The sequence below is a fragment of the Apodemus sylvaticus genome, chromosome X (genome assembly GCF_947179515.1).
Source record: "Apodemus sylvaticus chromosome X, mApoSyl1.1, whole genome shotgun sequence".
Classification (NCBI taxonomy): domain Eukaryota; kingdom Metazoa; phylum Chordata; class Mammalia; order Rodentia; family Muridae; genus Apodemus; species Apodemus sylvaticus.
This window is the reverse complement of record NC_067495.1, coordinates 42014751-42086839: the sequence shown is the minus strand read 5'-3', so window position 1 is coordinate 42086839 and position 72089 is coordinate 42014751. Positions and strand designations below refer to the sequence as shown.

At 36.1% G+C, this 72089-nt stretch overlaps 1 protein-coding gene across 1 annotated transcript; it reads right to left on the bottom strand.

Annotated features, from left to right (window-relative positions):
* Positions 1-32500: 32500 nt before the first annotated feature.
* Tmem47 (transmembrane protein 47) lies at positions 32501-59346 on the bottom strand. Its single transcript, XM_052171363.1, has 3 exons — positions 58844-59346; positions 45944-46084; positions 32501-35899 (listed from the first exon to the last, which is right to left on the bottom strand). Exons 1-3 carry the CDS (start codon positions 59067-59069, stop codon positions 35721-35723), a joined length of 546 nt encoding a protein of 181 aa, XP_052027323.1. The 5' UTR covers positions 59070-59346; the 3' UTR covers positions 32501-35720.
* Positions 59347-72089: the final 12743 nt, after the last annotated feature.

Below are 72089 nucleotides of genomic sequence, written 5' to 3'. Positions count from 1 at the left end.
GGAATGCAAGGATCTACTTGGAAAGAAAAAAATAGATTAATGTTTGTATTCTGTCTAGACTCTACAGTTACCTGGAAACAGACAGTTACACTCCTCCCCACAATTACCTGAAAACAGCTAGATAGGCCTGGCCCACTATAAAGAGGCTGTTTGCTTCTTCCTGTCTCTCTTGGTCTCTTATACTCCCTTACTCACTTACTCTTTCTTCTCTTGCCTTCTTGGGCTCTTCCCTTCCCTTCTCTCCACGTGGGTCCTGACTGGCCTCTACATCTCTCCTCTCTCCTCTCTACCTTTCTATGCCTTTACTACTCTTTTAACTCTCTTCCCCATGCCCTGAATAAACTCTCTTCCATGCTATACTATTGTGTGGCTGTTCCCTCATGGAGAAGGGATGCCTTAGTATGGGCCTGCTGAGACACCCCCTTCCCGCACGCCTTACCACACCCCATAGAACATACTCTTATACCACTTTATCTTTTTATAAACACATCAGATATAGCAGGTGAACTGAGAGTAGGTGAGATTGAGAACCGAAGAAATGAGATCAGGGGTGGGGGGAAGAGAGATATAATACTGAGAGAAACAACTGGAATTTGAAGATATATGAGGGGCATGTGAAAACCTCCATGGAATCTACAAGAGTAACCTGCACAAAGACTTCTAGTAATGGGGGACATGGGGCCAGAATTGCAATCTTTGTTAACATGAAATGGATCAAGTGAAAAGATTTGGACACCAACCCAGCCATAAATCATTCGACCTACAGTTGGTCCTGACTGCAGAGTGTCCTGGAATCATAGCCGAGCAGAACTGTCATTAAAGAGTCCAAAGAGACATCATCCAACAACTGATGGGAGCAAATGTTGAATACCATAGCCCACCATTAGACTGAGCTTGAGAAGCCCTGCTGAGGAGAGGAGAGGAAGGATTAACCGAACCAGAGAGGTCAGAGACACACTATGAGAACAAACCTCACAGAATCAGCTCACCTGGATGGATGGGAATTTGAAAGACCAGGGAGCCTGTAGGGATCTGACCTCTCTCCTCTACACATATGTTATAGCTTGGTGTTCTTGTGAAAATCATAACAGTGGGTGTAGGGTCTATCCCTTACTCTTGGCCTACTTGTGGGATTCCTTTCCCCCTACTGGGTTGCCTTGTCCAGGCTTGAAGTGGTATTATTGCTATGCTGTGGTTTGGTGTCCTAGAATGCCTGCTTTTTTTCTGAGGAGAGGTGGGGTGAGGGAGGGGGAAATCTTGAGGAGAGTGGAGGTAGAAGGGTAAAGAGGCTGGACGAAGGGGAGAGAGATAAGAAACTCTTGTGCAGAAACTGCAGTCAGGATGTAATATATAAGAGAATAATAAAAAAAGACTATGAATCTTTCTATATACAGTAAAAACACTGCCAGTCATGACATAGAGGTATGATAAGACTGTGGTGAGTTGTTTCAAGAAGCATTTGTTGACACTGGATTGATGGCATACACAGCTCAAAGTATATGTACTATGTTAAAAAATTGCTGCATGTGTCAAGTCATGTGGTATAGCATAGACTCATGCTGCTAGGTACATCTCAGATTTATCACGTATTTGAATTTATATTAACTGTTAACCATTACATATTCAGTAGCCTTAACATTTACCAAATTATTCATGAGTCTTTCAATTAGTTACACATATGACAAGTGAACCACAATTTAAGAGGTCTACTCTAAATTATACTAAAGGCTTCCATGCACCATTAGTATCCACACATGAAAAGTTCATAGTGACAAGAATAAGTACAAAGAAAGAAAAGTAATAAAGATAGAGATGTCACTGAATTATAAAAACATTAGTTTCTCTATTTGGAATGTGCCCAGTTTTAAATCTTCTTATTACAAATGAATGCATTTTCCAGGGTTTATAGAATTTGGATTAAGTTTTTTAATTTTATTCATTCCTGGTTTTATACATATATGTGTGTGTATTTACCTGTGCTTCTGTATATATATTATGTATGTACTGATTGATTCTTTCTTTTCAAAAATATTCTATTAAGCAATATTATATAAGTACATCATTATATAAATGCAATTTTTGATTGGCAATATTTTATTGGACTGAGTTTTAAAGTAAAATGTGGTAATCATTATCCACAATCATTGCATACATTCTAAACAATATAAATAAATCAAATATAATTGTTCATAGAGTATAATGCAACTGTAAAAGGATTACCAACTCATCTCCAGGGATAACAGAATGTCATTCTCAATACTTCAGAGTATCAAAACACTTAAATTATGAGAACATCAAGTCAAATCTGAGACATTGTACATTAACACATATCAAAACACCTGCAGAGGTAAGCAATCATGGAATAAACTCAAGAGCATTGGACTAAAGTATAACAGTTTTGTAAGTATAACACAAGCCGGAGTCATTTCTATTTTATTTCAAATTTAATTGCTGAATAGATAGAGATTCCAATGACCATATTGTTTTTCTCTCTTTAGGAATCATGCTTTAATTTCATTCCAGTAAAGGAGATAGTGGGGGAAACTTAAGGAAAGATATTTTTTAAGTGAAAGGAGTAAGAAAAACAATGACATAACTTTTAATACTAACTGAAAGTATTATTAACACAGAAATAATTTGTACCATGTAGTTTTTCCTTTTACGGGGTAGGAAAATGATAATCAATTATTGTTAAATAGTGAAGGTCTTAGACTACTATGAAATGATCAAAAGTACAAAAGATAGAAATAGAAATAAAATGCTGACAATCCTGACAATCTATGTACAAGAAAATCAAGATTATCACAAAAACCTAAAAGACATCCTTGAATGCTATTGTAAGTACAATAAAACCCTGCTTAATCTGCAAAGCCTCAAAGACAGCTCTGTGAGTTACATTTGGGTCAGAATTACAAAAATATTTTAAACTAGATCTATATTATTGCATTCAAGGGTTTAAATCAGATTAAGAATGTGTCCCCTGGTAGATTTTCTGAAGAAAATACTTGTGGCAACTATATGAAGCTGATTTTTTAGCTGACACATCTGTTTACTAAAAATGTATAAAGTACTTGAATGGACATGATAACAGATCGCAAGGTGAAGTATATTACCATGTAAATATGTCTGCCTTTAGAATCTACTTTCTAAGAAGATAAGGTATATTGAAAGAATGTGTTTCACTTGCCTACTAAGTGCTTTGGGGAATAGTTCCCCTTAATCTCAGCCTTTCTGTAACAAGTGGGAAAAATATCAATCCTTTAATCCCTGCCTTCATGTTCTGTTCAACTGAAATGAAGTGTATCATGGTATTAGCCACAGTGAGTGGCTAAGGAAGTGATTCAATTCCAGCCAAGAAGCTCATCCTTCAGGTAGTGACTGAAGCTATGCAGAAATTAGAAGCTATCTTGCTTAAGGAAATTACATGCCTTTAGAATGACACAGTTATGGAACTGTTTAAAATATCTTTGCCATAACACTTAAAAGATCCTTTGATGTGTATTTGTGCCAAAGACAACTCTGTACCAGTATATGTCAATCATATTAACCATGTATCAACACACTTACAAAAATGTGCAATTTAACTGTGCTTCTTTTGTTTTCCATGCACAAAACCCTGATGCATATATTTGAATAAGAAACTTCTACATAAATATTCATTTTAGGAAGATTTACTTAAATGAAACCAGTCAAAATATTATTCTACATAAAGAAAACAATACATTAATGTCAAACTATATCTAATCATAGACAATACTCCTGGCTAAATGAATTTCTAAATGAAAGCACAAAGAAAATAAAAACAAGTCAGTTTAAAAATTTTTAGGAGTCATTAATTTTTTTAAATCCAATTGATTATTGAATAAAAGACTAACACTTTGTATATGTTGAAGTTTATAGTACAACAGAATTCAGTTTCCAGCTAACTTAATCTTTAGTATATAGTCATGCTGGAAAGACTGTTTACTACGTTTTCATATGATCATCAGCTGTTTCCAATTTTTCTGAGTCATGCCAAGATTGCTCCTAAATAAAAAAAAAATACCTTAAAATCTGGCATTAAAAATACTGTTTACAAAGAACAGTGATTTTCAGTTTGTTCTGGTGTCCTCATCTATTTTTCTAGAAAATTATATTCCTAACTGTGAGCACTAGTTAATAATGACTCAATGATGGCCCATTAGTTGTGACAAATGTTGTGTACTAATATGTTAATAAGAGAAGCTCAATGTAAAATGTACTAAAACTCTGCACTATTTGAAACTTTTTATAATCTAACCTTATAAAATCCAAGGCTTATTTCAGAACAGAAGGTAATAAGAAGAATAAAGAAGAACACAAAATAAAATATAAGAAGAATAGATGAAAGAAAATAGGACAGAAGAGGCATACATGCACTGAAATGTCTCATCAATATGCCATAATCAGAAGTAAAAGTGAGGTAAATTATCCTAGATTCTACAGATAATTGGATGAAGATTTATTATGTCACCAAACTGGCCTCATCCATGCTTATCTCTGCCAGTACCTGGAAAAGATAGGTAAGAATTCCCAGAAATTCTGTCTCTAGTCCATATTTCAAAAACACAGCCAGCACAGAAGGTAGATCTGTAAGGGATTCCAGGATCCTCAGTGTCCAGTGCACACTTCCAATTTTCCCATCACCAGTATCCACCAGAGAGAAATGTGGAGCCTCTAGACCCTCTGCCTCTGGGAACACGTCTCCTTTGCTGCTATCACCCTGCCTGGTCACATAAGAGGTCCTTAACTTCACATCTTAAGTATACACTTTCTTACCCAACTCAACAAGTCAAAAAATTCCTTCAGTCCTCTACCCCTATGCATAATTCCACTGTCATCTAAGTACTAGACCCAGAAAGTTAAGAAGTCTCTTGGCCCTGGGACTCTGTGGTATACTTTTACTTTTCTAGTATTCATCCCAGCCAGGCATTTATAATGAGAGCTTCTGCGGTGGCAACTTCTCCTGGGCTCTAAGGTTTGTGGAACTATAGTAAAGTAATACCTTCTCCGACCTCTAGTACACAGTCTGCCTTAGGGTACAAGAGGAAGAAATCCACCTTCACCTGACACAAACGCATAATGCTGTGATGTTTCAAGTCATGGTTTCACCAACTTTGGCACACATACACTCACCTTATGAACTGCAGCTCTGAAGATTGAGAGACAAATAAAACAAAGTCTGATGCTGGTTTATGAGGTCAGAGTGTATTCCAGATACCACAGGCTTGATATCACTTTCAACTATCCATTCCAACAATCAATAGCACTTCTTACCACAACACTGAACCCAGCCAAAATTTACAGAGCAGGAGAATAACAAGAGCCCAAACAAATGTTCATTGAAATCAGCTATGCAAAAAGATCTCAATAAACTAATTTTAGTTGGAAAATAACACTAGCTATGTGAAAAACTAAACAAAATATTTTCTCCAAAAATTAATAACCGTAGGATTGTCCACCAATGTCTGTGACTTGCATAAAATTGCAGATAAAGCACTCAAAAGAATGATCTCAAAGAGGATATGAATGTACATATGAAAAATTCAAGGACTATAAGAATAATAAGAATGAATTTTAAGAAAAGTAAAACAGTTGAGTGAAATAAGGATGTCAATGTAGGGCATGAAAATAGTCTCAAATATAGAGATAGAAATAACAAAGAAAAGCTAGACTGAGACAATACTGGACATGAAAACTTCAATAAGCCAAGCAAAAATAAAAGGGGGAAATCCTCAATGAAAGAATGGATCATACAGAGGTCAGAATAGCAGAACTTGCAGATAGGAGATATAGATTATCCAGTTAAATTAATAATTTATTTTTAAATGTATTAGTTGAAGATATATGATCTGTTCAATACTAGAGAAATATCAAATTTAGAAATTATTGGTATACAATAAGAGGAGAAATCCCATGCCAAAGACATAGATAATATTTTCCACAAAACAAAAGAAGAAAAATTCTTAAATCTAGAATAAGAATATCCAAAACATACTGAACAGTAAATAGAACCAAAACAGGCAAAACCTTTGCCATATTATAGTTAAACACTAAACATACAGACAGAAGATATTACTTGAATACTTCAAGGAAGAAGATACAAGTTATACACAAACACAGACATACATACACACATATATACATAATCTTTCAAAATAAAAGATATCAAAATGAAAACTTTAAAGGCCAAAAGAACATGATATAATGTACTTCAGATTCCATAAAACCGCAGATAACAACTCAGAATATTATATCTAGTAAAACTTTATATCATATTAGAAAGAGAAAAAAACATTGCATGTTGAAACAATTTATGTTTACTGAAACACAACAATAGAGAGATTTAGAGGGAATACTTTGAATAAAGAAGAATGTTAAATACACCCAAGACACTAGAGGAAATAAAAGATGTTAAGACAATTGTTTAGAAATGAAAACTTTAGACTGGATGCACTGGTGCATGCCTTTAATACCAGCCCTTGGGAGGCAGAGACAAGCAGATCTCTGTAAATTAGAGGCCAGTCTGGCCTACAGACTGAGTTCCAGAACAACCAGAGCTACATGATAAGACCCTGTCTCAAAAGAAACAAACAAACATAACAAAAAAAAACAACAACAAAAAAACACATCAAAAAAGTAAATAAAATGAAGAATAAGCCTGAAGAAACAGATAAACAGTTAAGAATTCTTACAGAGGACTGAAGTTCTATTCCCAACATCATGTCATGCAGCTCATAACTAATTCCAGATCCAGGGAGATTTTATATGTCTCTGGCTACCTCAGGCAGTATCTTTCAAGTAGTCTCTTGCTTAGCACTAGATGTTGACTTGACCCAGCCACTGTCATGTGAGTGAATCTCAGTTGGGGAAATAACTTGACCATATTCATGAAATATATTAGAAAGATACCTGAGCAAAGAGTATAGAAGGCAAGCCAGTATGCAGCAATCTTCAGTGGTTTCTTCATCAGCTCTTGCTTGAGCTCTTGACCCACTTTCTTCCAGTGATAGACCATTACTTGGAAGTACAAATAAATTATTTTCTCTCCAAGTTACTTCTGGTCACAGCAACAGAAAAGAAAACTAGAACACATGTGAATGGACATGTGCCCCCATAAACAGACACACATACACACACACACACACACACACACACACACACACACAAGTAATGTATACACAGATAAAAATAAATTCTTTTAAAAAGCAAGAAAATCAAGGCGAAGAAAACATCAAACAATAAAAATACCAACAAAACAACACAAATGAATACAATTTTTCAATACTATCAATAAAAATTAATTCAATTTCTTGATCAAAAGATAAAAACTTAACAGGCTGGATGAGAAAACACAATCATTTTTGTTGTTGTTGTTGCCTGTAAGAAATTCCACCTGAACATCAACTAAACACAATCTTAGTATAAATGGACAGACAAAACGATTCTTGTCAAATGGGATCAGAAAGCAATCGGGGGTCACTATTTTGGTATCAGACAAAAACAGAGTTCAACACAGGCACAAAGTATCAAGATCATTTCATACTTACTTGGATTGAAATAACAATCCATCAAGAGAAGATAATACTATTCTCAACATATATGTTCCAAACACAACTGCAATTGAATTCAAAACAACAAATACTACTAGATTTAATCTCACAATTTAGCCCCAAAATGGTGATATTAAATTACTTCTTTAATCCACTACTACTAATTGACAGGTTAACAAAGTAAAAAAGGAGTAAAGAAGTTATCGAGTTATTTTATATCACAGATCAAATGGATTTAACAGACATCTATAGAATAAAGCACATATTACAAAACTCAAATATAATCAGTAGTATATGAACTATACCCTCAAATTGATCAGACATTAAGATACAAACTTAATCTGAACAAATGTAGAAAACTTAGAATAGTGGACAAAACTACAGAAAATATACAACTTAGGGAAAATAAAACATATACTATTGAGCAATGACTGGATCATTAAAGAAACCAAGAAATAAACTTAAAAGTTCCTAGAATCAAATGAAAATGGAAACACTATATCAAAACTTATGGAATGCAATGAAGGCAATCCTGAGAGGGAAATGTCTAGGTCTAAGTGAAAAAATGAGATTTCAAATAAGTAATTACACATTGAAGGCCCTAGAAAATCAAACACAAATCAAATCAAGTAGACATGAAATGCAAAAGATCCTGTATTGCCAAAGCAATACTGAGCTATAAGAATACTTCTGGAGATGTTACTATACAGAATTTCATATTATATCAAAGAGCCATAATACCAAAGCAGCATGCTACTGGCACAAAATAGACACAGATCAATAGACTAAATCACAAGCTGCTAAATAACTACAACCAAGTAAGTTTTGAAAAGGAGGTACAAAATGCATAATGGTGAAAAGACAGCCTTTTCAATAGATAACATTGGTAAAAATGACACATCCACATGTAGAATAATAAAACTAGATGGTTCCTTCTCTCACCATGCAAACCACCTCCAAGTAGATCAAAGTCCTCAACATAAAACCTGAGACTCTGAAACTACTAGAGGAAAAAGCAAAAAAAAAAAAAAAAAAGAATTTTAAAAGACATGAGTATAGATAGTTTGTAAATAGGACTGCAAAAATCTAGAAAATTAAGGTCAAGAACTTACAAAAGGGACTTAAACAAGTTAAAGGTTTCTGAACAGAAAATGAAACTGTCAGTGAAATGAAAAAAAAAAAAAAAAAAAAAAACAACCTACAGAGAGGGAGAATATATTTGCCACTTACACAGTGGATTAGGGTTTAACATCTAGGATATAGCAAATAAATGTTTAAAAATATAAATGATATCAAATAAACAGACAATACAATAAGCAATGAGCTTTGTAATCCAAAAGAACTCACAAAACAAATAATATTGATGTCTAATAACCACTTTAAAAATCATTCAACATCCTTAGCCATCAAAAAAATAAGAAAAAAATAAAACTACTTTGAGCTTTTGTCTCACCTCATTGAGAATGGCAACTTTCAACAATTCAAATGATAAAACAATGATTTAGTTGTGGGAACAAGGAACACTTATTCAGAGTTCGGAAGAATATCAACTGATACAGGTACTATGGAGATCAATGTAGATGCTTTTCAAAAAGCTACAAATATAACTTTCATCATATGACCCAGCTATTCTACTCCTCAACCTGTACCCAAAGTACTATATTTCCCACTAGAGAGGTACTGGCTCAACTATGTTTTTTCTGCTCCATTGCCAATAGCTTCGAAATTGAATCAGCCTAGATCTGCATCAACAAGTGGATAGTGAAAATGTAGTCTATATATTCAATAAACTATTATTCAGCTATAAAGAGAAAGGAAATTATTAAAATTGCAGATAAGTGGGAGGATCTGGAAAAATTATAATGGAATGAGGTAACCCAACTCCAGAGAGACAAGCAGTGCCTATTTTCTCTAACATGTACATTTTAGTTTCAAATTTTAATTTTATGTGTTTAACTTGGAGTACTTGTAGAAGGCAGATAGCTAAAAGAGGGTCAGACATAGCTACTTTTCTATTGCTGAAAAAAATAACACTATGGCCAAGACAACTTGAAAAGAGGGCATTTAACTTGGGCTCACAGTTCCAGAGAGTAGTAGAGTCCATAGCTGTCATGGTAGACAGCATGGCAGCAGATAGGCAACCACCATATTGGAACAGCAGCTGAGAGCATAAATCTGATCCACAAGAATGAAGCAGAGAGGGAGAAAATGCTACCTGGGGCTGGTATGGGATTTTGAATCCTCTATGTCTATCCCAGTGCAAAAGTCCTTCAGAGGCCACATCTAATCCTTCAGAAACAGTTGGATTAACAGTAGAGGAATCATTAAAATATATAAGACTCTCTGGGGCCATTCTCATTCAGTCCCTCACATTTCACACTAAATCTATATTTTCAATTAAATGAATCCCAGAACTTCTTTTTTATTAGATATATTCTTTATTTGCATTTCAAAACTTGTCCCCTTTCCTGGTTTACCCCCTGAAAATCCCCTAACCAATACTCCCTCCCCCTGCTCACCAATCCACCCACTCCTGCTTCCCTGTCCTGGCATTCCCCATTACAGGGGCATCTAACCTTCTCAGGACCAAGGACCTCTCCTCCCTTTGATGTCCAAAAAGGCCATCCTCTGCTGCATATGCAGCTGGAGCCATGGGTCCCTCCATGTGTACTCTTTGGTTGGTGGTTTAGTCCCTGGGAGCTCTGGGGGTACTGGTTAGTTCATATTATTGTTCCTCCTAAGGGACTGAAAACCTCTTTAGCTCCTTGGGTCCTGTCTCTCTCTCCTCCATTGAGGACTGTGTGCTCAGTTTAATGGTTGGCTGAGAGTGTTCCTCTCTGTATTTGTCATGCACTAGCAGAGCCTCTCAGGAGACAGCTATATCAGGTTCCTGTTAGCAAGCACTTCTTAGCATCCACAATAGTGTTTGGGTTTTGTAACTGTATATGGGATGAAACTCTAGGTGGGGCAACTGGTCTCTGCTGCACACTTTGTATCTCCTCCTGTGGGTATTTCGCTCCCCCATTTAGGAAGGACCAGAGTTTCCATACTTTGTTTTCCTTCTTCTTGAGCTTCATATGGTCTGTGAATTGTATCTTGGGTATGCCAGGCTTCTGGGTTAATATTCACTTATCAGTAAATATCAATAAATGTGTGTTCTTTTGTGATTGGGTTACTTCACTCAGTATGATATTTTCTAGTTCCTTCCATTTGCCTAACAATTTCTTGAATTCATTGTTTTTAATAGCTGAGTAGTATTCCATTGTGCAAATGAGCCAACTTTTCTGTATCCATTCCTCTGTTGAGGGACATCTGGATTCTTTCCAGCTTCCAGCTATTATAAATCAGTCTGCTATGAACATAGTGGAGCATGTGTCCTTATTACATGCTGGAGAATCCTCTGGGTATATACCCAGGAGTGGTATAGCAGGGTTCTGCAATACTATTATACCCAAAATGACCAATGTAGGTGGGTTCATCTCACTGTAAATGGTGACAACACTTGTGTTCCTGGATTTTGTAAGAAAGCAGGCTGAGGAAGCCAGGAAGAATATTCCAGTAAGGAGTCCTTTTCCATTGCATCATTTCTTACCTTGCTTGAGTTGCTGCTTTGATATTCTTCTGTGATGGGTCTGAAGTATAGGATAAAAAGAAGGAAAAGAAAGAAAAATCTTTCATTTCCAAGGTTGCTTTTGGTCATGGTGTTTTCTCACAGCAACAGAAACTCTAAGGAAGTTTTTCTCTTTCTCATAAAGAGATCCCATTCTAAAGTCTGCATCATTAAATCTCTGAGGGAATCTCATTTTGTAATGATCTTTTTCTACAGGACGTACCAACTAACTACAAGGCCTGTAAATGATTTTCATGGGATTTCTTTCTTTGATAAAGCTATTTCATCCTTAAGACTGCTTGAACACTTAATAGGTCTCAAAATAATTTAAGGGATTCCCTAATGAAATTGTGACTAAAATAGATGAGAACAAAACAAACTCCATCTTCCATCAGGGGCTACATAAGAGTATTTTCATTCAAAGAATAATTGTTTATTTGAGATTCACCTGGTACGTGTGATTAAGTAGGGAATTTCCTTTGGGAAAATATATTTTTCTCACTTCTATTCAGTAACATATCCAGTAAAAGAAATCAAGTGACACTGTGATGTGTTGGATGCTGGTATTTACAAATGTTGACAGCAAAGTAGAGCATTTGAGAACAGAGCTAGATTAAAACAGAACTAGTCAATGGCCTTCAGCATTAAGGCACCTGACAAATTTTAGAATGATGCTTTCTAGCCATTTGTGCCTTTTCAACTAAACACTGTGGGTTTTACATATACAATTTGTTTCTCGTGGGTATTATGATCCAAAAAAAATTTTTGATTTTTCTTTTCATAAACTAAAGAAGGGCTAACTAAATTTAAAAATCTGAATGGAAGATATTGGGACATAGTAGTGAGAGAATGCCTGCCTATCATGTACAGGGTCAAAGGTTTTATCCTTAATACTACTTAAAAGAGTCTAGGTTATTGTTGTATTTTTCTAAAATCATAATGCCAATTCAACACAAAATAAACTCAGTGGTATATTTTGAGCACTTTCTGTTTCAGTTCTGCATTACTTGAGCATTTTTGTCTTGCTATTTTCTTTGTATAGTTTGGTTACTGTTTTATGTTTTGGTGGTTTTTCTTTGCTTTTGTTGTTGATGATGGTCATGATTATGGTATTGTTTTTAGTGTCAGAGTGTGTGTGTGGGTGTGTGTGTGTGTGTTTGAGTGTGTGTGTATGCTTGCTTGGTTTTCCACGTTTTTTTTATATATTTTTATTTTCTATATTCTTTGTTTACATTCCAAATGATTTCCCCTTTCCCAGATCAGCCCTCCCCATATGTCCCGTAAACCTTCTTCTCTCCAACCATTCTCCAATCACCTCCCTCCTTTTTCTTCTGTCCTTATATTCCCCTCCAATGCTAGATCAATCCTTTCCAGGATCAGGACCCTCTCCATACTTCTTCATGGGAGTCATTTGTTATGCAATTTGTACCTTGGGTATTCAGGGCTTCTGGGCTAATTAATATCCACTTATTAGAGATTGCATTCCATGTGTATTCTTTTGTGATTGGGTTACCTCATTTAGGATGATATCTTCCAGATCAAACCATTTGCCTAAAAATTTTGTGAATTCATTTTTTTCGAATTGCTGAGTAGTACTCCATTGTGTAAATATACCACATTTTCTGTATCCTTTCCTCCTTTGAGGGGCATCTGGGTTCTTTCCAGCTTCTGGCTATTATAAATAAGGCTGCTATGAACATAATGGAGCATATGTCTTTATTGCATGCCAGGGAATCCTTTGGGTATACACCCAGGAGAGGTATAGCAGGGTCCTCTGGAAGTCTCATGTCCAGTTTCCTGAGGAACCTCCAGACTGATTTCCACAGTGGTTGTACCATCTTACAGCCCCACCAGCAGTGGAGGAGTGTTCCTCTTTCTCTACATCCTCGCCAACACCTGCTGTCTCCTGAGTTTTTGACCTTAGCCATTCTGACTGGTATAAGGTGAAATCTCAGGGTTGTTTTGATTTGCATTTCCCTAATGACTAATGATGTTGAGCACTTCTTAAGGTGCCTCTTGGCCATCCAAATTTCTTCAGGTGAAAATTCTTTGTTTAGATCTGTACCCCATTTTTTAATAGGGTTATTTGGTTCCCTGGGGTCTAACTTCTTGAGTTCTTTGTATATATTGGATATTAACCCTCTATCAGATGTGGGGTTGGTGAATATCCTTTCCTAATTTGATGGTTGCCATTTTGTCCATTTAACAGTGTCCTTTGCCTTACAGAAACTTTGTAATATTATGAGGTCCCATTTGTCAATTCTTGATCTTAAAGCATAAGCTATTGGTGATCTGTACAGGAACTTTTCCCCTGTGCCCATGTCCTCAAGGGTCTTCCCCAGTTTCTTTTCTATTAGTTTCAGTGTGTCTGGTTTTACATGGAGGTCCTTGATCCACTTGTAGTGAAGTTTAGTACATGGAGATAAGAATGGATCAATTCACATTCTTCTGCATGCTGATCTCGAATTGATCCAACACGATTTCTTGAAAAGGCTATCTTTTTTCCACTGAATGTTTTTGGCTCCTTTGTCAAAGATCAAGTGACCATAGGTATGTGGATTCATTTCTGGATCTTCAATTCTATTCCATTAGTCCACTTGTCTGTCACTGTGCCAATACCATGCAGTTTTTAACACTATTGCTCTGTAGTATTGCTTGAAGTCAGGGATACTGATTCCCGCAGAATTTCTTTTGTTGTTGAGAATAGTTATAGCTATCCTGGGTTTCTTGTTATTCCAGATGAATTTGAGAATTGTTTTTTCTAACTCTGTGAAGAACTGAGTTGGGATTTTGATGGGGATTGAATTGAATCTGTAGATCGCTTTTGGCAAGATGGTCATTTTAACTATACTAATCCTGCCAATCCAGGAGCATGGCAGATTTTTCCATTTTCTGAGGTCTTCTTCGATTTCCTTCTTCAGAGACCTGAAGTTCTTGTCATATAGGTCTTTCACTTGTTTGGTTAGAGTCACACCAAGATAATTAATATTGTTTGTGGATATTTTGAAGGGTGTCATTTCCCTAACTTCTTTCTCAGCCTGCTTATACTTTGAGTATAGGAAGGCAAATGATTTGTTTGAGTTGATTTTATAACCAGCCACTTTGCTGAAGTTGTTTATCAGCTGTAGGAGTTCTCTGGTGGAGGTTTTCAGGTCCCTTAAGTAGACTATCATGTCATCTGCAAATAGTGATAATTTGACTTCTTCCTTTCCACTTTGTATCCCCTTGACCTCCTTATGTTGTCTAATTTTTCTAGCTAGAACTTCAAGTACTATATTGAAATGATATGGAGAAAGGGGGCAGGCCTGTCTAGTCCCTGATTTTAGTGGGATTGCTTCAAGTTTCTCTCCATTTAGTTTGATGCTTGCTACCGGTTTGCTGTATATTGCTTATACTTTTTTTAGGTTTGGGTCTTGCATTCTTGTTCTTTCCAATACTTTTAGCATGAAAGGATGCTGGATTTTGTCAAATGCTTTTTCTGCATCTAATGAGATGATAATATGGTTTTTTTCTTTGAGTTTGTTTATGTAGTGGATAGCATTGATGGATTTCCTTATATTGAACCATCCCTGCATCCCTGGGATGAAGCCTACTTGATCATGGTGGATGATCGTTTTGATGTGTTCTTGGATTCAGTTGGCAAGAATGTTATTTAGTATTTTCGCATCAATATTCATAAGAGAAATTTGCTGGAAGTTCTCTTTCTTTGTTGGATCTTTGTGTGGTGTTGGTATCAGCATAAATATGGCTTCATAGAACGAGTTGGGTAGAGTTCCTTCTGTTTCTATTTTGTGGAATAGTTTGAAGAGTATTGGTGTTAGGTCTTCTATGAAGGTCTGATAGACCTCTGCACTGAAGCCATCTGGTCCCGTGCTTTTTTTGGTTGGGAGGCCTTCTATGACCCTTTTTATTTCTTCAGGTGTTATGGGATTGTTTAGTTGTTCTGTTTGATCCTGATTTAGTTTTGGTGCCGGATATCTGTCTAGGAAACTGTCCATTTCCTCCAGATTCTCCAGTTGTGTTGAGTATAGGCTTTTGTAGTAGGATCTAATGATTTTTTGAATTTCCTCAGTTTCTGTTGTTATATCTCCCTTTTCATTTCTAAGTTTGTTAATCTGGATACTGTCTCTGTGTCCTTTGCTTAGTCTGACTAAGGATTTATCTATCTTGTTGATTTTCTCAAAGAACCAGCTCCTGGTTTTGTTGATTCTTTGTATGGTTCTCTTTGTTTCTACTTGATTGATTTTGGCCCTGAGTTTGACAATTTCCTGCCTTCTACTCCTCCTAGGTGAAATTGCTTCTTTTTGTTCCAGGGCTTTCAGGTGTGTCATTAAGCTGGTAATGTATGCTCTCTCTATTTTCTTTTTGGAGGCACTCAGGGCTATGAGTTTTCCTCTTAGCACTGCTTTCATTGTGTCCCATAGATTTGGGTATGTTGTGTCTTTATTTTCATTAAGTTCTAAAAAGTCTTTAATTTCTTTCTTTATTTCTTCCTTGACCAAGGTATCATTGAGTAGAATATCGATCAGTTTCCACGTGTATGTGGGTTTTCTGTTGTTTTTGTTGCTATTGAAGACCACTTTTACTCCATAGTGATCTGATAGGAGGCATGGGATTAGTTTGATCTTCTTATATTTGTTGAGGTCTGTCTTGTGACCAATTATATGGTCGATTTTGGAGAAGATACCATGAGGTGCTGAGAAAAAGGTATATTCTTTTGCTTTAGGATAGAATGTTATATATATATATATATCTGTTAAATCTAATTGGTCCAAAGCTTCAATTAGTTTCATTGTGTCCCTGTTCAGTTTCTGTTTTCCTGATCGGTCCCTTGAGGAAAGTGCAGTGTTGAAATCACCCACAATTATTGTGTTAGGGGCAATGTGTGCTTTGAGCTTTAATAAAGTTTCTTTTATGAATGAGGGTGCCCTTGCATTTGGAGCATAGATGTTAAGGATTGAGAGTTCTTCTTGTTGAATTTTTCTTTGACCAGCAAGAAGTGTCCCTCAAAGTCTCTTTTGATGACTTTGGGTTGAAAGACCATTTTATCTGATATTAAAATGGCTACTCCAGCTTGTTTCCTGAGACCATTTGCTTGTAAAATTGTCTTCCAGCCTTTTACTCTAAGGTAGTGTTTGTCTTTTACCCTGAGGTGTGTTTCCTGTAAGCAGCAAAATGTAGGGTCCTGTTTACGTATCCAGTCAGTTAGTCTGTGTCTTTTTATTGGGGCATTAAGTCCATTGATGTTAAGAGATATTAAGGAATAGTGATTGTTACTTCCTATCATTTTTGACGTTATTTTTTAAATTTGATTGCTTAACTTCTTTTGGGTTTGATGAAAGGTTACTATCTTGCTTTTTCCAGGGTGAAGTTTCCCTCCTTGTATTGCTGTTTTCCTCCTATTATCCTTTGTAGGGCTGGGTTTGTGGATAGATATTGGGTAAACTCGGTTTTGTCATGGAATATCTTAGTTTCTCCATCTATGGTGATTGAGAATTTTGCTGGATATAGTAGTTTTGGCTGGCATTCGTGTTCCCTTAGAGTCTGCATGAGATCTGCCCAGAATCTTCTAGCCTTCATAGTCTCAGGTGAAAATTCTGCTGTGATTCTGATAGGTCTTCCTTTATATGTTACTTGGCCTTTTTCTCTTACTACCTTTAATATTCTTTCTTTGTTTAGTACATTTGGTGTTTTGATTTTTATGTGATGGGAAGTATTTCTGTTCTGGTCCAGTCTGTTTGGAGTTCTGTAGGCTTCTTGTATATTCATGGGCATCTCTCTCTTTAGGTTAGGGAAGTTTTCTCCCATAATTTTATTGAAGATATTTGCTGGCCCTTTAAGTTGTGAATCTTCACTCTCATCTATGCCTATAATCCTTAGGTTTGGTCTTCACATTGTGTGCTGGATTTCCTGGATATTTTGGGTTACAAGCTTTTTGCATTTTGCATTTTCTTTAACTGTTGAATCCATGGTTTCTATGGTATATTCAGCATCTGAGATTCTTTCTTCTATCTTTTGTATTCTGTTGTTGATATTTGCATCTATGTCCCCTGATTTCTTCCCAAGGCTTTCTGTTTCCAAAATTTGTCTCCCTTTGAGTTTTCTTCCTTTTTTTCTACTTCTGATTTTAGATCCTGGATGGTTTTGCTTAGCTCCTTCACTTGCTAGTTTGTGTTTTCCTGTAATTCTTTAAGAGATTTTTGTGTTTCCTCTTTCATGACCTCAGCCTGTTGACCAAAGTTCTCCTGTATTTCTTTAAGTGTTTTTTGCATTTCCTCCTTATTAACTTTTGTATTCTCCTGAATTTCTTTCAATGATTTTTGTGTTTCCCTTGCAAGGGCTTCTAACTTTTGATCCATTTTCTCCTGAATTTCTTTAAGTATGTCCTTCATGTGTTCCTGTACCAGCATCATGACCAGTGATTTTAAATCCAAATCTTGTTTAACTGGTGTGATGGGGTATCCAGGACATGCTGTTAAAGGTGAATTGGGTTCAGATGTTGCCATATTGCCTTGATTTCTGTTAGTGACATTCCTGCATTTGCCTTTTGCCATCTAGTTCTCACTGGTGTTAGTTGGTCTTGTCAATGCTGGGCTCACCAGTGCAAGCTGCCTCTTCCCTAGTTGCTTCTGGTGCACAGCTTACCTCCTGCACTGCGTGGAGACAGGGTGCTCTTTCCCAGGCTGTTCAGACCCCGAAGCAGACACCTGAAGGCTCCTGCTGGGGCCTGCTGGATTCACCAGAGCACACTGACTCCTCCCAGATGGCCTCCAGGAAGCCCCTCTTGCCTCTTGCAGGAACTGGAGATGTGGAGTTGCTGCCCAGGCTGATCTGGATCTGGACGTGGAAAGATCTGAGGGCTCCAGGCAGAGGCTTCAGGACTGGAACCTAAGCTCTGTGCCACTGGAGCAAGCAGTGCACTCCCAGTTTGCCTCCAGGTGCACACCAGGTCTCCCGCACTTCCTGGAGACTGAGTGCTGTGACCCATGCTGTTCAGATCCCAAAGCAGACACCTGAAGGCTCCTGCTGGGGCCCTCTGGATTCACCAAAGCACACTTCTCCCAGCTGGCCTCCCGGAAGTCCCTCTTGCCTCTTGCAGGACCTGGAGATGTGGGGTTGCCACCCAGGCTGATCTGGATCCAGAAGCGGAAAGATCTAAGGGCTCCTGCCAGATGCCACCGGAGCAAGCTGTGTGCTCCCAGACTGCCTCTGGGTACACAACAGGTCCCCTGCACGACCGAGTGGTTTTGCATGTTTTTTGAAGAGACAAAGAACATAAAGTTTGATTGCTAAGGAGGTAAAATGTCTGGGATGAATTAGGGGAAATTGAAAAAATGTGATCAAACTACATTGTATGAAAAAATAAATAAAAAGAGAATAGCCCATTTTAATATATTTTAAATTTTTTGTTTTAATATTTTTATTTTCTATATTCTTTTTTTACATTCCAAATGATTTCCCCTTTCCCGGATCCCCCCTCCCCATATGTCCCATAATCCTTCTTCTCTCCATCCATTCTCCAATCACCTCCCTCCTTTTTCTCTGTCCTTATATTCCCTTCCAATGCTAGATCAATCCTTTCCAGGATCAGGACCCTCTCCATACTTCTTCATGGGAGTCATTTGTTATACGATTTGGGCCTTGGGTATTTAGTGCTTCTGGGCTAATTAATATCCACTTATCAGAGATGGCATTCCATTTGTATTCTTTTGTGACTGGGTTACCTCACTTAGGATGATATTTTCCAGATCAAACCGTTTGCCTAAAAATTTTGTGAATTCATTTTTTCTAATTTTATATCTAATGAAATTAACGATACTGACTTAAATTTTGTTGTTGGTGATGGTGGTGGTGATAGTGGTGGTGGTGGTTGCCGTGTGTGAATATACATAAGTGTGTGTTTGTGTCTGTGTGTATGTGTATTTAAAGTGTTAAGGATAAGCCTCTTGGTCACATAGAGGCTAGGGAAAGCACAAACACTACTGAGTTTTGGTATTGTTTTATGTAAGTGATTTGTTCATATTTTATGTGGCATTGGAGATTGAAGATGTTAGTGATTTGAAAGTCCCTGTATTTGTCAGGCTTCTTGGTTTTTTTTTTTTTTTTTTTTTTTTTTTTTTTTTTTTTTTGGAAGAAATACTAGACATGAACAAATTAAGTGAGGAAGAATTCACTTTGTATTATGGTTTCAGAAGATGCCATCTTATATTTTTGGATCTGGGCCTATAGTAGCAGAAACATGTGTCAATAGCTACTTATCTTGTGGACAGATAACAAGAAAGTTTATCACCCAAAGATATACCTGTAGTACCTTTATTTCCACTTGCTAGGCCTCAACTCTTAAAGTTCCACAATTTCCCAAAAGATAGTTCCATTTGCTGAGGACTCTACAAACAACTTAGGAGCCTGCAGAAAATGCATCATACTCAAACTATAAAATAAAAAATCATATTTTATTTTATACTAAGTAACTTCATTTTATAATGCTACTAAGAAATGATGTATTTTTCTTATAGCTCACATATTATAAATGCTAAATTTGAGATGTTTAATTTGCTCACAGTCATCTTGCTAACAAGTACAGCATTCAACATTTAAATTCTGACTTGCCTTACTTCACTTCTATTAAGCATATACTGTCACAATCAAGTTAATTCTCTGAGTCATAGTGCAGTCCATCCCAGTGTAAAGCAACTAATGTCATCTTGAGGCACTGATAACTCTTAACATATTACTAGGGACATAAGTGAAAAAAAGCCCACATAGAGAGAGCTTCTCAGGACTTAGTGGGGGTGATCTTAGTCAAAATGCCCAGCATTGGGGAGAGGGAACTCAAGAGTCCACCTCCAGAAGTACACTGGGACTTAAGTGGAGGGATTGGATGACCAACCCACAGTCAAAATTTCTGACACAGAATTGTTCCTGTCTAAAAGAACTACAGGGAAAAAAAAAAACTGGAGAAGAAACTGAGAGAATGGCAGTCTAATGACCAGCCTAACTTGGGATCCATCTCATGGTGGTGGGGGCACACTGAGGCCTGACACTTTTATGATGTTATGATGTGCTTACACATGGGAGCCTGGCAGGCTGTCCTTTGAGATGCTCTATCAACAACTGACTGGGACAGACATAGATACTTGTACTCAACCATTGGACTGAAGTTGCAATCTCTATGGTTGAATTAGGAGAAGGAGTGAAGAAACTGAAGGAGACAATGACTCTGAAGAAGGCCAGCAGTCTCAACTAGCCCAGACTCCATGGAACTCCCAGAAACAGATCAACCAGCTAGGAGCATACACAGAGCTAGTCTGAGGCCCCTGGCACATACATTGAAGAGTTCTGACTGGTCTAACCTCAGTTGGAGATGGCCTTAATCCTGGAGAGATATGAGGTCCCCAGGGATATGAGAAGCCTGGCAGGAAGGGGGGGAGGAATGGGATGAGGGGAGGGACTGGGGGGGAGGACAATGACTGAAATGGAAATAAATAAAATAAATAAATAAATGGGTATTACTGCCTGATTCATCTAGATGAAATTATCATTTTTGCAAATAAGATGTATATATATTTACAACATTATATACAGGCAGATCTCTGAGTTCAAGACCAGTCTGGTCTACAGAGTGAGTTCCAGGACAGTCAGGGCAACACAGAGAAACCCTGTCTCGAAAAAACAACAGCAACAACAACAAAACAACAACAAAAAAGTCCTCTGTCATTGTTAAAGTACTATTATGAAGCATTATTATGAGACTAGAATTCCTTTTCAGAGATACTTTAAAATTCCAGCTAATCATATTGTATATTTCATGTAAAATGTAACCTAAACCAAGTGTTAAATGGTTTAAGATAGAGAGTTCTTTGATATACCAATGACATAGGGAGAATTGGTAAATGGTGAAATTCCACATGTCACCTTCTTTCTGAATTTTTAACAGAACACTAGTATTTGCTAGGCTACTATTTGATAACACTGCTATTACCTAGGAAACAGAAAAATAAAGCCATGATTTTCTTGACCCACATCATTAAAAATAGATTATGTTTGTAGTAAATGTAATCTATAACACAGATCATACACACAAAACCTGAAGGGGTTAAAAAGGCACTTGAGCACAATGAACCAAAATAATCTCTGAGAATGACAATGAAACAGGACATGTCTTCCTGAGCTTCAGGAGGCATGCATATACACACAGTTCAAAACAGGAAGCTGATTATGCTTTGATGTTTATTAAACATATAAAACAAAAGCTCTGGACATGCTAATAAGCATTAGGTTTATATGCTGTAACTCTATTTACATGGAATAGCTTCTGTAGACATGCATTTTATTATTCCATTTGATTTTTTATTTTTCAATATACTGAAATTTCCAAAGACAATTATGTTCTTGAAAGAATTAATAGTAGTAAAATGATGTACATGTCTATATTAAGAGCATGAGCTCAGCTGAGCAGGGCATGCCAGGCAAAGGAACTTAACTTGCAGGGCTGCAGGATATACTGTTACTTTCTTAAAAATAAAGCACAAGCCTTATGCTTTTTTTAAAAAAAAATGCAAGTAAAAGACAAAACCAGCATTAAAATGATGCAATTTAAAACAAGAAATGGAAAATATACTCAAATAACCAAAAATGTGATTGGACAGAATAGAAAAAAATTGCTTTGGATATTATAGCTGAAATTAAAACAATAAAATTGCTAGATTTTATTTAATGGATTCTCTATTTTTGCTTATTTATTAATTTAATAATTGTTACTTAATTGTTCCTTCATATATAAAAAAGATTTGAATAGGAATGAAACACTCATATTGTTGTTTGTAGAGTCTCTATATAATCTATCATTTAGCTTTGAATAAAATAAAGTACTCACATAGTAACTTAAAAACTGACTGAATATCAGTTGAACCGAATGTGATCATTTTGTATCTGGGCATGTCTTATACAAATTGTGCTTTGATAAAACTAACTTTGCTGAATCAGTTTTGAATAGCATTTTTGTTTTTATATCTTAATTCTATTCTGCCGTTTTTTGGGGGTTTTGTTTTGTTTTAGCATACTGGAAAAGTAGTGGGTTTCTCTTGGAACTTTCATATCTGAATATAATGTATTTTTATCACAACCATGCTCTATTATTCTCTCTTATTCTGACTCTTCTTTTTCCCTAATTGTATCTCTTCTACTTTACTTGTTTTGTTGTTTTTGTTGTTATGTTTTAATTTTATTATATTTATTCTTTGAGAATTTCGTACATGAATACAGTGCATTTTGGTCATATCCATCCTTCTAACTTCTTCCATTGAGGGGTACCGCAATGAACCCCCCAATTTAATATTTTTTTATCATCAAAGTTTGCTGGATCCAGTCAGTACTACCCAATTGAGCATACATATAGGTTCATCCACTGGGGCATGATAACTTTTGAGAGATCAGATCTCTGAAGAAACTGGACTACTCTGGCTGAGCAGCCATCAATTTTCAGTAGCTCTCACCTAGGAGTGTGACTTCATGTTTCCCTCCCTTCTTCATGGTGGAACATTGAATGGCTTTTGATCTTGCCTTGTCTATGCAGCCACTGCTGCTATGACTTCATGAGTGAAATGCAATCACGTCAAGAAGACATTTTTTTCAACAGTCCTCCCTGAACTCTTTGTCATGGTGCTCCCTAAACCTTAGAGCAAGGGGATGACATAGATATTTTATTTCAGCTGAGCACTCGATGCCACTTATTCTGTCTGTATGTTCACTAGTTATGACTTTTTTGTTAAAAGATGTCCACCCCAATAAATAACTTCTAAAATGGGGGTGAGTAACACATCAATTGCTAAGTATAGAAAATAATTAGTTAGAAGGAAATCAAGGGCAAGGAGGTGGGAACATGAACACACTAATAGAAACAGAGTAGGGTGAGAAGATAGGAGAGGGGGTTTCCAGGAGAGGTAGAAACCGGGTAAGGGTATAACACTTGAAATGTAAATAACTTGAAAAAATTAGAAGGCATTTTGATGATATATCCATTTAGCAAAACAATAATAGTGTATTTTCCCTAACCTTGTTCTTTGCCACATTTAACACATTTAACACAACAAAAATTTATGAGTTCCCTCCTGTGGAAGGCCTTCCATTCAAACAGAAAGCTATTGGCTACAAGCACATAACAGACACCACAGCGTTGCATCAATGGGCATATACTATGAGGCTTATTGTTATTGAAGCTCCCATAGTTAACAAGTGAATAAGGCTGTTGATGATTTCTAATCTCCTATAAGCAGTGTTTGGTATTATGATGAAATCTAAGCAAAAGAGAAAGAGCTTCCAGGTCAGTACCAGCTTGGCTATTCCATATTCTGGGACCAAAGTATGTAGTGTCTTTAGTAGTATAATGGTAAGATCAAGCTCTGGTGAGCAATCAAGAGCAATTGCAAAAGTCTATTTTTAGGGTGCTCTCAGGAACTCTCCTGTCCAGTAACTCAAAGGGAAGTATTCCATGCGTTCCACTAGGCTTTTTCTTTGATAACCTAAGGCTTCTGGACGAAGAATTATCCCCCTCCATATAGGCTCACTGGTAGGATCATGAAAGGTAGCCTGATTCCTGGTTGAGCTAAGGCTAAAATCCCCAGTGACCTTAAAGGGAGAGAAGGTATTTTGTCCTGCTTCTGGGAAACCAGGCACGAGACCACAGACCTCCGTAGATTTGGGTCCTTCAGTCACATAAGGGCAACAACCCCAAACATCTCCACAGGTAGAGGACATGACCTGTGGTCACATAGCCTCAAAAGAAATCTCCATTTTAATGAGGTACCTAAAGGTCCAGAGGATTTAGAAAATAGTCTCCTTCTCAGACACCTCTCCCTGCAAAGGTTATTTAACCTCAGGCCTTCCATGAGAAGTGGGGTACACTTTTATTCATCCACTTTCCACCATGACAATAAATGCCTTAAAACCATAGATCAGGATCTGCCATAGGGAGCAAGGGAGAAGGCTTTCACCTAAAGAGCCTCCATCTAATCTCCCATAGAAGGCCTCTCTGCACTCCCAGCCAGACTTTGACTGAGCTCAAGTCCAAGACAGCTGCCAGAAAAGCCAAGGATTCTCTCCTCACTGAATCTAGCCTGAACTCTCCCCTCCTTTCCGCCTGGGCCTTGGGGTAGATCTAGCCCATGTGCCCCCATTTTGTTCTCAATTCTTCTGTGGCACTCAGTGGCACTTGGGTGCCCAAGAGCCTGAGAACCTGACAGCCCCTGCCTCTTTGTAGGCCTAGGGACCCTCCCCCCCCCCCAAAGCCAGCTCGCTGTTCTGCACCTCAGACTGTTCTCCCTGACACCTGGAGCAGTGTTGCAGAGGCAGTTCTATGGCCAGACACCAGCCCAGCGTCAGCATGGAAAAAACACAGTCAAAACTCTCATATCCTGCCTTCTAGAGGGATGGCAGAGCAGACACTTGATCCCCACTAACCCTACTAAAATTAATCACTCCAATTAATTTTAAGACTTTAGGAATCTTATAAAATTGTAGGTTTCCAATTTTTTTCAAACATGCTTTCCTTGGGCACTCCTCCTCATTCCTATCCTCTCAGTCCCATTTCATTCTCTCCCCAACATTCCATTTCTCCTTTCTTACCACCTGTGGTATGCTATCTATGTACCATAAGTTATTTCTCTTCCCATCTGCAATGGCCCTCTTTTAGCACTCTAGATTCTATCAGTATTCTGAATTAAATAGAAATCTAAAGATATGAAGTAAAGATCTACATATGAAAGAAAACATGCAGCATTTGTCTTTCTGGCTTGGGCTACCTCACTCTGAACAACTATTTCTAGCTTCTTTATTTCACCTAAAAATTTTATAAATTCATTTTTCTTGACAGCTTAATAATATCTCATTGTATAAATGTATCATGTTTTCATTATTCATCTACCAGTTGATGGATGGTTAAGCTTTTCCATGTCTTAGTTTTTATGAATAGAGAAGCAATGAACAAGGATGTGCAAGTATCCCTGTAAGTATCACGTCATATATAGATACTCCTTTGAATATATGATCTGTATTTCACTAGTTTTAGGCATTTATTAATCAAATGAAACTGACAATCAAAATTTAGCACCACACCACCCCTCCATGCAGTTTTAGTAAGGTTTTCTTTCCTATTGGCCCTTTAAATCTTATAGACATTGGTACATTAATAATACAGGTTATGGGCAATAGAAATTTACTATTTTTTGAAAGGAAAGACTTTAGTTTAGAATTGGAGACAAAAGTCATATAGGTTCCTGGAGGAATTGGTTTTATTAGCCACAAAATTTATTGCCCAAAATCGTACTCTATATTTTAACACACTATATTATTAGTAACAGCGCAAAGCAATATTAACAAATTTACTTTGAAATCTTAATTCACTCCACAATATAAGATAGAGTTAGAACTATGTTCTCATCCAATATTATAAGATGCATGAACTCTGACCTTATAACTTTATCAACATCTAGTACCACAGATACAGTTTTGTGTTTATGTTTAGAAACAATAAAACTGAATGATGGGAAAATTTTAAAAGAAATGTAAAACACTTATGAAATAGAAATGTCTGCAAATCAGTGTGTGTACGTATGTGTATGTGCATGTGTGTGCATGCGTGCATGTGTATGTATATATGTACATGACCATATGTCTATTTGAATCCAAAGAGAAAGACTAACATCTGGAACACAGAAGCAAGGACAGCTTGAGGATTGTTAATCATCATGAAAATATGTTGGCCTTGCTAGCATTTGGTATTATGGATGAGTATTTGAGAGAAATTGGGTAGTCTATCTACAATGCTTGCTTCATCAGATTGAATTCATGGACTTAACTGGTAATAAAAGAAGTCTCTGGACCATGTAAGGGATAGCACAAGCATAGCTATGTGCATGGCTATTTTATGCATTAATGCCAATCTCAAATAAATCATTCTTCTGCTCTGCTTTGAAGGAAAGAGGATATTTCTGTCAGTGAGTGAATGGAGGATTACTGACTTTCTGACCTTTCCTCACTGTGATAAAAGATGACTTATTTTCTTTTAACAATACTTCAAAAATGGAAATTGGTTTTTTAAATGTGCAATGTGAGAATGAAGTTAGCAGCCAGCTATTATTCCATAAATAGACGGTAACAGAGGGCACTGCCTGGGAAAGGGAGAATTGTAGCTTTCTGAGTACTCTCAGCATATATGTGTTTGCATTAAAAGAACTATAGAGAATGAGGTCTTGACCAGATGTATGAAACTCCAATTTTATTCATGCAACATTTAAAAATATTGTGTAAAATATAGCACATTCAAATGTGCTAAGTTCTAAGTTTGCTGTTTAGAATCATATATCATTTTCCTGATGAAAGATTCAGGCATGCAAAATTTATGTTTTTCTACATTGGTAGATCCAAGTAAGTATAGAAACTAACAATGCATGTGTTTTTCCCGTGATCCGGGAAATAAGACAATTGCCTGGTATTTGAAATAAAAAATAGATTAGTTGCTCAATCACAGTAAAGGAATATGTGAGAGGACAGGACTTTAAATGTGTTGAAGGCTGTGTTGAAGGACCATAAATGTCTTGAAGGCTGAGGATTTTAAATAAATGAGATAATTGCACTATTTGGTATTATCAAATTAAAAAAAAGGGTGGTGATATTCCATTGCATCATTATAATATTTCACTAATAAATCCAGGAGGAACCCTTCTTGCAGTCACATCAGTTCTCAGAATCATTTTTTTTCATACAACATAAATACATTCTTTTATATTTCACATAATTTTATTTTCTATACACAACATGAAAGATACTCACTGTACACAAAAATGTAGGTGTTGTCTGTTATATTAGCAAATGCTTCTGATAACTTATATTATGGTAAGACCATTTGCTGTCCACAATAAAACAAAACTACTGACTTTAATCCATATCATTCTATGTACCTTTAAAGAATTAGAAGGGAGAAAAAACTAATCCCAGATATGCCTTAGTCCTTGAATTCAAGCTATGAAGACAATATATAATTTTGCTGTCTATTATTTTGTGACAGAGTAACTTGTCATAGCAAATCAATTGAGCACTTTTAAGAATGAACTGTCACTTTCCTTAAAAAGTGATTATATCATATTTACACTTGAGATTGAAACACACATTGTACATTTAATTATTAAAATATATTTTTCCTTTAGGAAAGCCCAACAGCAAACAAACAGATATGAGTAATACATACCTTATATAAACCCAGAATGAGTTATATAACAATTATGCCAAAACTTAGGTCTTTGCAATGTGTTCAGTGTCCTGGAGTTTTACATAATTTTTTCATGTGTCCAGAAGGACAATTCAACTACTGTTGGGTTAAATTTTCAAATCAACCATGTAGTTCCACCTCCTAGATAAATAGAGTCATAAAAGACAATAGCAGGAATGGTACAACATGTTTGATTCCATGTGGGTTCAAGTCTATTGAGTCCAAGTAACATTATTACAATATTACAGTGAAGATAAAGAAAACCTCGATTGATAGAGATCACTAGACACCCTACCATCAAATGGAAAATGTGCTAAGAAATGTTTATATAATTTGTAATTTCTTTATAGAATCCTAACATTGCCTGAATATCAGCTCGTCCATTAAAAGGATCATTGTCAAGGCTTCCCTTTGTCCAACTAGATTTAGTTCACCAAAATCAAAAATTATTAGAAAGACATGAGTATTTCATGAAAGGTAAGATAGCTTTATAATACTAGGTATGGAGATTCTTTCTGGGTTCTACTTGTTCATTACTCTTCTCTGTGTATTTATTTCATTCCTTTATTTTCTTAGTTTGTTTTACTTGAATCTCTGAATGCACCCTAGATCCCAAATTCTTTGTTTTTTATTACTAGCTACATGCAGAGATCAATTCCAAATTAATGGGAAAGAGAAACAGAGGGAAATAGCTTAATGCAGGAAGCATCTCTGTTTCAATCATCTCTGACCAGGGCACAGCATCATTTGATGCCTGCCAAGTCTTCTGTTGTTCATAGAGAAATCATTATGGGTTTCCCATAAACTGCAGAATCAAACAATTACATCATGTGTTTGGATTCAAACTCTTTCTCACACCCATACAGCCTTATGACCAAAAGGCAACTCTTGGAAGGGCAACACTTCCTGTAGGTTGTTTTCCACAGTCCTTACTTTTGACTTCAACACTGTATTTTCACAGATTGCAAACCATTTACAAAGTACTACATCTCCAAAATGGATATTGGGAAACAATTCTATGTTTGGAATGTGTACTTATTTATCCTTATGAATCAAAACTTGGCTAACTTTAAGTCAGTGTTTATTACATTTGCTTTCTCCATCCATCCAAGCATCACAAAAACCAGTCACTAAGTGAAACCACACAGTGTTTTAGGTTTGATGAGGTAGAAGATGGTTTCCAGGTTGTTTCCATCTTAACTGATGCATATCTGGTTTGAAGACAGCATACAATCACTGGCAGTAGCTTACTTTACTTTGAATCATACTGGAATTTCCTAACGCTGATATGTCTGGCTATATATGTTCAGATACTCGTTGACTTCCAGAGATGGTTACAAAAATATTCCATGAAAGCTTAACAAGTAGGGGAATGTAATTTAAAGAATTCTGTATTGTGAAAATTTACTGGAAAGATGTGTGCAAATGACTGAGATTTATTCAGTAACATCTGATTGACAGATTTTTTTTTTTCAAAATTCTTCATTATAATGAAACATTTACGTGTTTGCTGACAGGATCCTGGTATGGCTGTTCCCTGAGAGGTTCTACCAGCACTTACTAATACAAATACAGATACAGCCAACCATCAGATTGAGCCTGGGGACCCCAATGGAAGAGGTAGGGGAAGGAGTGAAGGAGCCAAAGGGGATGGCAACCCTATAGGAAGAACAGTATCAACTATCCAGATTCTCCATAGCTTCCAGGGACTAAACCATCAACCGAAGAGTATATATGGAGGGACCCATGGTTCCTGATACACATGTAGCACAGGATGCCCTTATCTGACAAGAATGGGATGAAAAGTCCTTGGACCTGTGAAGGTTTGATGCTCCAGCATAGGGGGATGCTAGAGCTGTGACATGGGAGTGGGTGAGTGGGTGGAGGAGCACATTCATAGAGGCAAAGGGGAAGAGGTAGAGGTGGGTGCAATAGGGGCTGTGTGGAAGGAAAACGAGGAAGCAGTAAAACATTTTAAATGTAAATGAATAAAGTGATTAATAAAAATAAATAAAAATTACAAATAAACATTATGATTACATACAAAAAAATTACAAGTTTTCATCCAGAGAATGTAACTGGAAACTGCATATATGAATGTATTTCTCTATAGAGATTTTTGCAGCTTGTCATATTTATGCCAAATTTGTTCCAGTGGTCAAAAGAATTCATAGCATGGAGTCAGACAGAAACATATTTTCAAGATCATGCTACAAAACATTAGAACTTTCTTGTTTGATATTACACATGCCTAGAATCAGTACAAAGGTAGTAGGGTTGATAACTAGAGCTTACTCTGAAAAAAAGTTGTGCAGAAGCTGATGTAGGAAATTTACTAGCATTATCTGCCATTGTAGTTAACATGTAGCTATCAAAACCAGCAAGATAGTACTTCTAATCCATTTAACCCTAACAATTTAGCTCCCCATTCCTAAAATAAACTTAAGACAGTGCTCAGGTTCAAACAGGTTTGCTTTTTTTGTTGTTTATTTTTGTTTTACTTGTGAGCTATTTTATCTAAAATTTAAACTAATTAATTTAATTTAAACACATTCTATGAGTTATTGATATTTCTTATGAGGATAAATTCAAGGCAAACTGAAGGGAACCATCTTACACATGAAATGTTTTACTTTACTATCATGTCTGGGTAATATTCCCTTAGGTTACCAACAGATGCATCCTCATTCATGTACAAATTCACTCACTCATACACCCACCCACCCACCCGCACTTCATAAATGCTTGACATATGTAGATTGAAGTAGTCCAGGTTTCCTGTGGTTTAATGACATGGTTTTCTAGTACTTGTTCCTAACTTCTTTTATAGCCATTTAATGAAGTTAGTTCAACTTGGAAATAATTGCCTGCCAAAGCGGGGTTTCTCTGGTTAACTACTCAACACAGCCTTAGTTTGACAAAGACTATTCTTTGTGTGTTGTTAATCTTAGCTTAGTAGCACCACATTTTATCCTTTACAGTTCAGCTGCTGTTTTCTTAACTTTAGAGCTCTGACACTTACTTCTGGAAAATGAATGTGAGTCACCTACCTAGTGAAAATGAAAATAGATTTTTCCAAGTGTGTGTACTTAGAATTTCCACATGAATGAAGGTTCAACTTACACTCTAAATGAGACAACACCATTGCCCCGGGTAAAGTTTACTCATAGTTAAACAGTACCCAAGTTGTATATATTAGACAAATTTTACCATTACGGAGAATTTAATTATTCAGTCTGGCTTTAGAGGTAATGTTGCTATAATAGTATTCCAAAATTTGATATGACGTAAATCATTCAAATAAATTAGGGTTCTTGTGAAAATATAGCTAAGCCCACAATTCTAATTGTCATGTACATCTTCCATCTTATCTCATTCGAAATTCTATTTCTGAAACCCCATTAATAATAAGTCCTAACATAAAAATTTGATAACCTCTTAAGGGACTTTGTATTCAGGATACACAATTTTGCCATCAATTTATTCCTTAAACAAAATGACTGATACTATTGAAATAGAACACTGTTGATAGTACAGACTTGACTTAATTAAGCTGGCTGCTCATTTTGCATGGCCATTATGAAAAAATAAATTGAAATTGCTCTCCTGTTTTATGTTCACAATGAAACCCCTGAAGTTAAAGTATTTTACCTTGTCACATCCTATGAAGCTATGTTTTCATGTTTGCAAATTCAGAGAAAGGAGGTCATGAGTAATTACCAAGCATGACTTGTTTATAAAGGTATTATTTCTCATGTGAATTTTCAATGAAATCAGTATTTATATTGAAAATATAATGCAGTAAGTGGATGATACCAGGTCTCTGCAAAGGAAAACCATTCAAATAGGAAGACTAAGAAAAAATGAAAGAATTTATTAAATACATGTATTTGAGTTTGTGATATGAAATACTACATTAGTTTTCTTAGCAGAAAAACTATAATAACCTCAAACTTGAAGATTCATGTAATCTGACAAAAACATCTTTGTGACAAATACATATAATATTCAAATTTGTATTATGAAAATTTTGCTCAATTGAATGGTTCTACTTATATCTTTAGACAAATTTTCTGGTAATCATATAAGTGAATTCTACTGAATGCCCAATTGAAATTGTTTTCCTGTATATTATTTATACACATAAAAAGCTAGTAGTCAATTTCTATTTTAATTTTATAATTTTTTCCATAAAAGTATATATACATATCTCCACTTCATATAGGAAACAGCTCTTTAATAGTGAGCATCAAACAAGTCTGCTTTCACATAATGTACAAACTCTGAAATTTACACAAAATAGATATCTCCTTAGGGTAGGAAAAGGAAATGCTCTACATTGTATCTCCTGTATGTACATTTTAAGGAGAATACCTTCAAAACAAGAAGACAATGTTTCCTGATGTTATCAGATTCTCTATTTGACTCATTTGTAGAGGACAACAAGGATCATAGATGAGAATTTAAGAAAAATATTTTAAATTATTATTATTCTTTAACTTTTTTTTTTATAATCCAGTTGTTATCCCCCTCCTGGTCTGCCCTCTGATAGTTCCTCATCCCATTCCTCCTCCCCTCTCTCCAAGAGGATGTTCTCAGCCCTACCCCAAGTAAGGAAAATTTAAACTGTGTATTTTTGGGCAGAGGGTGAAAGTTGGTGGTAGAATATCTGCCTAGCTTGTGTATGATCAATCGATAGCATAGCACAAATGAAAATATACACACACATGCACACAGACACACACAATCACACACATATACACACACAGTATAAAATAAAAAGAAAAAATATGACTTGGGAAGAGGTAGGGGGAACTAAGGAGAAAGAAATATGAAGATACAATCAAAGTGGTATACTTGAACAAAAATGTCACTATGAAATCATTTGTACCATAAACACTAATGATTTGAAAATAAAACTATACACATGTTGCATTATACAGCGTTTTTAAATATATTTTAAAATAGAAAATGAACTGGTGGTATGCAATTTAGAAATTTTTCTCTAATAGGTTTACTCAAAAAAAAAAAAAGGAGAAGACAGAAAAACAAGAGTACTGTCAGTGAAACCACTTTTATTTTTTATTTTTTCCACATAGATAACTTTAGGTCAACCACAAAAATCATTAAATGAAGAACAGATCATGGGAATGCACACTCAAGCATCACTGGAGTGACAAACAGGTTTCCCCAGATGACTGCTCAGTGAAGAAAATTAAAAGGAACCAGGAAACCATAAACTCATATTTACGTAGTAAACATGTCAGATATTTAAAATAATAAATACAGAATAGCAGGAAAGAAACTAATATCATAAAACAGCATGGAGTATATTTTATTTTCTTTAAGACAGATGAAATTTCTAGGCACAGTTTTAGGCATTAAGGAGGACACAGAGGCATAGGTTAGTGTGCGCTGCTCTGTACAAAAATACAGTCTGAATAAATTACATTGCTAGCCATACAACTAGACAATCACTTACCAGTCAGTTCACTGCATGTTTAATAATATACAGGTACATGCTAATCCATATATATCATTTATATTTCAAACACATAAGTCTCTCTATATTTGTCTTTAAAATTTACATGTTGACCTTACAAAAAGCTAAATACTTGTGCAAGAAATCTGAATAGCAAGCCCTGCTGAGTACTGTTAGGGTTTCTCTGTGTGTATATTATCTCTCTAAGATAAACCATGGATGGGTTCATGACTAACAACTCTGTTTAAGAAAACACCAATCCAACCTAAAGCTACAAAGACACGATGCTACTATAGCTAAAATTATCACTTGTGTTTATTCAGATAGACACAATACTACCTTTGAACGAGAAACAATCATTTTCCCGCTATACTAAGCTTTCTTAGTAATGAAAAAGTTCCAAATATTAGTGATGGTAAAAATGTAGCTTAGGGCTCGTTAATTGAGAAGAGAGAAAATTACAGAAGGAATCCACTTTTCAGTAGATTACAAATATGTGTGCTTCAACCTGTCACATAGCCTATCACTTTTTCGCTTGCCATGTGGATAGAGAATGAAACCTCAATAATACTCTTGATACTGGTCTAATTGCACACTGTATCCTCCAACAAGCCTCTCTGATGCCAACATCAAAGTTTTGATCTTCCAGTATTCAATAAAGAGATCCTCTCACAAGAGGTTGTGGTCTGTAGTTGAAATCCCTATCCAAATATCATATTCTTCATTCTGTTCTCACAATATGCAATGAACTTTATAAGAGGGTCTGCCCCAGATTTTATGATTTGAAGAAAGCTGCTTCAAAATATTCTATAGATAGTATTAATACCTTTCTGGAAATTTTCCATTCAGTTCCTTATGATTCTTGATAGAATCACACATTTTCATAAAGTTTGATCTCTAAGATGCATTTAATAATGTTTGTCTATCCCCACTAAAATAAGAATGAATAAGGTATTCATATTTGCTTTGATTCCATAGGAAATTCACAATTGATTTTGACATTTGAATAAAACATTATAGGGCCAGGGAAAGGCAGTTGTTTTTGGCAACCATTCTTAGATAAACTGAAAGCAGAAGTCCTCTCTGGGAAGTAAAGCAAATTATTAAAAACTATTGACACAGTCCTTCTCTTAGTGGATTGTATAATATATTAGTAAATAGATACATTTTAAAGTTTTCTTTCCCAATGTTTCTGTCTTCAAGAGGGTCAAATGAGAGCAAACTTGCTTTAATGTCTTTGTTAACAAAAATAATCATTTATAACTTTCCTATCAGAATTGTATATTTTATATAAAAATAGGTTTATAGTTAAACTATCCAGATTTGTATAATAAACAGAATTAACACAAGTTTGCAGCAGAGATCCATTGCAAACTTACTCCTTATTGTTGATGTTTTCTTCCCTTGGAACAGTCAGTGAACGATTTCCCTAACATAAATTCATCATACTTGTGTGCACAAATCAGTTAGCCCATCATTTAACTTCAGAGGACCAGGTGACAAGGGAATACTACTCATCTACTGAGACTTTTAGACATTAATAAAAATCTATCACTATTCCTTTATTTTAAAATGAAGACATTTAAAATACTTGCAAAAATAGCAGCCTTGTATTTTAAGGAATTTTACACAAAGTGATCATTCTAATTCCTACTCTCTTCTGAACTACAATGCTTATAAAAGAATCATTAAATTTCAGATTAACAGCATTTCAATTTTACTTCTTAGACAATTCTATTAACACTTTCCAATGAATCAGTAGAGAACACAGAGAAAAAACTTTAAGGTACATGAACTTTTGTATGGCAAATAACTGTGAATACTGATCTAAGTCTGTTGATGCACACAAAGTTAGTGTTCAAATTGTTTCACTAGAGCAAGTATTGATTATATGAATGATAGGTACATGTATGTGGACTCTTAATGGACAACTTATTACCAGTATAGTAATGGCTCATGGTGTAGAAGTATAAGCTTGTTACATATGGACAATTAGTTGCTGCAAAATTTTATAAATGATTTTAAAGGGTACAAAAGCAACTCATGCACATTTCTTTCTGATTGCCCCAGGGAAAAGCAGATACCCTCAATTTTCTAACTGAATAATGAAAAACACATATCTCCAAATCTTCACTTCCTCCCGGAGAGACAATAATTAGCAAACTATACCTTGCTAGTAAAAAGAATAGCCTTCAAGGTAGAATTAAATAGCTATATCTATGACTCTCATTAGATTCCCAAAGGGCAGTCTTGCATTCCAAAACAAAGTAACCAATAACCAATGTAGCCAATGTGTGGAATAAGCAGACGATAAGGGCTCCAACAGTAGAAATGTTGTCAGAGCAATGGAACTTTTACATGTTGCTTAGGCCAGCTGTTCCCCTGCAGGCAATAAGAGACTCTGGCAATTCTCATTCCAACTAGCTTCTCCAAATGGTTGCTGTCATACAGACCCTTCACATGTCAAAAAAAATGGCATGAGCATATAGGAAGTTTGCAGCATATGCCTATATCTAATCAGCGCTCTTAATTTGTGCAGGTCCCTAAAATGAATATAAAAGCTGGTTATGATGTTGACAGCCAAAAGGCAAAGGATATTAAATCAACTGAGCAAACTGCTTTGAGGTGCCACAAGTGTTTTAGAAAATAGTGTCAGAAAAAAATGTCAACACAAATCTTTTGTTGGATGGTTGGTTTCTCTTTTTTGTGGTGTGCGTGTGTGTGCGTGTGAGTGTGCGTGTGTGTGTGTGTGTGTGTGTGTGTGTGTGTGTGTGTGCATTTTCAGACTTGGCTTTAGTAGTAGTCTTCATAGTTTTTAGGGTTCAGGCAATAAAGAATGGCACCCCCAAATGAAAATATAGTCGCACCCCAGGCCAGGCCATAACCCCAATTGAACTCGTGGTAAATTTTCAAGCTCACAGTTTCAATGAACTTGATTGGATAAAGGACCAGACTGCAGACCTGCAAAACAACTGAAAAAAAAGCAAACAAAATTATGGTGTTATTTATAGCAAATTAAATAGCATACACATATAAATAAAAATCTATGAATTAATTTTTAATAAAGTAAGTATATAAGCCAAAAAATTAAAGCACTTCCTATCCTAAATATCCTTTAAAATATTAACAACTTTTTTTTTACTTAGGCACTGTCACAATACTGTAATCATTGCACTGTTAATAACTGGTGAGTTGCTATTAGCAATTCATAAAATTAGTGAAACAATAATTCATGAGTATACCAAGTGATTTTTGCTTTGCAAACACATGTACAATTATCACTAATGACACCACTATATAACAATAGAGGCTCAATACAGACTTAAACCCTCATTATTTACTTTTGATCTTAAGGAACTAAAGAATTCAAGATTTTTAGTGATAAATCTGGGCAACCTATAATAACCTATAACTGAGTCAGATGTTCACAACCATCTGACTCAGACCAATATTCTAGAAAGACTAATTTTGATGTTCTTTTATCTATGACTCTAATTAGAACTACTTTTACTTTTGACTTAGACCCCATTCATCTTTAAAAGAGACTCAAAAGTCAACTTTGCCACAAAGCCACAACTAAGTATATCCTTTTATTATATCTTACACATATTTGCATATATATTTCTCACAGGAATGAGGAATTAAAAATAGATCAAACAAAGAAAAAGAAAGGGAGAGAGACAGAGACAGAGACAGAGAGACAGAACTACTAGAGCAGAGACAAACTTTAGATCTAAGAATTAGTTGGCTTTTAGTTCTAACTCAGGAATGAATGGGAACTATGATGAGTCATATTTAATAAAATGAAACAACCCATTAATCAGAAAGGGAAAGGCTTCTTTTAATTATCATAAGTGTCATATATCCTGTGGGTATTTTTATATGAGAGTCACTATGCTGTATTATACAGGAGATGAAGTCACATATATAAAATTCATAACTTCCTATTGGGTCAACTATTATATAATTTCTATTTCATTCAAATCGATTTTATTAGAATGTATGGGCTAAATTTGCCATATTTGCCTACTATGTTAGCTTTAACACTCAAGAAAGGTGGGTTTTTTTTTCATTTAAAATCTAGGTAAAGATACACATACCAGGGATTGAAAATTACTCAGTCATACTCATTCAGTTATATGTTGTCCACATTACAATGGCAAAGCTATAGTTACAAAAGAAACTACTCTCAAGTATCTCTAAAGTCTAAAGTATGTTTTCTGTACCTTTAAAAAAATTAAAAATAGCCCTGATCTAAGAAGCAAACTTTTTGTTAAAAGTGATTACTGATTAGTTCTTATTAAAAGATTATAAATTCCAATACCTCAAGGACAAAAAATATAAACAAATAGAATAAACTTTGGTCCAGTGTATGTATATGTATGTATGTGCACACACACTCACACTCACTCTCTCTCACACACACACTCACAAACACACACACACACTCACAAACACACACAGACACACACACACTCGCACACACAGTTTCTTAAACTTAAAAAAGAACAAAAGGATTTCAGATTTTAAGATCTATCCTCACTTGTTCTGAGCATGTGCTAAGAGTCATACTACCTATATGATTAACTCTCCTAGCAAGACTACATTGCAATCATCTACCTTTGGCATAATACTGATGAAGTTTTGGTAAAGTTATGATGAAGTACATGGTTCCTCAAAATCAATACTTTCTGTAAGAATGACAACAGAGCAAAGACTCTATGTGAATCCAGAGAAAATTCCAAATGTAGTTGTTTGGAAGCACAATTCCACTGGGCTTACATCTGCCTGCCATTCTTTCGCATCTACTGAGAGTAGATAAACAGGAAAAAGCAGAATCTCTTGACACCAAAAATAGAAACCACACCTTCTTTTTGGTTTAATGTTTTAGATCAGCTAAGCCTCCGCCTACAGCACAGTTATATAACCTCACTTAATCTATTTCTAACCACTAAGTGGTACAAAGTGCACTAATTTAAAAAAAAATGGATGGTTGGCTCTCTACCTTGATGAAGGAAAGGGAAAGCTCATGTTTCAAATGTCAGAAATCTAATGAATCAATTACAAAAAACAAAACTAAAAGAAATAAAACTTTAGAGACCGAGCATTGTTTTATTTCCCCATTTTAAAGGCTTATCTTATTACTCTTATTACTAAATCATAGCAAAAGTACCCAGGACATGATTAAAATAAGGATGTGAATTACATATATTTTTTAATATATCTAATAAATTCATCCATTCAATGAATACTTGAATGTTTATGAGCTATACAGTTTAAAGCATTATTAATCACAAGGGAGTCAAAGCTACTATTCTCATTTATGGACAGTTAACAGTAAATGAGTACAAACTAGAATGTCAGCCACTGTGGTCCATGCCTACGATTCCAAGCAGCAACTGAAGATGCTGAGGCATGAAAATACTGGAGGCCATACTGTACCATATGGGAGTATTCTGTATCAAAAAACAAAGAAAGAAAGAAACTACCAAGGCCATCAGTCAGTCTACTCTTGACAGCAAGTACAACCAAGATTCAAGAACGACCAGAAAAAAGAGTTGAGAGCTAGTTTTTAGATTCACAAAGGAATTGTTAGTTTATTTGTTTGCTTGTTTGTTTGTGAGGGGGAGTTGATAACATATACATGAATTCTGAAAGAAGATGCAAGTCAACAAAGCAGGAAGAGTGTCCAGGGTACAGGCACTTAAATTCCTTATGTGAGAGAACTGTGCCTCTCACATAAGGAAGACACCAATGCTGTGGGCCTGGTTCAGATAACAAGGTAGGTTAAAAAACAAACCAAATAAACTAAACAAATACCAAAACAAATCCATCAGGCATCAGTTCCTGCTTAGGTTTTAACCCAAAGACCAGAGTTATGGTTTTGTACTCCAGTCTACGTTATAAATAGCTGCTAAAGAAATCTGAGCAGAGAAGTAATAACCAACTTTAATTTATTCAAAAAGCAAGCAGTCACTCCCTTGGGTATGGTGTTCACCTAAGCTGCATTAAAGCTTCATTTCATTGTATTTCAGTTAGCAAAATCTAAGACCCTATGGTAAAATGTAATGACGTAATTTCCTGGTAGAGGGCAAGTGGAAATAAAATTCCATTAAGGCTTCAATGGTAAACTCAGAAGAACAGTTTGCTTAGACCATTCTTGTGTTGTAACAAGATAAAAGATTACCCTACAATGAATTAGCTTCTGAATTGTGTTGTTCAGGACCCACAGAGAAAAATCCATGCAATAGAAAAACTGAAGAAAAATATAAACCTGTAATGGCAAGTATCTTTTCTCTGTTCTATAAAATATATAGTAAAAGAAAAATGCCTCCTTGCTTTTCTGAAACATCTGCAAGGGGGAAGAGGGACCAAGGTTTGCAGTATAAGACAATGACATCATGCTGTATTTGTATCTTACCACCAATCAATGAAATATAATATAAAAAGAGTGGACATTGTCTGTGGTATTCTGTGCCCTTCATCAGATACAGCATTGGGAAAGTCATAAAGCATTTCAGAATTTTAAATGTTGGAATTCCAGAAAAGGGGAAATCATTTGAAATGTAAATAAAAAAATATATCGAATAAAAAAAAGAAATTAAATGTTGGAATTTTCTTTCTTTTCTTCTTTGCTTCTTTCTTTCCTTCTTTCTTTCTTTCTTTTTTTACTTTCTTTCATTTTTTTGCAGATGCAATGAAAATTATGATTATGAAATTGTGTGGCTAGAAATAAGAGAGGAATTTAAAGCTCTTAAACTCTGTGTGTATTTTAGTTTTGTTTTATGTGCTTTCTTGGATTTAAGATAAAATGACCGTGATGTGTACACCCAATTGGTCTTGAAGTTCTATCAATCCTCTGGCCTCAGCAGAGGATGATCTTAAATTGCTGATTCTCATACCTCTGCCTCCCAAGATCACAGACATGAAACCCATTATTTGGATTTTAGTTTGAATTAGATGTTTATCAACTAAAACATTCAGAACATTTAACATATGTTTCTAAGGGAATGTTTTTACCATTTTAAGAAACATTTCTTGGGTACTTCCTGTAGTCTGGTTGGGTGAGGTATTTGTTTCTGTTACAGAAACTGCTAATGTGCCATCCGGAAACTTTTAGCCTTGGCACTCTATCACACAGCAAATAGATTTCCAATTGCTAACACTTGCATTTCTTTTCCTCTAGTAACTTAATTTATTTTGCTTGCCTGCAAAATGATGACAAGTTCTGGAAAATTAATGCTGAAGTTTATTAAGCACAACCAACAGCCTTTACCAGTTCCTCATAAAAACTGATGTTTAAATACCCAACTTTCCGTTCCTTCCAATGAGAGATGTTTTGAAGTGTGTGCTTTCTACCAGTTTCAAAATCTGTTCTAATAAGGAATAAAATCTAGGTGCTTCTGACTCATGGACAATGGGTTTGAAAATCCTCTCTCTTCTGGCTGTGCTTTGAAGCTGGTTTTACTTTTAGGCTTCTCACTATAATCATTCCTTTACCTCTGCAATAGGATTGTTGGTCCTGGAGTCCACTGTCTTAGGGATTACTTCTGTGGAAACCAAATCAAGAAGAGAAAGGAACATATTCCTACTTAGAAGTGGAATCTTTATTCTTGCATGCAACAAAAATCAAAAAGACAAAAGGATCGAGCCCAACATGTCAGTACTTGTGTCATGTATCATTGTGGACAGTCGGGGTAAGGGGGAAAAAGACACAGGTGGAAAATAAAGGTTAGAATGGTAAATAAACTACTAAAAAAGAATGTCATCTTGATCCTAGGAAAAGGGAAAGGAAAGAATCACATAATTAAGTCAGAAATTACTAATTAAAAATAAAACAGAAGACCATGTTTAGGCACTGAAATGTGTCATGTTGGGAGACAACTGTGGGGCTGGGAAAGATGGCTCAGAGGTTAAGAGCACTGACTGCTCTTCCAGAGGTCCTGAGTAGTTCAATTCCCAGCAACCACATGGTGGCTCACAGCCATCTGTAATGGGATCTGATGTCCTCTTCTGGTGTGTCTGAAGACAATGTACTCATATACATAAGATAAATAAATAGTTTTTTAGAAAAGAGAAACAACTGTGGCCTCAACTAAGGCAATATTCATGTTGTAAACAAACAAGGGGCAGACTGAAAGGCAGCAGCCCTTCCGGCTAGGTTCCTAAATATAGTATATAAACAAAATTGTAATTTCAATAATAAAAACGTTTTCTTACAAAGGGAATGTTGGGCTATCGATTAATTAAATCTATAACTCAGAACGTAGTACTAGTATAAAATTAATTAGTGTAAAACTCACTAACCAAAATATAATACCATACAGATACATGGAAAGTAACATAGTGTCTAAACACCTGTGAGTAGAACATCCTTTTAGTTTGTAATCTCAGCTAGACTAATTTTCAGTCAAATAGAGATTTAAAATGACTGCCCATATTCACAATATCTTTTAAGATGATGACAAGGGGTAGCAAACACATGTTTCTAATCAGGGACCAGAGAAAATTCAGAAATGAACATTTGCTCCAAGATCATGAGGGAACATGCCAACTCCATATAATCAGCATAGGAGGCTTCTTTCAGATATGACAAAAATGGAGCATCTTTGGTAATATAATGAATTAGTGCAATATTATCCAAAATGTAAATGACAAAACATTGAATATTTTCTATAATTTGTACTCAATATCCATGAAGGACAAAGAGAAAGAACTCATTCTAATTATTAGTGGGGTAAAAAAGCAGACACCGAAGAACCAAGGAGACAATCTTTTTGATTTCACTAAGTCATTAGTGAGGGAAATTGAATGGCAGGTATCAGAATCTCAACACATCTATCACTGTCAGCTATCCAAAAAGGATAAGAAGCTTCTGTTGTCGGTTATAGTTTATTCAGGTCAGTCACTTGCTTAGTACAAATCAGTTTGTGGTCTTTATGACATTTCAAGCTTCTGACTTCCTAAAGGGCTCCTTCCCTCCCTCCCTCCCTCCCTCCCCCCCCCCTCTCTTTGATGTGACAGGTGCCCTATAAGAAGTTTCAGGAATCTTTGTTTTTCATGTAACATAGATACCCTAAATAGAAACCCTGGCTCTCCACATACAGGCTGGACCTAGCCCCCAAACATATGACCTTCATGTGGATCCTAAACAACTGGAGTAGGGGGTGGCGGGCTATTCCAAAATCTCTTCCCTGTGTGTGGAATGTGTTCCCCAATTGGGCTGCCTTGTCTGTCCTCAGTGGGAGAGGATGTGCCTTACCCTGTAGAGATTTGATGTGCCAGGATGGGGGTAATACACCGGTAGTGGGGTGGGAGGCACTTTCCTCTTCTCAGAGGAGAAAAGTGGGAAGGAGCTGTGTGGGGAAAGTAGAAGTGGGGGAGCTGTCATAGGAATTTAAAGGGAATAAATACATTAATGGAAAAAGAAAAAGAATCCCTGGACCTTCAAGATAGTTTTCGATAACTGGGAAAGGGAAGAGCTTAATTGACCTTCCTAAATCTAGTTCTTTGACAATAAAGGCTGTTGTATCAGAAATAGAATATGCTTAAGTGTGGCACACTAATTATTACTATCAACAGTATTATTAGAGATAATACCTGTATCTAAATCTAGACTTCTAGGAAGGATAGGAAAGTTTTGGAAAACAGAGCAATGGTTTAAATGCACTGTGATGATGGCTACTTTTAGCTCTGTTAGCAGCTGCTCAAGTTAATTACAAGGCCACCATAAAGCAAAGACTTTCAGGAAGAAGGATGATAAAAATCTTCAAAATGTGTTTGACTGTTTTTAGAACATTTCAAGACAAACAAACAAAAACCAATTCTTTTAGGGTCAGGTGAAATCTGTTTCTTTCTGAGCCTCTATGAGAAAAAAAAAAGACATTATATCACATAAATCACACACAGTAGTTTTCATGCTTGATTTCCCTCACAAGACTATACACTAAATGTAGTCATCATTCACCAGTCATTCAAAGACCACTTCTTGAGTATCCATTGAGTATCAACCAGTACAGAAGACTGCTTCTGGGTGGAATGTTTTCCTCCCAAGTGGAAGTGGTATGCCTATTTTGAATACTGATATTGTTCATCTCAGCAGAGGCAAAGAGACATTTCTTTTAATAGATCTAATTTTCTACGTGAATAAAGACAAATACTGCTTGGTGGTACGAGGTTTGTTGATATTTGGAGAAGAAAACATTTGGTTAAGAGACTTAATTACAATATTCACAAATGCTAATATAAATAAAAACGAAATGCTCTCAGATATGCATTTAACAAATGACTGAAATGAATTACAAGTGAGGTAAGCCAACTACTTCAGTACATTTAGTTTCAACTATGTAGATCATCCAAGATTTTCTATTGTAAAATCAGATTAATAATTGATTGCTATGTGCAATGAACATGCTTTCCAAAAAGTTAATCAAATGTAATGATTTATTGGCTTTTTGTGCAATATACAAATAACAAATATGTTTAACCTTGCTTAGATGAAAAGTTAACATTAAGGTAATCATTCTTTTTTTTTAAGGTTTATTTATTATATGTAAGTACACTGTAGCTGTCTTCAGACACAGTCACATCTCATTACAGATTGTTGTGAGCCAATTTGTTGTTGTTGCTGGGATTTGAACTCAGGACCTTTGGAAGAGCAATCAGAGCTCTTAACCACGGAGCCATCTCTCCAGTCCCCTAATGGTTATTTTAAAGCAAGTTTTCTACAATTTTTGCCAAAGAAAGAGATCACAATTAAATCTGAGGACACGCACATGTTTAAAGTGTAGCGCTCAGTATAATGCCCATTTTAGGACTTAGTGCATGGAGTGACACTATATGCACCTTGCTACAGGGTTTCCTTTCCTCTCATTAGTTTAGCATTTACTAATTCGTAATAGCTAAAGCTAAATCTAAAACTTTATTCTGGCCAAACCACTTAACTTTATGTTGCTAAATTCCATCATATTTTGTATAACTAGGACTCATTTTCACAAATGTTTCAATACTTGTCAAAGTGTATATTTTAAGGTTAAAAAGAGAAACAAATTTCCAGTTAGTTTACTATAAATTTCTAGACTGTACCAGCAATGAACATCTTTACAGTTTTCACTAAGCACTGAGTAAACTGCTAAATGGAACAGTAATTAGGTTTTCACAGTAACATTGAATATTTAACAAAAAAGAAACTAAAGTATCTCTATGCCCTCCTACAATAAGAAATGTTTACTGCTCTGAGAATGGCTGATAACAATTCTACTTCTAAACCATATAACATAATGTTTTATGGGGTACAGTTTATCAAAAAGAGTTCAGCTTATTATCTCATTGTTCTGTTTTTAAGTCCTATCTTCAAAGACAAACTGACACCTAATTAAAATACCTACATTGTTCCATTCTAAAATAGGAAAAGACCCAATGGTAAATCAATGAACCAAGAAAGCTAGCAAATAGTGGTACATCTCAAGGGTGTTTTTATTTGTAATTGTACCATTCCCAATTGAGGCTCTCATGACACATGGCAACAATAATACTGTAGTATGACAAACATTTCAAAATATACTATGTAGTCACACTTTTGTTGTCTGCTAAAAGAAGTTTTGCAATTATACTTTGACCAGTTTTAGCACTGTCCAAATAAAATATATAGTCCACAATAGACATCCCAGAAGTAGTTGAATAGATGCATGAGAAAGACATTAATGAATGAACTACTTGTTTAAGATTCACTGTCCTTTATTTTAGTCCCAGGTCTGCCACTCACTACTTGGTTTTGAGCAGGACATTTAAGTAGGTGAATTAGTCATATTTCAAAATTGTTCTTCAGCCCTTTGTATTTTCCTTCTCATGATCTCTGCATTCTGATCAGTCTTTGTTATCAAAGGAACACAAGCAGTAGGGGGCAGTAGAACACTTTGGATTTTGCAGTTTAACTCATCCTACCCTTTAAATTCTGAGAAATTTGATCTATTCTAATTTTAAACAGCTTTTAAAACTCCATCTAACAGCCTAGATGATTCTGTCAGTGTCTTCATTATTGACAGTCACAGGGGCTTATTTTGCAGACATCAAATCAGATATGACTGACAGGAAAAATTGAAGAAACCACAAGAACATTTTAGGTAAGAGTCCAAATGAATAATATATTCAAGGATATTCTTATAAATGAAAATTGAAACTCACATCAGATAATGAACTGGGCTTGTAACAATCCACAAGCTCCTCCCTCTTTTAAACACAGCTGTTGGTCTTTTGTTTATATTGTATAATATTTCAATTTAAAATATGCTTCACAGAATAATGGCTGTTAAAGTAATAGACATCCAGCTGCCCTCATATAATTAACTTCTTTGACGGTTCACATTAACTGTTATGTTTTTTTTTCCATACAAGAGTGTTTATTTTCCAAAACATGTATGCCTTTAAGAGTATATATTTAAGAAAATTTTTTTTTCTTGTTTCATGTCAGAATTAAAAAAAAAAAAAAAAAAGATATTGCTAGCTATTGCCCTAAGATCACAAAGGAGGATAAGTGTTGAGACAGGGAAGAACTGATACTTTAAAAAAATTAAAATAAATAAAAAGATTTATCTGCTACAATATCTAAAGCAGCCCAGCAGCCCTGTGAAGGGTATTTTGTTTTTTAATTTGGTGTCTTTATTTCTGCAGTACTGGGAATCGAACCTAGACTCCATGCCCTAGAGCCCTAGTCTCCATGTCCTAGAACTTCAAGTCATGCTATGGAAGCACTCTACTACTGAGCTGTATTTGCAGCTCAAGAAGTTTTATTTATTCTTGGTTTAGTAAGAAGTTTAGAAATTGACAGTGTTCTGTGAAATGCTTAACATGCTGAAAACTGGTACTCGGATAAACCTTCAGCCAAATTACCTTAAAATATAACAAATGTCTTTCAATTTTTATGTAAGGAGCAAACACATACTGATGCATGAGGTGGGAGAATGGTAGAAAGCTTCATGAATCTTTAATGCTGCTTTGAGCATAATGAATATATTTACCTGCTGCAAAAAGCATGACAGCAACAGGTCTGTAGAAGCGCCTCCGAGATCCCACACAGATTGAAATCAAACCCACCAGGAATGCAATGAGAATGATGGCAGCTCCGCCCAGGAGTAAAGCCAAAGTAGCAATCTGCCAATCTGAAAAAAAGAAGAAAAGAAAAAGAAAGAAAGAAAGAAAAACATGGTTTTTAAGCAAAATGACTCCAAAGAATCACCTGAACTCTGCTCAGCACCTTTCACCTTGAAGCACCTCTGGATGTGATTTGTCTGTAGGCTGAGCATCCTCTGGGGTTTGAAATGTTTTGCAACAAAAATTAATATTAATGTCCTTATTAGGAAATGGTTCTTTTGCTAAGCTCAGCAGTTTTTAGGGCAGAGTTTGGGCACAATTCTTACATGGGATCTTCAAATGTTAAATTGAGTTTCCATCTCTATGACCTACTTTTTTTTCAATATTAAGATTAAAAATTTTATTTAACTATAAAGTTGACAAATTTTAAGTATAGAAAATAAGGACAAAAATAAATTGTATATAACCACCACTCAGATAAGGTTTTAGATATTTTCATCACCAAGATGTTTCCCTTTGGCCTTTTGTTAGTCAATAACTTTCTTACTACATGAGCTAGTGACAAGATTCAGTGCCATGAGTAATTTAGTTTAGTCTGTTCATAAATGATATGAACTATTTTGTGTCATTCTTTTAAGTCTCTGAAAATCATCTCATTATTATATGTTTCAAGAAAACAGTTTTTTAAGTTCCTTTCCTTCTTGGAATGCCTTTCTTCACCTCACAAAAATAAAAAAAAAAAAAAACTCCAAGGTTTAATTTCCTTTCCCTCACTACTAAAACAATTTCCCAGTCAACTCCCATCAGGAAGGTTTCTTGGTGGTTTATTTCATTTCATGTGTCTGTAGTCACCATCACCAAAATGGTTTCCGAAGTGAGACAAACTCTAAATGACTGCTTAGCAACTTTCTTTAATCAAGAACAAGTAAAGCTATATTGACCATTTAGAATGTCTGATTGCGTGAAAAAACTCACTGAAGACAGTTTATCATTTCTTATAAGGATGTAGCCATAGTATAACAGAAAAATGATGCCTGTTTCCGTCAATAAAAAGAAAGGTGAATTTATAAAATACATATAGATTAGGAACTATCACATAAAGGATATTACAGAGATTGACACACTACAGCATAATAATTTGAATGAAAATCCCAGGATGCCTCTTCTGCTCCTCAATTTAATGTATGCACAGGAAATGCAAATAGATTTTAGTCAAGTGCTAAACTGCAACTGCAACACATTCTACTCAAAGTCCATAACACTTTGACACTTGGAGGCTTTTCCCTGAAATTATCTTACAAAGATTCTTAAATGCTGAAGTATGAGAAAGGTTTATCAGAGAAACCCTAAAGTCATTCTTTTTCTATTTATTCTTGAACACCCTGTTCCACATCTTTGCCTCCAAAAAACTCTGGATGTTTCACTAGCTTTCAACTAGAACCTGAACAGCCACCAGAAAAGAAATACATAAAACAGATCCACAGATCTCAAAATATAAGCATCAATCACAAGAAAGTAGAGAGCATTTTTAATGCATCTATTTGTAACAAACCCATATAACTTCAAACAAAAGTGTATCTGGCTTTCAACTAGAAGTTAAAAGGATAGCCATATTATGGCATTTTTATTCCCTAACAGCATGTAGCTTTAAATTTAAAAGCCGTAAGAATAATCTGTGTACTTGGAAGCCTCTAAATTACACTGGAAACATTTATGCACTGTACGTTATTTGACATAATGGAAACTTGCAAGTTGAAACTTCTGAATTTTTAAAAAAATCAGTATAATTACATCAAAGCAATAAATAGGAAACAAAGAAAAAAGTAAAATCCATCGATGCATTCACAGATCAATGAAACACCTGGTGTTTGAGCAGCTACAGCACGGGGATAATTTTTGTTGGATTATTACTGTTATAAAATGATTATCACTTTAAGAGATATTTTGGCTTTCTTTGGATAAAGATAAAACTAAATAGCTCCCTCCTTAAAAGTACCGATACAATCTTACTGTTTTTCTTGCTAAGTTCTTCCATGTACCTAAAACATGTTTTAAATGGCACCTTTTGTACTATTTTTACGTTAACTCAAAATCAGACAAGAAATAGTCTTGATCAGTATCGTCTACCATTTTAATAGCTTCAAAGATCCAAGTCACACATTTATTTGAATTTTGTAAAGACAGACTAAGAAAAACACTCTGCAAATTTTCTGAAGAAAAAAATCAAATCAATGCCTTGAAGGTATTGGTCTGTGTTGTACCTGCCTAAATATGGCATAGTGCAGAAGTGACCACACATAACAAGAAAATGAACAAATGCTAATAAAAGCATATTACAGAAATGAATGGTGGGCCAACTCGATAGCTTGGCAAGTAAAGGCACATGCTGCCAGGCCTGAGGACCGGAGTTCAATTCCTGAAACACACCTGGTTGAAAATACAACTACTCCACAAGCACCCTAACTACAAAAATGTGCACACAGAGACACAGAGACAGACAGACAGACAGACAGACACACACACACACACATGTAAAAACATTAAAGCAAAAAAAGCAAAAGAAAAGATAGGCTGGTTGGATGTTTTCCCCCCATCCTGGACTGTTATATGACTGTGATCTATTTCATTTTCAAATGTTTTTCTCCTAAGCAAAGCCTAACCAAACAACTAAAATAACATAACAATGTCAATGGAATACATTTGTATTACCAAGTGATACCCATACAAATCTGAAGAAAAAAAAAACAAAATAAAAATTCGTAATTTCACATAAGGCTGAATTTTCTCAAACAGTGCTATTTCTGAAAATATAGAAAAATGCAAAAATGCTGTAGTAGATACAGAAACACTACCGTCATTAAGAGAAACTAGGAAAGGACCATCTTTCAGGCCAGGAAATATATTAAAAGCAAATGAACAGAGACACTTAATGGGTTTTCTACTAGATTGCCGGTATTAATTTTTAGTGCTGCCTTTATGGCTAATGCAGAACATCTCTCTAGACACAAAGTCAACAAGGAAAGACAATACCATCATTGCTGTGATATTGTTGCCCTTCCCTTTGGAAACCAGAGTTACAGTTCAACCAGAAAAGCTGGGCCATGAATGTCACTGTCCAAGATGATTCCTGATAGAGAGTGCCAAGTTTTTAAGTACTGTCAGAATGTCCACTGGGAAGGATTCATTCAGCCTGGTTGTATGCCTAGGACTTTAAGTTCACATTCCTGGTCAGATAATACTCAATTCACCAGCATAAATAATGGTTATGAAGAGTTACTAAAATCAAGGAAGTCCAGTGTGCTTTTTGAGTCGGTTTGGACCTTTGGAGCTACGAATAGGGCTTTGTGTACCGATAGAAGCCTCAAATCCAAAGGACAAGGCTAAGAGGGGAACTTACAATGAGTAAATAGTTAGCACTTCCCTTTTCTCTCTAGGAAAAATACTATGATATCAAGAATTAAAAACAAAAGTAAAAAGGATTTGTGTACACTTAGTATTTATAATATTTATTTATCAACCAATGTCTAAAAATTGGATTTAGCACAAATGCATGCAAAATCTGAGCAATTTTATAGGAATACACTAAAAAGTGACCAAAATATTCATTTTTACATCAGTGGTATTTTAGTTTAAGTTTGTATGTCACAAAAAAAAAATGTGCTACCTTAAAATCAATGTCTATATGCAAATTAAAATATCATAACATTTTTAATTTTCAGGTCTACTTCTTATAAAAAGAAAAGTCATGTGTTTTAAGTTTTGACTATCAGTTAATCTCTATATTGATCTTCATTTTGTTTTCCAGTTAAATGTCTCATGGAACTGAGTCAGATCAAGTACAAAAACCTGAGAGCAATAGTTTTGAATTCGCTTTACACATTTCTGTAAATTCGGGTGTGATACTGTAATAGAGCAGTGAATATAAAAAGCAGTTCTATAGAACAGCAAATGGCCTATGGCACTAATTTACACACTGTAGTGCTCTCTTTAATATTGCAAATCTGAACTTCTTTTCCTAAGATCTGAGAGAATAAATGATAATCAATCTTGACAAAGTAATACACTAGAGACTTTGGAACTAAACTTAGGGAAGCAACAATCTAAGACAACTGTGTACTTTTCCTAACAGAAACAAAAGCAAAAGTAAACAAACAAAAAATGCATACACACTAAGTATTTCCTTCCACGGTAGCAGGATAAAACTCAGGAAGCCCCTTGTATTATACTATTAAGTTCTATATTAACATGGAGTTCAGGAACTAAATTTGCATCTTCTTTCAAGGTATTTTTACTCACAAGCATCAGGCTCTCCATTGTCTATAAATACATTAGCATTCTACAGAATTGTGTTGACTTATTTTTAGCAGTGCAATACGTGAGACTGGTCAGAAGTTGCCAGTACTTTATGAAAATAGCCTATAGACTATGTTACAACTGCTCAGCTGGAGAACTGTCTCCTCACAGGGGAATTCATAGTCAAAATTCATTAATGATTTCCAGGAAAGGAAAATCTTAATGAAGATACATGTGTATTGTGTTTGCTAAGGTAAGTTCTATTATATATCTCTCTGAACCTAAAATTGTTCCTTTTTCACAAAAGTAGATACATTAAAAAGAAATGTACTTTTATATTAAAATTCAAAGTTCTATTATTTGAGTGAACAGTATTTCCCTAAATATAATATGTTTTAAATCAATGTATTAGCATAATTTGTTGATGGTAATAATAGATTATCCACCATTTTCTAAAATTCTCATTAGAAATTGAAATATGGATATTTACAAACTTGTAAAATCACAATAAAATTTGACTAGCACCCACCTGTATTTTTATCTTTAATCCCCTAGGAGGAAATTGTATTATTTAAGATGAAATCCATAACTTTAGTGAAAGTCACTCAGTAGATCAGATAATAAAAGTAACTTTTTTTACTTTACTCCTCATAAATTTTCCCCAAATTCTCCACAATCTACCTAAATAAATTTGAGCACTTGCACCCACTCTTATCTAACAAATATATCTGACAAATTTTATTTAATTTTAGAATATATTTATAACAAAACTTTTCAATTAAATTATGTTGGTGACAACTTAGAAAGATAACTCATTGTTAGGAACTTAAAACACCAAGGTAATATATTTAAGGGGAAAATGTTCTCAGTAGCAGGTGAATTGCTAGTCCCCAATTATAACAATTTTATTTAAGCCCTTAAAGCTTTTATTTGCTAGTTTTAAAAGAATAAACATCCATTTTCTCTAAGAAAGGAACCTCTTAGCTAGTTCACATAGTTGTATATTAGAAATCTCAGTGGAAACATAATTTAAAATCTGAGTACTGTAACATATGGTGTTTCCTCTCAAATAAAACTGTTATATACAGTGCTTAGCAAAGAGCCTTGGTATTAAAGCATGTTTTAGCACTTAACACAGAAAGAAAATCAACATCATGCCAAATGACTGCTGTATCTTCATGCGCTATATGAGGAAACGTTCACTAGCATTCCATGATGCTATTATCTAAGAAGCACTGCTACTTCTCAATAGTAACTACTAAGGAGTATTTGTTCAAAGTTTTATTAGGTCTGGTAAACTGAAGGCTCTTTCCTTTCAATTCTTAAAAGAGAAACAAACGAAAATGAGAAAGGAAGAAAGGAGAAGGGAGGGAGGGAAGGAGGGAAAGAATGAAGAGAAGGAGGAGGAAAGGGAAGGGTAGGGAAAGGAAGGAGAGAGGAGAGGAGAGGACTCTTGTGGTGGGACAAGCCTTCAATTCCAACACTCAGGGAAGCAGGCAGATCTCTGTGTTCCAAGCCAGACTAGGCTACAGAGCAAGTTCCAATAGAGCCATAGCAACAAAGAGAATATCTGTCTTGAAAAACAAGCACAGAAAATTAAAAAGACAAAATTACAACTTAAATACCTGGATTTATTTGGGAAAAGCTGAAAGCCGAAAACCCACAGATGGGAATAGGAATGGACAGCCTTCTTGCCACTATAAACTTTGAAAATAACATATAAGACACCTAATAATATTCAAAAAGAAGGAAGATCTTCAAATAGACATGCACATTAAATAATGCATTAGTAAATACTGGAGAATAAAACAGGTGAGCTAATCTCTCAGAAAGCTCTTTGTTTCTCACTCCCCTAGGGAAGAACTTCTTCTGCTTCATTTTTAGCAAGTTGTAAACTTATTTCATTAGTTTAAATCACATCATTTGTTTCATCAACCCCTTAGTCTCCCTACATAGCACAGAAGATTTACTGCCTAAATTCAGAACTGGATCTATCCCTTGCTATTCAATGAATTAATGAGGTTAACTTGCTGGTACTTTCTGAGACAGTAAGAAAATGGAGATGGTGCTAGGAATAGTCTCCCAGTAGCATTCCCAATAGACTATAGCAATGGTTTGGTGACTATTGGTTTAGAAGTCTTAAACAGGACATCAAGAAAGTCTCTTGTAAAAAATTTGAATTTTAGGTTTAGTGCCTCTTTTGATATAAATAGTATGGAATTGAGGAAATGTCATCTTCTATTTTTCCTACACCTTTTTTATAATAAACTTGAATATGCAAAGTTTGTGGTATACTATACAGAAATGACTCCTTAAATTATAAGTTTAAACTTCACAACAGTTAATAATCATGCTAACAAACTAAAATGGTCCACATATGTTTTCCTGATTCTTTGGGAGACCACAAATGTCTTTCATTCTTGTATATATTTGCACTTTATAAGTGAGGGTCTTTGTTGTTTATGTAGCAAAGATTCCAATAAAAAAGAAAATTGATGATTTACTAGTTTCCCCCATCCCCTCTCTAATTTTCAAGAGAGATAATCTAATAATATAAAGAGTGCCCTTGACATGAAATATTTAAACCAGTTTCTAGTGAGCTTGATCTTCGGTTCTATGAACTCAAAGAGCAAAGATGGCAGTACCTACATGTACCTATCTAGCTACACACCAACATCTTCATTTATGTTCTTATGCTCATTTCATGCTACACAAATAAATTCTGAATTCTTATAATTGACCAATCATTGAAGTCATGTATTGGCTATGGGTAGTATTTATCCCATCCATGAATTATTTATATGTGGATTAGAAAAATCAAGTCCAAAAGCTACATATGTAGTTTTCTTTGCTCTTCAGAGGCAATAAAGATTTTGGAGATGTATAGCTAGACTGTGTCATAGTATGACTGAGTTACATAGCATCTAATAAAACCCCTGGTAGAGCATGGCCAGAGAACTATTATCTTAGTAGCTACATTTTTATTCAATAATATGAAACGCCATATACTTTCCTTACTCCCAGTGTCACATTAATGACTGTGCAATGTTTCAGGGATGTGTCAGATGGTATACTTCATTGAGAGGTGGAATCCAACTCTCCATTTAACTCTGAACTAGCCATGTGGCTAGTGTAACCAATAGAATGTAATAGGAAAGCTAGAAGACTTCCCAGCTGGTTCACAGAGAAGATAGCTCAATTAAAATTCTCACTCAGTAGGTAACCAGTCTAATTATCCTGAGATCCCCATGCTAAAAAGACTGCCTGCAAGTGCTCTGGAGGCAAAACAAGCCTTTTAATCATTCCTGCCCAAGTGCCAAATCCTAGAGCAAAAGGATTTAGAACAAGATCCTACAGAATCAATATCCGAGTCCCTGACTGTAAAAGTCATGCTCAGCTATGACCACAGACATCTGGATCAGGGACAAGTTAGGCTCATTAAGCTCTCTGTGCATTCCTGACCTTCAGTGTCCCACAGTATGGCTATTTTATATAACTAAATGTTGGTAGAGTTAGAGTTATTATTATTTTTTTTTGAATTAGTGAAATGAGCAAATGCTCATCTCTTATCACAAAACTGGTAAACTTATGAAAGTCCATAGTATTTCCTGAAATATTGCACAGGCATTAATGAGACACTGGGAGTAAGTGAGGCATCTGACCTTTCATAGTATTATGTAGCTACTATGATAATAGTTCTCTGGCCATGATCTGCCTGGGTTTTCTTAAATGCTATGTAACTCAGACCAATATTTAAGTGTGATATGAAAACAATTATTTCATTATCCAATGCAAAGGAAATACTACTTGCATCGAAAAATCACATTTTGAGTTTACTTTTCTAAAGATATAACATGAAAGAAAAACAATGTTTCATGTATTTAAACTTCATGACTTGCCATCTTAAGAAGTTAAGAACATGTTACATGCTGAAATGATCGGTGAGGGGCCAAGTTGTGGCCTGAAGGGAGCTGAAGTCTCATTTGTTCTTCATAATAGTACTTTTTCCTATCACTAGATTATTCTCTAATTTAACATAGTTCATACAGAAGCTTATTGTGGAGACTTATTTTGAAATACCGACAAACATTTTCATTACAAGAAACTAGAAATACTGGTTATATCTTAGGTCTCTCTAAATGGTATAATTAACAGACAAAATGAACAAAATCTTGAAATTCATTTCTTTTCAACAGGAAAGATCTTTTGCTTGAGAAAAGATTTTGGTTGCTTGTTGTGTCTTTGTTGTTTTTCAAGGCTAGCATTTGCTTCAAACCCCAGTTTTCACACTCCTACCAAAACCCCTTTGTTGCAAATAGACTCAGCTAAAGGACTCCCTGAGGACTACAATCTCTCTATGAGTCTTAGCAAAAGAAGGATTCTTCTAGACCACAAATTAAAATATCCTTCAGTGAATTTGAAATTCAAGAAGACTTTAAAGGAAAAAATTATCATGAACATCTTGGTTTAATTCATCCTGGGTTTTCTTTGGTCTATTAGTTAAGGTGCTAGCTAGTGCACTTGTCCTGATGATGTTCTCTTAGAAGAAACTGGAAGAGGGTATACTTATAGTGAGTTGACAGCTTGCTATTTCTAAACACATTTTTCAGTGTCAGCTCATCTCTGGGAGCACCTAAACCTTCCTGGACCAAATCATATTGTGAGGTTTTCTGATGAAATTCCATTTCCAAATTAAGGGGTAGTCTCAAAATATGCAAAGATGTAAAGAATCTGAACTTGGAATCACTGTATCTTAGATTTTCTAGGAATTGCAGGTGTTCAGACAGTTCCATTTATCTTAAATTAAACCTCAGATAGTTTTAGTCATAACTTCCTTTTAAAGGGGATTTTTATACAAAAGTTAAAAAACATGAGCCACATGAAAACATTCTTGAAAGAGCTCTCTGTCAACTGAAAATAATAATATTCACCTGTTTTAGCATAGAGTGCCCTGGTATTTCAAAACTATCAATAACTCATGCTCCAAATGCAGTTTATTTTTAGGGCAGTGCACCATTAATGCTATTAACATTCCTTGAAAAGGGTACTATTTGATCAAGTGTTGTGTTGACAGAAAAAAGGTAAAACACACCTTTGTTATGGTCCCAAATCACTCTCAGTTAAACCTGTTTATTGAGCCACCTATATGTTTTCTATTTTGCTGAGTAAAAAAAAATGGACAGTAAAAACCATCTGCTTCATGGGAAGCAGCTACATATTAATTGTTTTGAACAGAAACATAAAATCATCCTAGGGATTGCACAACTTCATGATGTGGAGTTTAGGGAACTTCATTCTGTATTCTCTTGGAATTGCTGTGGCTATGAAACTCTATTATATTCTAGGGGAAAAGTTATCAAACTAAACAGGAAGCAGTGGTTAAAACATTATAAAAACTTTGAATAGGACTGAAGACATTTATTAAAAAGCTGTACAAATGTCCTGGGGAAAATCATCATTAGAAAAAGAATTCTATAGCGGGCAGCCTGGTGAATACTGCAAATTCCAAACTTCCCTACTACAAGTGACAGTCAATTCACTCTTTTCTCATTTGTCTTCCTAGAAAACATACATGCGAAAATAAAAGCCACTGCCATTCTTCACATCTCAAATTGAGACTCTAGTGAAAAGCATTCTGGCTAACTGACAACCAGATTACTGCTTTATACTAGAAGTGCTGACGCAACCTTCAATATAACAGGACACCAGAGACATGGCTCTGCTCTAGCTTAAAACCACAAAAGCAGTTATCAACAGCAAACAAGGCATATTTGGTACCAACATTCAAATGCAAGTTTAAAATCATGGCTTAGGGGGAAGTTTCAGTAGAAACTGGGCCTATGTAGGCAATGTTATTCTCAGAAGAAAAACATTCCAGAAATTTTCCTTCTTGAAATAAAACCTTGTTTCTTCAAGGCAGTTTTAATTCTAATTAAGACAACGGTTTTTAATTAAGCCCTGAAGATCCTGGCGAAGGATCTTCCATAAAACTGTCCTTCATGGGTTTTCCCAAAGTAATTGATTTTCCAGAGAGGATGAAGTTGATCTTTAAAAATATTCAGAAAAACATTTTGCTCCTATCCCTCTGCTACTCTGCACAGAGAACTATATAAGCTGCCCACTGTTGGAATAGGCAAGGGCAGCATTCCTGGGCTGATACTAGTGTCCCTCTTTGTGTCTTAAAACACTGGTTGATAGATGCTTCAAGTCCATGTAACATTTTTAGGAGCACATTTTCTACGTGGGCACAGCAATTTTCTTTATTTTGGCCCTTCCCTTGACAACTTTTCTGCTACAGCACAAAGTCAGGAACTTCCACATAACTTGTAACAAAACCATCTCTACTTGTAACCCATCTTGTTATCTTTTAAGGGGACAGAAAACCATATTTTCAAGCAAAATGAAGCCAAGCCTGATTTAAGGAACCCGAGTTGAAGTACATGGAGATAGAACAAGGGGCGGTGGCTGGGGGTTGGTGGCTCAGAAAGCGTGCCTGCCTTTGATTTCCCTTTGCACAACCCTATGGACACCATATTTGCATTAAGCTTATGTCTTCTTATTTGTCCAGCTGAAATCTTTAGGGTTTTTTTTTCTTTTTTCATCTTCCTTTTTTTGGGGGGGGTGGGTGGGTGGGGTCCAGTTACAAATTTCTTTGTAGCTAAAAATCAATGGATATGGAGGCAATTAAGGAAAGATTAGCAAACAAACTGGAGCTGCCTTCCCTCCATTCCCCACATTCCAGGCCAAGAGAAAAGGATAATAGCCTAAAAAGCAAATGGGAGCTGAAACTGGTTTCTCCGACCTATCTGAAAAGTCTTTATGCAATCAGAGGGCTATTATTTCAGAAGACAGAGTGAAGGGGGCAAAAGATTCACGTTGCTAAGGAGATCTACTGAAGCTGGCATTCCTACATAAATTTCCATTTCTATTGAAGGGAGAAAGAAAATATTTTTTCCAAAGTTTATTTGGATCCCCTGGTTACCGAAGAAAGGCATTTTGTGGGTTTATTTTATTTTCAGTTGTAAACAACTAATCCTGAAAGAACTAAAAGGCCTGAGTGTTGACCTCCTGCTGCCAACCAGTCCCCTTCACTATGAATCAATAAACAAAGAAAGCCTTCAATAGGTATTCTGAGGTAACAGCAAAGAAAAAGCCTTTGTAAGCACAAAATTAAATTTCTGGAAGGAATTTTACCAAGTGAACTAATTTCTCCTATAACAAACAAACAAAAAAAACCAAACAAACAAAAACAAACAAAAAAAAAACCAAAAAACGTAAGACAAAGAAAAGTCGGATTTGTGTGTGCGTGTGTGTGGCCTTTGTGCTATTTCAACTTTATTAGAACTTGAAACGTTTCCAGCAAAGCTTAAAAAATTGTCTCAGAGAAGACATGAAACTGTCAAGAAAGGATTTAATGACTTTCTCAGGTCAGTGTGTGAGTGTGAACGTGAGCTTTGTGTGTGTGTGTGTGTGTGTGTGTGTGTGTGTGTGTGTGTGTTAGCGCCCGCCAGCATAAAAAAAAAAAAAAAAAAAAAAAAAAAAAAAGCACCAGCCGAGGCTTCCTTTTACATTCCTTAATCTGTCCACACGCCAGCAGCTGAAGGAACAGAATTCGAGTAGGAATAGTTTTCAGCAAGAAACTGGAAGTTGGAAAATTCCTAGGAAAAATAAATGGAACTCTGGTAATGGGGAAAAACAAAACAAAACAAAACAAAAAACTGGAGGGTCAGGAAGATAATAAAGCCACAAAGTCCCACAATGGCTACCGCCTACTCTACCCCGTTTTCCATCCGCATACAATTTTCACTGCTTGCTGATTTAAGCACAACTTTCCAGGCAACTGTGAGTAACTGGCTCACAGAGAAACGGAGTGGAAGAAAGGGGAGTTTCTTACTGTGGGAGTGAAAGAAAGGCAACTCAGAAGCAACAACGGTGTAGCCAAAAAAGGAAAGGAAATTCATCAGTCTCTCCAGACTCTTGGTATCCCTCCCCAAAATTTAAAGGGGAAACACACACACACACACACACACAGGAAAATTAAAATTCACTCGGGAAATGCCAGGTAAAGTGAAATAGAACAGGGAGAAATGTGGGCCTAGAGGAAAACTTGGGCAAATTTCTCTTAAAGGGTTGGAAAAGAGAACCCGCTCAGATTTGGAGCCTTTTGCCCATTTCTTTTTTAACGGGGGTGTGGAAGGCATTGCGTCTTTTACACAGCCACATGGTTCTCGCCCTCAATGATAACAATTGCCCAAAATAGCATAGGTGTTACTCCAAAGCAGGAGGGACAGGCAAGGGAGGAGTAGAGGGCTTAGGAGGTCCTGAAGTGTTGCCTACCCGGACTCCATCCGGAGAGGGGCACAGGCAAGAGGGTCCTGGGGCCCAAGGGCCGAGAAGGGAGGGCAAGAAGGAAGGGAGGAGATGGGCGGAAAGTAGGGGAGGTGGCTCCTAGAGCAGCTGTGGCAGCAGAGGAGCCCTGGATGGCCACGCGGGAGCAAGGGGCGCGGCACCAGGGGTGGGGTGAGGGCGCTCACCGCTTCCGAGCGTGGACTCGCAATGCCAGATATCCAGGTTGGCAGGTTTCCGGCAGGACTCCCACAGGGACAGGTAGTACTGGTGGTCCGCGGTGACCCAGGCCGGGCTCAGAACAGCTCCCAGATCCAGACACAGCGCCAAGAAGATACACACCAGCCCGACCAGCTTGAGCGGGGTCAGCACTGACACTCGCACCTCTTCCATGCCGCTGCCAGCCGAAGCCATGCCCGGGCGCCGCTGCCGCCCTCCCCGAAGCAGGCGAGGACGCCAGGAGGGTCCGAAGAGCCCGGTGCCGGACCTCCCGAACAGAAAAGCAGCCGCACACTGCGCCAAGAAGTCGTATCCTTGGGCTCTGTTCAGCGCACAGAGCACTCGATGGTACTCCCCAAGCTGGGACGTCTGGAACCTAAGGAGCTTCCTCCGCAGCTGCAGGGACAGCAAAAGCACGGAAAATCTTCAGCAAGTGATCTGCCCAGGCCCGCGCCCGCGCCCGCTCCTCCCTAGCGCGGCCAACCTGGCTCCGCCCCTGCCCCGCCCCAGGCTGCGGGAGGCGGCGCCTTAGGAGAGAGAGACAGAGGGTCTGCACCCGGGCGGCGAGGCGGAAGGCTCTGTCTCCAGGAGCTCTGGCTCCTGCCGGTCTCGCCACTAATCCGGTGGTCACTGCGCACAGCAATTCTTCTCTGCGGCCAGCCGAACCACCGTTGCTTCAGGGTAGCTCCCCTCTTGCTGCCTCTGGGTCATGTGGCTTTTCCTTTCCTGGGGAGCAGGGATTGACTATTTTTCTAGTTCGGGTCTAGATGTTGCTTCCTAGGCTGTGGCCTTTGGAGAAAAGCGGTCCCACACTCAGCGAGCTGATATTCTGCCCTCTTGCCAGCCAATTCACATTCAGAATGAGGTTGTGGAAGGAGGCGAAAAGTAACACTTCCCACTCAATGAACCCATGAAGAGCCCCGAAGCCACTCTTCCATACCCACCTTCCATATTAAGTCAGTGCTCCTCAATCAGACAACACCCTTTGCTCTCTCTCTGAAGGGCAAGTGAGAGATAAAATGAAAGAGAGATTTCACAAAGTGTAAATGTAAAGGTAGTCCTATTTACAACTCTGCTCCTCTGTCCTTTGTAGTTTGGCCAAAATCCCTAAATTTCTCTTCACTGTGTTCAGCTAGATCTGAATTCCTGCCCTCAGTGCTAAGTTTTCCCTGTTCTTCCACAAGCTCTCCTACAGGACCTGAGATAAGAAGTAGTGGTATAAGGTTCGTGTATGAGACTGATGCATCTACATAGATTTTTTTTTTCATTAAATTGACTTACACAAGGACTCTTCGAAGGGCATTGTCTTGGTTCTTTAGGAGGGCCTTCACGCTTTTAGCTAATTTATGAGAACTGCACACCCCTTGAAATTGAATTTGTGGTTTTGTAATTGTCGAATCCAACGTGATTGGAGGTGGGGGTTGTTTCGTCTTTTTTTTTTTTTTTTCCTAACTACTCTCCATCTTGCCTAAAAGAAAAAGAAAAAAGCAATTTAATGACCAGATCATTATCTAAGAATGCTCCAGTTCATTTACGTTTTCAATAACCTAGTGTGAAAGTCTAAAATGAGGACACCGACCTGAAGAATGCCCCCTGGTGTGCTTCCAATCCCTCCCATAAAACCATCCTCAACCTTCACCACAGCTCACTCATATTTAGTGTGCAAGGATGATGAGGGCTTCCTTAGCAGTCATTCTCTTCTAACCTCCTCTTTGCACAGGCACAGCACAAGAACACCCGGAGTGGAAGAAACAATCAAAGTAGTATCAGGTGATCTGAGACCAAGAAGAAGCCACAAGTGGAATGAAACCCAAAGTTTTCTTACAACTATAAATAGGAAAACTACCTATCTTTTCTACCCTTCAACCATTATCATGTTAATTATTTCAGGATGCACCAAAAACAAGCTAAGAACACACTCAAAAGAGCTCCTCCCTGTGTAGGGCATGAGGCAGGAGAGGGAATGTGTGTGTGTGTGTGTGTGTGCACCCTTATAGAAGCAGGGGCAGGGGGGATGGGATAGGGGGTTTCCAGAGGGGAAACTGGGAAAGGGGATAACATTTGAAATTTAAATAAATAAAATATCCAATAAAAAAAAAGAGCTCCTTCCTTTACCTAGATATTCCAAATGCTTCTTTGATGCAGGGTTAGAGTACTAAGTGCCCCACACCTTATTAAAACAGATCCTTATGAAACACTGAAAATTTCCAAACCTGAAGAATGAACTCTGGTGACTAGGGCTGTGATACTTCCTTTTGCCCAAATTTACACTTGCAGATTTATAATCCAAAAATAATCTTTAGCAAAATTTCCTGAGCATGTTCCAGGTTATAATGACATTGTTTTACCCTCCAAATTCTAACATCTTACTTTTCTGAGTCAACTAACCTTTTCCTAATTCATCATACTTATTATTCATTCTACACCACCCCTACACCAACCTCCACACTTACTGTATTTGTTCTGCATTGTTTCCAACTGCTTGCTGGAGCTGCTTTGCATTATTTTTTTTTAAATCTGTTATCTCTAAAAAGTAGAAAAGTAAACTATCTCTAACAGCAAAAAGACAAATACTGTTAAAATATTCTGATTCTTCTACCTGCCTTTATAAAGTTTGCATTATAAAGTTTTAAAAGATCAACAATCATCAGTAGTGTTCACCTTTAAAATATAGAAAGTCTTCAAGCAGAAAAAATAGTATTTATTTTAAGTAATATCTTAGTAAACTCATTTGGTTGAAAGTTCTATTTGAAACTATTTTGTGGTGAATTATAGATTTGATTTATTGCATTGCAAATAATCAGACTCTGTAGAGTCTTGTGTAACTTATGGAACAAACAATATTCTATCCTAAATGCATCTGAAAACTTCTGATTTTATCATCTCAATCAGCTCCCAGAACTTCACTGAAGGAATGGTGGGCCAAAACTTGCCATAAAAATGACCAATTATGGATATCCCAAAAAGATACCTGACTGGAAATGAAGGAAAGACATGACAATTGAATTACACACACACACACACACACACACACACACACACGCATGCACATATATGCACACACACACATATGTGTATGTTTATATATAATGTATTTGTATATGTATATGATGTGTATGTGTATATGTATATGAATATATATTTCTATTTCTCCAAAAATATATGCATATACACTTATATATTTTATGGACTATAGTATATGTACATATTACATATTATATGCACAGTGTCTGTTGCACAAAGTAGGATAGAAATGGATGTAGATTGATCACAGTGAACTGTGAAGAAAGAACTCCTAGCTTGTGAAAACTGACTTGCAATTGAATGAAAAATGAGGACAAGGTATGGCTAAGGAGATGTTTTGTTGTAGATATGAGGGAGAGAACAGCCAGACATATCTAGAAGAGCACAGGCTGAATATAGCCAACAGATTAAACTTGTTCATGAGAGAAATCAGAGGAGAGCAAAGATAGGGAAGAAGGGTACAAGCAGGCCAAGAGAGTTCCAGGAGCAGAGTCAGCCAAGAGTCAAGAGAGTCAATGAACCAAGAGAAAGGAAACCTAGGGATGACTAACCTCTGAGCCTGAGAAGTTCTGGAAGGAACCACAGTTACTCAGTGACACTTGTTTCAAATTTTCTTGAGACCAAAGAACAATCTGTTGGAAGGGATGGCTTTATTGGTCTGGTACTAGCATATCACAGACATTCCAAAATTTTGTTCATTTAAGTATAGCCTCAGATGTACTCCCTAATCACTCCTGTTTCTAGACCACAAGGGAAAACATTTTATCAGTTAGAGTCAGTAACTCTGTTTCATTGGTATAAGGGCTCAAGGCAAATGAACTGTGTCTACTGGATAGCAAAGTAAGTGTAGAAAGCAATCTCTCTATAAACTCTGAAGTCAATTACAAGGTCAGGTCCCATGCTGGCTAGTTTTATGTCAACTTGAAATAAGCTACAGTTGTTTGACAAGAGGGAACTTCAATTGGGAAAAATGTCTATACTAGATTGGTTATAGTCAAGGCTGTGTGACAGTTTTTGATTGATGGTCTGAAATAAGAGGACCTAGCCCACTGTAGATGATACTTTCCCTAGGCAGGTGGTTCTAAATGATATGAGAAAACAGACTGAACAAGCCATGTGAAGTAAGCCAGCAAACAGCCCTTTTCCATGACTTCTGTTTCTGTACATGCTTCCACATTCCTGTTTTGATTTCCTTCAGTGAAGTATAAACTGAAATAAATCCTTTACTCATTAAATTGCTTTTAGTAAGTCTTTTATCACAGCAATAGAACCCATAATAGAGCCCAACACCTTTAATTTGTGAAGCAGGAAAAAAAGGGTCAGAAATGTGAGAACTCATGCTGCAGAAGATATTAGAGAGTTTAGAAGACATGTGGAATATGTCACAGCTGCAACACAGATAATAAGGAATAGGGATAGAATGTGTTATGTTATTTAAGCATGTCTTAAAAATGAAAGGCGAGTTAATATCATGCTTTTAAGCATAATCTATAAGCAAGGGCACCATTTCTATGTTGCTTGTTGGTGAAATGTCTATGTGACTAAGTTCAATGGAAGAGTTAGCAGAGAAACAGTTATTGTTTTCAGAAATTAGTACTAGTGTGTAAGTCCTCAATTTCTTATTGTCATGGAATCTGCTATTTATCATTAATCCTAAACCCTACTTGTACTTGTGAAAGTTTTCTCCATCTTTTCTAAACTCAATCTAACATCAACTTGTAATGTTTTCTGTTTATAGATTACAGGGGCACTTTTGGACAGGTTTTTTCCTTTGTGACCCGAGAAATGATTGTCTGTGCTGGGATCATTGCAGACATGCATGGGCAGGATTCTATTTGTTCTCAGAGAGGAAAAAATGAAAGGAAGAAACAAATTTTCTGGAAAAGAAAATAGTAAGAGATTAGAAATACCTACAAAATCTTTTTGAAGTGTAGCTGGCAAGAAGGTTGGCAAATTTCTTCTAAGTGATTCTCCAGGTTACTCCTTGGGGCACGAAGTAAATTGTACCATAAAATAGTGAGGATATCCTACTACTTATGAAAATTAATGAGGTCAAAAGATTTTCAGGTTATGTACTTTCTTTATTGCATTTCTGGAGTTTCTTCTGTTATATAACATTATGCACTTAGGATTATCAAAATAACTATGATTGGTAATTGTTAATCCTGCTTTTTAAAGAACAACAATTATAACAGTTAAGAATTCCACATTTAAAAGCTGAATTCCATCAATTTAAATTATATTTTTAATATATTCTCTGATTTTAAAATTGTATTATACTGTGGATTCAGTTCAGTCAATAATAGTACATTCATTATTCACATTGTATTGATGTTTTAATTTCATGTTAATTGATGTTTCATATTAAAATCCCATGACCATAATAATTTTCTAGTCCACAAAGGAAGGAAATAAATTAGGAAAGTGAAGGCATTAGAGGACAGTGGAGGAAAAGTATGATTAGTTCTGAAATAAATATATTTATTGTAATGAAAAAGTCTGAGTCAGGAGCCCAGGAGACAGGGATATGGGGACATTAGATTATTGTTACTAGGAATGAACTCATTTAAAAATTAGTAAAGCTTGTTATTCCTGAATAGTAGTTTTTTTATTTCTCTGTTTCTATCACTTGCAGTCAATGTATTTTGTGGTACTATACCAACACAAAGTTGATCCTGATCTGTTTTGGAGTTTAATTGAATAACATCACAGAGACCCTTCTTTTTGTATCTGGTACAGAGTAATTTCTGTTTGAGAACTAATTGACAATAAGGCTGAAAGCCTCAGAAATTATTACTCTGAGATTTGAAATTTAGGTGAGAAACTATAGAAGAGGCTGGAAAGGACATGCTATTGTATCATGGCCTAAGTGTGAACTAGGAAGTCGGAAGTAGAAAAGAACATCTGAAGTCATACCGAAAAAGTGAACCTTCCCCCAACCCTTGCTTTCATTGGAAATCATTAGCCAAGAATCTACTGTTACTCTTATTTTATGGCACATTTCAAGTATTCCTAAAAAATTGTTTTAAGGGACTATTTTTATTTGAGCATTCAAATGGAGGCCATTTCAGGAGGAATTACCTAAGAAATATTTGCTTAGATACATTGCCAAAGAAGCCTCAATTTATAGGATCAAATACAGCATCAACTTCTCAACTTAAGAAGTTAGGGCTGGAGATAAAGTTCTATTGGTAGAGTATTTGTCTTGAATGCACAAGACACTGAGTTCCATGTGCAGAACCATATAAACTAGGCATGATTATTTATGCTTCCAACCACAGTACTCCAGATGTAGAGGCAAAAAGCATGAGAATTCAGGGTTATTAACAAACTACAAAAGGAGATTGAGGTAATCAGGAATACTTGAGACTCTTTATCAAAACTAACTAACTAACTAACTAACTAACTGAAACCATCTTATGTTGATAAGTAGCATTGTATTATTCTTTCTTACGAATTAAATTTTAGATGTAAACATCATTGTATCTGGAAATGTTTATATTGCCTTTTGGCAGAAACTGCTCCAGAAGGATCAGAAAATTCTTAGACAAATGGATGGAACTGGAAAATATCATCCTGAGTAAGGTAATCAAATCACAAAAGAATACACATGGTATGCACTCATTGATAAGTGCCTATTAGACCAGAAGCTTGGAATACCCAGGAAACAATTCACATAACAAATGATGCTCAAGAAGAAGGAAGGAGAGCCCCCTGGCTCTGGAAAGGTTCAGTGCATCAGTGTAGGGGAATACCAGGACAGGGAAGTGGGAAGGGGTTGATTGGGGGACAGGGGGAGGGAAGGGGGCTTATGGGACTTTCAGGGAGGGGGGGATCCAGGAAAGGGGAAATCATTTGAAAAGTAAATAAAGAATATATCTAATAAAAATTAGTTTCTAAAAGTTGTGCATGGGTGTGTGCATGTGCTTATGCTTGTGCCTGTGTGTCTCTGTGTGTGTGTGTGTGTGTGTGTGTGTGTGCGCGCGCACGCGCGCGCATTTGCACATGCCTGTGGGGGGGAGGGGCAGTAGCCATCCTTTCCTTCCTTTGTGGTCCGAAGGAGTCACATATTTAAAAGGGAAATCTGAACCTAGCAGTTTATATTTCAAGTACTTTGCTGTAATTGAAGGGAAGGTTGAAGATAAAGGAGCTTACAATGAAGGGATACCTAGAGAAATTTATACTCAATTCCAAACAGAAGAATGCAATTAAGCAATTACTCTCTGGGGATTTCAAGAGAGGGTCTTAAGTGTCAAGAGATTAGTTGAAAAAGGAAGTCTTCCTAGAAATTTTATTTTAGTCTAGTTCTCACCTCTAGTTTCAATTTTTCAAATTAATATGCAAAATGAGTGACTATGCTATATCTGCCATCTATCATAATTCAGAATGTCATCTCATTAGGTTCCAAACAGACATAGCTGGAAATATACCAGAATAATATAAAGTTTACTCTCATATTCTATTCTCTGAACAGTTTTCCACCTTTCCTACACTTACCTCTTTTGTATTTCCCCAATTTTCTTTCAAGTTGTCTAGTTGGGTTTTTTTTTTCTTATGTCTAGAATTTTTTAGTGGAAAATTCATTTGAGTGAGCAAGCTAAAGGTTGCTATAGAACTCACTATGGAACCTATAACTGTGTGACTTTGGCCAAGCCATTAACCTCAGTTTCCTTCTTTCTAAAACAGAATGGTATACCACTGGACTGTTGTAAGGATTAATAAAGTAATTTCCATAAGGTATAATACCAAACATATGGTAGTCACTGATCATAATCATTACTTTATTAAAATCCAGATGTCAGCTAAGGCCTCGGAGTCCCTAGGAGAATTAACAATTTTACTCGAATCTCTAATTTCAGGATCCTTCACAATCCAATATTATTTTCCAAGTCCTTGCCTCTTAAGATCTTCTTGTTATTTGCTTCTGTATCTATTCAATTATTTAACTCATAAAAAATTGGATGCAAAATCTGTCCCCTCATACATTTCTGGAGAAAGCATATTAAATATCATGATATAGTATTGAATTTCTGAAACATCTGTGACCATTTGAGAATTTGTTTAGAGGTTCAGTTAGGGATGCACAGCTGCTCCTAAACCTTTGTCTGTAAAAATAATTAAACAAACAACAAAATGACTTCCTGTATCTGGTAAGTTTGGTTCTTTTTAAGTAAGTGCACACCTTTGGAAGGAAACCATGATATGATGAAGGAAGGAGGGAGGAATGTAACATCCAACTAGCCAACTGAATAAATGCTAGCAATCTGTGAAGTGATAGATGTGTCATCCAGATCTAATATCCTCTCTCCTCCCAAAAGACACATTTCATTCCAAGGTTTCTGTCTCTAGGGTTCTTACTCCTTGCTCAGTGAATTTCAGATGCAAGCAGTATTGAAATCACTGGGAAGGTCACTGCTAATGTTTATTTCTAATTTCCCCTCAAACTGTAGCATAATCATACCCTTAAGTTATTAACATTTATGAATCACTAATCTGTCATCTCAGTTTCTGTGTGCTCAACCTCTACTTAAAAGCATCCATATAAAAGCAACTGTGAAGCAAATAAAGAATATGTTCTCACATTTTAACATATTATATGTTAAGCAGGAGAATAAGATTACTTTTTATACATTTCTTGGCATGCTCTCATTGTCACTGATTTTGTTCTCATTGATAATTTAGTCAACTAGCTTAACTAGCATTAGTACATTCTTGAATCAATAGTGCTAAGCACTTACTTTATTGTGATTTTATTTTCAAGCCATGATTCTGATGGACTATTAATATACTAATGATAGATGATGATACACTTAAAAGTTGACCTTGAATATTAATTTTATGATATAGGAATACAATAAATGACAGCTAGTTTCTTATAAATTCATTTTGGAGAATTCATTAACTTTCATAGTATATAATAAACCACAATGGATTTTTGAAGTACATGGAAGCAGCTCAGCTTAAGTCATCTGAAAGAGCATCATGAACAAAGAAAAAAAATGGATCAGTTCTCATTGATAGGACCTTTAAGCAAGGAGTATCATTGGTCTGGAAATGATAGCTAGAGGTAAGGTTAAAAAATGAAACTACATTTTGTTCCAGTAGTTCCTTTTAAACTCCTTGTCTTTCACCAGGCTAATTATCAGATTTGAAATATTTTCTATAGCTTAATTGGCAAATAAAACTACTGTAAAAATGAAGTGTTGGAAGAAAAACTATCTATGGATACAAAAGCAAGTGAGAGAAATCATTTAGGAAAGTCCGAAATGAGCATGATGAGAATAAACAAGTACATATGCATTTTCCAGAATGATGGGAGACATGTAAATTTTTCATTAAAGAGAATTAGAGATGATGATTCCCACAGCTCTTCTTTATTTTGTCAAGAATTTTTTACTATTCTTTTTTTTTTTTTTTTTTTTTTTTTTTTTTTGCCTTCTCCAGATGACTTTGAGAATTGCACTTTCATATCTTTGAAGAATTGTGTTGGGATTTTGATGGGGATTGCACTGAATCTGTAGTTTGCTTTTTATTTATGTTAATCCTGCCAATCCATGAGCATGGGAGATCTTTCTATCTTCTGAGATCTTCTTTGATTTCTTTCTTGGGAGACTTTAAGTTATTTTCATACAAATCTTTTACTTGTTTGGCCCCAAGATTTATCCAGGATATTTTATATTATTTGTAGTTGTTAAGGGAGTTGTTTCCCTAATTTCTTTCTCAGGCTTTTTATCGTTTTTATAACGGAAGGCTAGTGGTTTATTTGAGTGAATTTTATATCCAGCCATATTACTGAAGTGGTTTATTGGCTGGAGAAGTTCTCTGGTGGAATTTTTAGGGTCATTTATGTACACTATCATATCATCTACAAACAGTGATACCTTGATTTCTTCTTTACTAATTTATATCTTCTTGATCTCTTTTTTGTTGTCTTATTATTCTAGCTAGCACTTCGACTACTATGTTGAATATATATGGGGAGAGTGGGCATCCGTATCTTGTCCCCGATTTTATTGGGATTGCTTCAAGTATGTTTCCATTTAGTTTGATATTGGCTGTTGGTTTGCAGTACATTGCTTTTATTATGTTTAGATATTGGCCTTGAGTTCCTGATCTCATAAATACTTTTAAAATGAAGGGGTGTTGTATTTTGTCAAATGCTTTTGCTGCATCTAAGGAGATGATCACGTGATTTTTTTTTATTTATTTATTTTTTTTTACTTTGAGTTGGTTTATATAGTAGATTACTTTAATGGATTTCTGTATATTGAAACAGCCTTCCATTGCTGGGATGAAACCTACTTGATTGTGGTGAATAATGGTTTTGATGTGTTCTTGGATTCAGTTTGCAAGAATGTAGGACAGGTTAGTAAACCTTCTAGTGACCAATATTTGCATGACTGACATTGAACCTAAGAGACTGACATAACCATTCTTTGTTTTGAAACCAAGCACCTGAAGTAAACTAAGAGAAGTTGCAATTTCTAATAACTTTTTATTATTTTGTGATAAGATAATACTGATTTTGATTAAACCAAGCATATAATGCAGACTCCTAAACACTGAGAGACATACATCATTTTCCAACATAGTTTATTAATGACTATGGTAATTTTTCTTATGGCATTTTGGTATAGCCTTAGCAATTCATTGTTACTTATATTTAATCTCCAGACATTTTAGACATTCCTTTGGATATATATTTTAATATTTCATGTTTTCCCAGGGAAGGAAATACATCTTATATATGTTCATGAATGTACAGTTACCCATATGCCTTTTAAGTATACAACAGATACAGTGATTGTTCTTTTACATTGAGTTGGATAGGGTCTTTGAAATTCTTTTTATATTGTTCATTTTAATATATTTTAAATAAATATGTAATTATTTCCTTCTCTTTCCTCCCTCTAATATCTCTCACAACGGAATACTCAAATTGATGGCTTCTTAAGAATGGAGTCTTGTGTACCTCCCACCTTTTTATGTTAATATGCTGACCGGCTGGACATTGTGTGGGTCTTACACAAGAAACCACAGCCGATGTGATTCGTTACTGCAATAGCTTCATCATGTTCAAATGTTTCACAACACTTCTCTAGAAACTATGTGTTATAAATCATTCCTCCCCTTACTTCAAGAAGCTTCATGAGCCTTGGGGAGAAAGAATTTGATATAAATATCCCACTTATGAATTGTTATTATGCATATACTTATTTTACTCATTTTAATCAGTTGTGAGCATCTGTATTAATTGGCGTCCATTGGGGAAAAAGTGTCCTATTATTGAAGACATTATATTCCTTGGTTGAAAGATAAAGAAAGGGGTCATCTGTGAGCCAGGCAGGTGCAAGTCTTGGGCCCTGCAGGAAGTCAGCAGACACCATCTCTGCGCACAGGCGGACAGGACAGATGACCCCAGGTACTGAGATATTCCGAGTTTAAGACCGCTGAGGACACAGACCACCCAGCGGTGGGCCACCACCTGCACCCAGTTAGGCTGTGAGCCAGCCAGGCATGATTGCTGTATCCTGCGGGAAGTTGGCAGCTGCCCACCAAGCTGCGGACTGCCGCCTGCGCCCAGGTCCTGGGCTGAGCAACTGATCAGATCGTCTGTGAGCAAGCCAGGCCTGGGTCCTGTGCCCTGCAGGATGCCTGCCACAATCTTCAAGCCCTGACAGAGCAGAGAGGCAGCACCAGGTTCGGTCCACAGAGACAACCCAAGTATAACATTGCTTGGGGCAGAACACAACAGGGCTCCAACAGTATCCAAGAGGAGGGCAGCAAAACAGCAGTCTGTGCCAGGGGAAATTCAGTCATCCAGCTGTGCAGAAAGAGCCTTAACAGGAGGTTCAAGCACCAGCCAGTGACAACAAAACATACTAACACCAGAGATAACTAAATGGCAAATGTAGGAATCTTACCAACAGAAATCAAGGCAATATGGCAACATATGAACCCAGTTCTCCAACATCAGCAAGTCTGGGATACCCCAACACACCGGAAAAACAAGATTTGTATGTAAAATCACTGGTCATGATGCTGTTAGAGGAACACATGAAGGGCATAAATAAATCTCTTAAAGAAATTCAGGAGAAAATGGACCAAAAGTTAGGAGCCCTTACAAGGGAAACACAAAAATCATTTAAAGAAACTCAGGAGAATATGGGTCAAAAGATAGAAGCCAATAAAGAAGAAATGCAAAAATCACTTAAATACAGGAGAACTTGGATCGCTACTAACAGAAACCTAGGCAACATATCAGCGTCTGAACCAAACTCTCCAACATCAGCAAGTCCTGATTACTCAAACACACAAGAAAAACAAGATTTGGATTTAAAATTACTGTTCATGATGCTGCTAGAAGAACACAAAAGGGACATAAATGAATCTCTTAAAGAAATACAGGGGAACATGAATAAGTTAGAAACCCGTATAATGGAAACATAAAAATCACTTAAAGAAATCCAGGAGAATAAGGCTCAAGAGATAGAAGCCAATAAAGAAGAAACACAAAAAAACTTAAAGAAATGCAGGAGAAAGTGAGTCAAACAGCAGAAGCCATGAAAGAGGAAACATAAAAATCTCTTAAAGAATTACAGGAAAACACAAATAAGCAAGTGAAGGAGCTAAGCAAAACCATCCAGTATCTAAAATCAGAAGTAGAAACAACTAAGAAATCACAAAGGGAGAAAACTTTGGAGATAGGAAACCTTGGGAAGAAATCAGGGGCCACAGATGCAAATATTAACAACAGAATACAAGAGATAGAAGAAAGAATCTCAGATGCCAAAGATACCATAGAAACCATGGACTCAACAGTCAAAGAAAATGCAAGATGTAAAAAGAGTGTAACCTAAAACATCCAGGAAATCCAGGACACAATGAGAAGACCAAACCTAAGGATTATAGGTATAGACGGGAGTGAAGATTTACAACTTAAAGGGCCAGCAAATATCTTCAATAAAATCATGGAAGAAAACTTCCCTTATCTAAAGAGAGAGATGCCCATTAATATACAAGAAGCCTATAGAACTCTGGTCCAGAACAGAAATAACTCCTGTCACTTAATAATCAAAACCCCAAATGTACGAAACAAAGAGAGAATATTAAAGGCAGTAAGAGAAAAAGGCCAAGTAACATATAAAGGAAGACCTATCAGAATCACACCAGACTTCTCACCTGAGACTA

Excerpts from the sequence above, each read along its gene's own strand:
- Tmem47 (XM_052171363.1), bottom strand. The coding sequence starts at position 59,069 with ATGGCTTCGGCTGGCAGCGGCATGGAAGAGGTGCGAGTGTCAGTGCTG. Across the intron at positions 46,085-58,843 it reads CGAGTCCACGCTCGGAAGCG|ATTGGCAGATTGCTACTTTG; the intron begins GTGAGCGCCCTC and ends TCTTTTTTTCAG. Across the intron at positions 35,900-45,943 it reads TGTCATGCTTTTTGCAGCAG|TTGTTTTGCAGGTCTGCAGT; the intron begins GTAAATATATTC and ends CTTTTTTTTCAG.